The sequence below is a fragment of the Mercenaria mercenaria genome, chromosome 7 (assembly GCF_021730395.1).
Source record: "Mercenaria mercenaria strain notata chromosome 7, MADL_Memer_1, whole genome shotgun sequence".
Taxonomy (NCBI): domain Eukaryota; kingdom Metazoa; phylum Mollusca; class Bivalvia; order Venerida; family Veneridae; genus Mercenaria; species Mercenaria mercenaria.
In genome coordinates this window covers 54,942,029-55,014,117 of record NC_069367.1, presented here as the reverse complement: position 1 = coordinate 55,014,117, position 72,089 = coordinate 54,942,029, and the positions used below count along the sequence as shown (strand labels likewise).

At 35.8% G+C, this 72,089-nt stretch overlaps 5 protein-coding genes across 6 annotated transcripts; 3 read left to right on the top strand and 2 right to left on the bottom strand.

Moving 5' to 3' along the window:
- The first annotated feature begins 183 nt into the window (after positions 1 to 183).
- Positions 184 to 1,858, top strand: LOC123537822 (zinc finger protein 665-like). The gene has a single exon (XM_045321667.2). It carries the CDS (start codon positions 196 to 198, stop codon positions 1,507 to 1,509), a length of 1,314 nt encoding a protein of 437 aa, XP_045177602.2. The 5' UTR covers positions 184 to 195; the 3' UTR covers positions 1,510 to 1,858.
- An 8,933-nt stretch (positions 1,859 to 10,791) lies between these two features.
- Positions 10,792 to 16,597, bottom strand: LOC128558279 (uncharacterized). The gene is made up of 4 exons (XM_053547194.1): positions 16,522 to 16,597; positions 12,659 to 12,765; positions 12,026 to 12,199; positions 10,792 to 10,837 (listed from the first exon to the last, which is right to left on the bottom strand). The coding sequence occupies exons 2-4, from the start codon at positions 12,763 to 12,765 to the stop codon at positions 10,792 to 10,794; spliced, it is 327 nt and encodes a 108-aa protein (XP_053403169.1). The 5' UTR covers positions 16,522 to 16,597.
- A 1,874-nt stretch (positions 16,598 to 18,471) lies between these two features.
- LOC128558278 (uncharacterized) lies at positions 18,472 to 27,893 on the top strand. The gene is made up of 3 exons (XM_053547193.1): positions 18,472 to 18,508; positions 21,564 to 21,703; positions 24,036 to 27,893. The coding sequence occupies exons 1-3, from the start codon at positions 18,472 to 18,474 to the stop codon at positions 24,198 to 24,200; spliced, it is 342 nt and encodes a 113-aa protein (XP_053403168.1). The 3' UTR covers positions 24,201 to 27,893.
- Positions 27,894 to 41,713: 13,820 nt separating this feature from the next.
- On the bottom strand, positions 41,714 to 44,941 carry LOC123554129 (histone H2A-like). The gene is made up of 2 exons (XM_045344048.2): positions 44,446 to 44,941; positions 41,714 to 42,001 (listed from the first exon to the last, which is right to left on the bottom strand). The coding sequence occupies exon 1, from the start codon at positions 44,851 to 44,853 to the stop codon at positions 44,446 to 44,448; it is 408 nt and encodes a 135-aa protein (XP_045199983.1). The 5' UTR covers positions 44,854 to 44,941; the 3' UTR covers positions 41,714 to 42,001.
- Positions 44,942 to 45,065: 124 nt separating this feature from the next.
- Positions 45,066 to 68,549, top strand: LOC123554128 (UDP-N-acetylglucosamine--dolichyl-phosphate N-acetylglucosaminephosphotransferase-like). Of its 2 annotated transcripts, none has more exons than XM_053548425.1 (8): positions 45,066 to 45,278; positions 48,114 to 48,234; positions 49,724 to 49,937; positions 50,470 to 50,616; positions 52,900 to 52,984; positions 58,410 to 58,598; positions 63,687 to 63,930; positions 66,049 to 68,549. In XM_053548425.1, the coding sequence occupies exons 1-8, from the start codon at positions 45,121 to 45,123 to the stop codon at positions 66,112 to 66,114; spliced, it is 1,224 nt and encodes a 407-aa protein (XP_053404400.1). In that variant the 5' UTR covers positions 45,066 to 45,120; the 3' UTR covers positions 66,115 to 68,549. The 2 variants fall into 2 exon arrangements, with proteins under 2 accessions (XP_053404400.1, XP_053404401.1); XM_053548426.1 differs by lacking the exon at positions 45,066 to 45,278 and adding an exon at positions 45,339 to 45,357.
- The last annotated feature ends 3,540 nt before the right edge of the window (positions 68,550 to 72,089 follow it).

Genomic DNA, 72,089 nt, shown 5'->3' with positions numbered 1-72,089 from the left:
AGGATACATACTGGAGAGAAACCTTTTACATGTAAAGTTTGTGATTATAAATGTATTAGAATCGGTAGTCTGAAGACACATATGAGGAAACATACTGGAGAGAAACCTATGAGGGTACCTACTAGAGAAAAAACCTTTAAATGTACTTCTTGTGATTATGCATGCTGTGACAGAAGTCGTCTCGAGACACATAGCATGATACATACTGGAGAGAAACCCTTTAAATGTACTTCTTGTGATTATGCATGCTGTGACAGAAGTTGTCTGGAGACACATAGCATGATACATACTGGAGAGAAACCTTTTACATGTAAAGTTTGTGAATATACATGTATTAGAATTGATACTATGAAAACACATATGATGAAACATACTGGAGAGAAACCTATGAGGATACGTACTAGAGAAAAATCCTTTAAATGTACTACTTGTGATTATGCATGCTGTGACAGAAGTTGTCTCAAGACACATAGCATGATACATACTGGAGAGAAACCTTTTACATGTAAAGTTTGTGAATATACATGTATTAGAATTGATACTATGAAAACACATATGATGAAACATACTGGAGAGAAACCTTTTAAATGCAATGTTTGTGATTTTTCATGTATTGAAAGGAGTATTCTAAAGAGACATATGAGGATACATAGTGGAGAGAACCCCTTTAAATGTAATGTTTGTGATTTTGCTTGTAATCGAAGTCACAATCTTAGGAGACATCTGACGATACATACTGGAGAAAAACCTTCTACTATATATAAGTGTAATTCTTGTGATTATGCATGCAATGAGAGCAGTCGTCTGAAGAAACATATGAGGATACATACGGGAGAGAAACCCTTTAAATGTAATACATGTGATTATGTATGTAATGAAAGCAGTCGTTTGAAAACACATATGAGGGTACATACTGGAGAGAAACCGTTTAAATGTAATACATGTGATTATGCATGCAATGAAAGCAGTCGTCTGAAGAAACATTTGGGGAAACATACTGGAGAGAAACCCTTTAAATGTAATACATGTGATTATGCATGCAATGAAAGCGGTCATATGAAGACACATATGAGAATACATACTGGAGAGAAACCTTTTAAGTGTAATACTTGCAGTTACGCATGCTGTGTAAGCAGTGATTTGAAGATACATATGAGGATACATACTGGAGAGAAACCCTTTAAATGTGATACTTGTTATTATGCATGCTATGCAAGCAGTCGTCTGAAGAAACATATGATGATACACACTGGAGAGAAACCCTTTAAATGTAATACTTGTAATTTTTCATGTAATACAAGCAGTAGTCTGAAGAAACATATGATGATACACACTGGAGAGAAACCCTTTAAATGTAATACTTGTAATTTTTCATGTAATACAAGCAGTAGTCTGAAGAAACATATGATGATACATACTGGAGAGAAACCCTTTAAATGTAATACTTGTAATTTTTCATGTGATACAAGCAGTAGTCTGAAGAAACATATGAGGATACACAGTGAATAGAACTTCAAATGTAATAATTGTGATTTTACCTGAAATTCCAGTTATAATCTTAGGAGACATAATATGAGAATACATACTGGAGAGAAACCCTTAAAGCAGCATGCCTCCAGATCATTCTACAACAACAACAAAAAAATTTTCTTAGAGATCTTCAAATAAAAGCTGTATTTCTTAAGAAGGCTTTAAAACTTAATTACTGACAAACGTTATGTTACAGAAACTCATGAGAATTTGCTGTTTTGAGCTCACCTGTCACATAGTGACAAGTTTAGCTTTCATGATCAACCTTTGTCTGTCGTCAGTCCGTGCGTGCGTCCACCTGTCCATCAATAATTTCTTGTCTGCACGATAGCGGTTTCATTTATGATTTATTTTAACCAAACTTGAACCGTCCAGATCCCATTATGGGTTGCAGAGTTATGGCCCCTGAAAGGGCCAAAATTAGCTATTTTGACCTTGTCTGCACAATAGCAGCTTTATTTATGATTTGATTTTTACCAAACTTGCACACAACTACTATAACCATAAGATCTTGGTTCCTTTCTTGAACTCAACAGTTTCTTTTATGGGTTTCAGAGTTATGGCCCCTGAAAGGGCTAGAATTAGCTACTTTGACCTTGTCTGCATAATAGCAGGTTCATTTATGATTTTATTTTAACCAAACTTGCACACAACTTGTATAACCATTAGATCTCGGTTCCTTTCTTGAACTGGCCAGATTCCATAATGGGTTCCAGAGTGAAAGGGCCCTGAATTAGCTATTTTGACCTTGTCTGCACAATAACAGCTTCATTTATGATTTGAATTTAATCAAACTTGCACAAAACTTGTGTCACCATAAGATCTCAGTTCCTTTCTTGAACCGTCCAGATCCCGTAATGGGTTCCAGAGCTATGGCCCCTGGAATGGCAAAAAATTTGCTATTTTGACCTTGTCTGAACAATAGCAGCTTCATTTAAGATTTGATTTTAACCAAACTTGCACACAACTTGTATCCCCACAAGGTAGTGGTTCCTTTCTTGAATGAGCCAGATCCCATCATGGGTTCTTTAGTTACGGCCCCTGATAGGGGGTGGGGCTTGTTTTCCCTATATGGCTATATAGGAAACTTTGAAAATCTTCTTCTCTAAAGCTACTGGTCCGTTTTCAAAATAATTTTAAACAAATGATCCTCTACCAAATTCCTTGAGATAATTTTGATTCCTCAAAAAACATGGCGACCCGCAGGAGACGCTTGTTATCCCTACATGGCCATATAGAAAACTTTAAATAAAATTACTCTCAAATCAGGGCAGTAGTTTCTTACAAGATTACTCTCAAATCAGGCCAGTAGTTTCTTACAAGAAGATTTAATTTTAAAGTTAATTTAGAAAATTTCAGCTATATTTTCCCATAATTCTTTTGATTGATCTTTATTATGATCTGTGACCTTGAAGTCGTCCTGAAGTGCAATGATAACAGGTGAGCGATATAGGGCCATCATGGCTGTCTTGTTACGACTTTTTACGATGAAAATTGAAAAGCGTTGTCAAGCTTTTACTCCAGGTAAACTGTCTCGATTATAAATATCTATATTTTGAAGTCATTATTCACTACTTAGCTGTAGCGCTATTGGTTACGACGACCAGAAAATATCTTTATTGCCGCGGCAGTCCGGGGTTCGATTCCTGACACGGTCATCATTTTTTCTTGATTTGGAATTTTTAAAATATTTTAGAAACAAAAATTCATTTTCATTTTCATAATATGACCAAAGAAAGATTATTTTTTAGCCAAATCTGAAGGCATGCTAGCTGCTTTAAACTGTATGTAATACTTGTGATTATGCATGCAATGAAAGCAGTCATCTGAAGACACATATGAGGCTACATACTGGAGAGAAACCCTTTTAATGTAATAATTGTGATTATGCATGCTGTGTAAGCAGTGATCTGAAGGTACATATGAGGATATACACTGCAAAGAAACCCTTTCAATGTAATGTTTGTGATTATGCATACTATGCAAGTAGTCTCAAGACACATTTGAGGATACATACTGGAGAGAACTCTTTGAACTGTAATACTTGCGATTATGCAGGTTATGATAGCGGTTATTTGTGATTATGCATGCGACGAAAGCAGTTGTTTTAATGCTTATGGTAATGCATACTGCAGAGAATCCCTTTCGATGCAGTGTTTGTATTCATGTAAGAAAAGAAGCCTTCTGAAGACATTTTTGAATCGACATTCAAAAATAAACCCTTAAAATGTAATGTTTGTTACTATGCTTGCAATAAAAGCAGTAATCTGAGGACATCATAATTCTTGCAGGAAATAAATGTGTTAAATGTTATGTTAGTGATTATGCTGGTAATACCAGCAGTAATTTGAAAATACATGATAATTCATGCAGGAAATAAATGTGTTAATGTGATTTTTGTGATTATGCTTGAGCGTGAGAGGTGTTGCACATTTCATTACCTCTCATGAACAAACTCAATCAAACAGAGCCTGCTTAGGGGCGGCGAAATCTGATTTTGACTTGCTTGTCCGTTTTAGTCAATTGCTATTTTGTACTTGTTCGTATGATAGTTATGCCCCCCTTTGAAAAAGGAGGGGTATATTGTTTTGCAGATGTCGGTCGGTCGGTCTGTCGGTCGGTCGGTCGGTCGGAATGTAGACCTATCCGTTTCCGGATGATAACTCAAGAACGCTTGGGCCTAGGATCATGAAAGTTGATAGGGAGGTTGGTCACCACCAGTAGATGACCCCTATTGATTTTGAGGTCAGTATGTGAAAGGTCAAGGTCACAGTGACCCTGAACAGTAAAACGGTTTCCGGATGATAACTCAAGAACACTTGGGCCTAGGATCATGAAAGTTGATAGGCAGGTTGGTAATGACCAGCAGATGACCCCTATTGATTTTGAGGTCTGTATGTCAAAGGTCAAGGTCACAGTGACCCTGAATAGTAAAACGGTTTCCGGATGATAACTCAAGAACACTTGGGCCTAGGATCATGAAAGTTGATAGGCAAGTTGGTAATGACCAGCAGATGACCCCTATTGATTTTGAGGTCAGTATGTTAAAGGTCAAGGTCACAGTGACCCTGAACAGTGAAACGGTTTCCGGATGATAACTCAAGAACACTTGGGCCTAGGATCATGAAAATTAATAGGGAGGTTGGTAATGACCAGCAAATGACCCCTATTGATTTTGAGATCAGTATGTTAAAGGTCAAGGTCACAGTGACCCTGAACAGTAAAACAGTTTCCGGATGATAACTCAAGAACGCTTAGGCCTAGGGTCACGAAAGTTGATAGGCAGGTTGGTCATGACCAGCAGGTGACCCCTATTGATTTTGAGGTCAGTATGTCAAAGGTCAAGGTCACAGTGACCAGGAACAGTAAAATGGTTTCCAGGCAATAACTCAAGAATGCTTTGACCTAGTGTCAGGAAAATTGATAGTTAGGTCGGCCATGACCAGCAGATGACCCCTATTGATTTTGAGGTCAGTATGTGAAAGGTCAAGGTCACAGTGACCCTGAACAGTAAAACGGTTTCCGGATGATAACTCAAGAACACTTGGGCCTAGGATCATGAAAATTGATAGGCAGGTTGGTAATGACCAGCAGATGACCCCTATTGATTTTGAGGTCTGTATATCAAAGGTCAAGGTCACAGTGACCCTGAATAGTAAAACGGTTTCCGGATGATAACTCAAGAACACTTGGGCGTAGGATCATGAAAGTTGATAGGCAGGTTGGTAATGACCAGCAGATGACCCCTATTGATTTTGAGGTCAGTATGTCAAAGGTCAAGGTCACAGTGACCAGGAACAGTAAAATGGTTTCCAGGCAATAACTCAAGAACGCTTTGGCCTAGTGTCAGTAGGTTAAATGTCAAGGTCAGATTAAACCAGAATGGTAGAACTTTTGTTTACAGTGAGCATATAATTTCTGTTGCTTGTGCAATTACTAAATGCATCAAGGGGGGCATTTCGTGTTCGACGAGCTCTTGTTATATAGTATATTCTGGTCAAAATTCACTTGGCCGTACAAGCTTTGGGACAATCTGGGCAATACGGACAATTGAATTTGCCGCCCCTGAGACTGTTATTATCCCCCGACGAAAGTCGGAGGGATATAGTTTTGGCGTTGTCCGTCCGTCCGTCCATCTGTCCGGAGCCATATCTAGGAAATGGTTGGGAATATTTATTTAAAACTTCATATACATGTTCACCACTATGAGTTCTTGCGGCCCGTCAAGTTTCAGTCAGATTGCCCAAGTAACACCAGAGTTATGGCCCTTAGAAGTTTCTAGTGTTAACTATATAGGGTACTATAAATATGGCAATTTCTGCATCATAACTTTTGAAATATTTGACCTAGAACTATGAAACTTTAACAGAATTTAGAGCACTATAATGTGGTTGTGCACAGACAATTTTGTATAACTTCAGAGTTATTGCCCTTTGTCTTAAAATCCACATATTTGTACATAACAAACTTACCATTTGGCAGAATTTCATTAAATTTCTTTCATTCTTTTCTGTGAACATTTATTATAAACATGTGAAGTTGCGCACCCACACCTGGTCACCCGTCTTGCCTTGGTCACCCCCCCTCCCTCCCCAAAAAAAATTAAATTTTTCAGTCGGCTAAAGGCTGAAAGCCTTTTGACGAGTCCTTGCTGTTCAGCGATTCTCTAAATGGACCGAATAACACGTGAAGGGATGTAGTTCCATTAGATTTCTCAAACTTCAAACAGTTCACTGCATGAATGAAGTTAAGTTGTGTCAATTCCCTTTGCTATGACCAATATACGATGTAATCTGTCATATTTATGACTTGTAATTGTGCAATACTCGAATGTAACTCATTAAGCATAAATGTGCATTTTAAGAATTGCGCAGGCTTACAAAGCTTGGGTAACATCCAGCGAAAGACAAAAAATAGTTCCACAGGGCTCCAGATAAGATGCGTATTAGCGTAAATTACGTATAGAAATAATGCAAATACGCATGTCTAATAATTTATAAGCGTATATAAACGTATATAAAATTACAGAAACGCACACAATGCTTTTTTAAAAACAAAATCTGAATCGTCTGGATGCGTTAGGTAACATAGCCGATCAGCCTTAATTCTCCCACATTGAACGTAAACACGCATCGCATGATTTCTATAAACTTTGCGTGGGTTGAATTTTGCAGTCAGTAAATGGATAAATTATCGGAAGAAGAAGCTCTTACTGGTTTGTTTAGTTACTACTGATACTAAAAATGATTTTAATTCTTATTTTTCGAGAAATAAACAAATCGGCGAAACATTAAATTGTATTTTCTTCTAGTTTTTGAAATCGAAAGTAGATCGTCTATGTTTGGCTGCTTTCACGAAACGAAACAACTTTTTTATGAAAAGATTTAAATAAGAGGTAATTTAACCGTAAACTTCAATGTCAGATACTGCCAATTGCTGCTAAATGTCTTCGTATCATCACAATTTGTAAAATATATTGTTGAAACTGGAGAAAAGTGTAATCGTATCCGGATATAATATTTTGGGTAAATATCGAGCTGTGTTATGAAATTTTAAGAAAAAAACTAAAAACAAACTGAAACTGGTAGACTATACTGTCAGTACATCAATTATTAGCCGACTCAGGCCCTTCAGGCCTTTGATTTTTCATTTCTTATTTTAGATTTTTTCCAAACCTTCCAAGTTGTACCATTCCCCCACCTCACTTCTCCACCCAGTCATGCCCACCACTGATCATGCATCCTCTTCCCCCACCCCCCCACCAACTTCACCCTATTACCCCCTTTTTTTTTCTTTTTTTTTTAATTTTTAATTTTCAATCAATATTTATAATCAACATGTGAAATTTTGTTTCCTCGACCGTTCCCCTGTACCCCCACCCCCTAAAAAAATAAATATATACATATATATATTTCCATTCCTTTTTTAGCTCACCTGTCACATAGTGACAAGGTGAGCTTTTGTGATCACCCTTCGTCAGTCCTCCGTCGTGTGTCCGTGCATCCGTGCGTGCGTCCGTCCGTCAACAATTTCTTGTCTGCACGATAGTGGTTTCATTTATGATTTTATTTTAACCAAACTTGCACACAACTTGAATCACCATAAGATCTCGGTTCCTTTCTTGAACTGGCCAGATCCCATTATGGGTTCCAGAGTTATGGCCCCTGAAAGGGCGAAAATCAGCTATTTTGACCTTGTCTGCACAATAGCAGCTTTATTTATGATTTGATTTTTACCAAACTGGCACACAACTTGTATCACCATAAGATCTTGGTTCCTTTATTGAACTGGCCAGATTCCAGTATGGGTTCCAGAGTTATGGCCCCTGAAAGGACCAGAATTAGCTATTTTGCCCTTGTCTGCACAATAGCAGCTTCATTTATGATTTGAATTTAATCAAACTTGCACAAAACTTGTGTTGCCATAAGATCTCAGTTCCTTTATTGAACCGGCCAGATCCCCTAATGTGTTCCAGAGTTATGGCCCCTGAAAGGGCCAAAATTAGCTATTTTGACCTTGTCTGCACAATAGCAACGTCATTTATGATTTGATTTTAACCAAACTTGCACACAACTTGTATCACCACAAGATCTTGGTTCCTTTCTTAAACTGGCCAGATTCCATTATGGGTTCCAGAGTTATGGCCCCTTAAATGTCCAAAATTGGCTATTTTGGCTTTTGCAGCGATATAGAGACTTTATTTATGGTTTTATTTAATACAAACTTCCAAAATATCTTCAACAACAATAAATCTTGGATTCCATGACAAATCAGATCCAATTGTAGTTTCCAGAGTTATTTTATATCTGATTACCTCCCCTGATTGTAGTCAAAATGGATTTATATCAGTAAGTACTTACAGGACTTATTTGAAATTTCATTATTGTCATTAGTTGGACCGAGCCAATCAGGGTAGATAACTATGGACTGATTTTATGTCAAATTACCTCCCTTTATTTCAAATTAAAATGGGTATATCTCCGTAACTAATGAAGATACTGATCTGAAATTTCATTTATGTCAACAGATTTATTTGGCAGATCCTTCTTTTGTTTACTTACAATAATTTTCTTTTGAATTACTTCCCTTTTACGTTACTATAAATAGCCTATTTTTAGTAACTTTTTTATTATTGGCCGTAGGGAAAAACCGAGACCACTTTTCTGTGGTACAACATGGATGGTACCTCCAATTTTTAGGTGTATTTTGACATATCTGTACCTTGTAAGAATTTTGTTTTTCTTTTTGGTTAAATATCTTTCGTTTGTTGTTCCTGTCCTTTGGACTTAGATACTTTTAGCTCACCTGTCACAAAGTGACAAGGTGAGCTTTTGTGATCGCGCGGCGTCCGTCGTCCGTCCGTCCGTCCGTCCGTAAACTTTTGCTTGTGACCACTCTAGAGGTCACATTTTTCATGGGATCTTTATGAAAGTTGGTCAGAATGTTCACCTTGATGATATCTAGGTCAAGTTCGAAACTGGGTCACGTGCCATCAAAAACTAGGTCAGTAGGTCTAAAAATAGAAAAACCTTGTGACCTCTCTAGAGGCCATATATTTCACAAGATCTTCATGAAAGTTGGTCAGAATGTTCACCTTGATGATATCTAGGTCAAGTTCGAAATTGGGTCACGTGGGGTCAAAAACTAGGTCAGTAGGTCTAAAAATAGAAAAACCTTGTGACCTCTCTAGAGGCCATATTTTTCATGAGATCTTCATGAATATTGGTCAGAATGTTCACCTTGATGATATCTAGGTCAAGTTCGAAACTGGATCATTTGGGGTCAAAAACTAGGTCATTAGGTCTAAAAATAGAAAAAATATTTGACCTCTCTAGAGGCCATATTTCTCAATGGATCTTCATGAAAATTAATCAGAATGTTCACCTTGATGATATCTAGGTCAAGTTCGAAACTGGGTCACGTGGGGGTAAAAACTAGGTCAGTAGATCTAAAAATAGAAAAACCTTGTGACATATCTAGAGGCCATATTTTTCATGAGATCTTCATGAATATTGGTCAGAATGTTCACCTTGATGATATCTAGGTCAAGTTCGATACTGGGTCATGTTGGATCAAAAACTAGGTCAGTAGGTCTAAAAATAGAAAAACCTTGTGACCTCTCTAGAGGCCATATTTCTCAATGGATCTTCATGAAAATTGGTCAGAATGTTCACCTTGATGATATCTAGGTCAAGTTCGAAACTGGGTCACGTGCGGTCAAAAACTAGGTCAGTAAGTCTAAAAATAGAAAAACCTTGTGACCTCTCTAGAGGCCATATTTTTCAATGGATCTTCAGGAAAATTGGTCAGAATGTTTACCTTGATGATATCTAGATCAAGTTCGAAACTGGGTCACGTGGGGTTAAAAACTAGGTCAATAGATCTAAAAATAGAAAAACCTTATGACCTCTCTAGAGGCCATATTTTTTATGAGATCTTCATGAGTATTGGTCAGAATGTTCACCTTGATGATATCTAGGTCAGGTTTGAAACTGGGTCACATAGGGTCAAAAACTAGGTCAGTAGGTCTAAAAATAGAAAAACCTTGTGACCTCTCTAGAGGCCATATTGTAACGACTCGAACAATGGGGACTTACCATTTTCATGTTTTATAAAATAAGTCATCGATCTTGGCTGTGATCTGAACTGTTTTAGAGACATTCCCTCGCAAGCTGACAGTAACGAAACACAGAATTGTACACATATGTGTTGATCTACATAATATGACAGACCAAACTCATATTATACACCTCCATGTTCGTTTTAATCTTATCCGAACTCTGTTTACATTTACCGAGAGACATCCGTTTCGGCTGGTGCAAATTTAATCCAGATTTTGTAACATTTTCCTTCATGTGAATCACTATAGACTTTGCACAATTAATCTACAGTATTTAATTGTTTGTTAAAGATAAGTGTCATCCTTTTGTACAGTCTGAGTTTTGCATAAATCACAATATTTTCATGATAACTCTCTGAATTTGTCACATTTCCTGACAGGATATGCATCCTTATTCGCATTGCATTGTTGGACTATTTACCGTTACTAAGCAACATAAATTATCGTTGTCATCTTCAAAGATGTTTAAATCACTTAAACATGTTAGAGTTAACCCAGTGGTACATATTTGATGTTATTTTCATGTAAACATTTCATAAAATCGCCATTTTTATGATACGGCAGTATTCAGCATAGAGTTTAACGTTTTAGGTCACTGTGACCATTCGGTCACTGTGACCCGTCGGTCACTAACCATTTGGTCAATTTATCCAAAGTAATGTTCCATGCCAGGAAAATGAGTGAAGCCTGTAATATATCACATAGTCACAGTTTATCATAACACGATGTTTATTTCAGTGATTGCTGACTGGAATAATGGTAAAATGGAATTAAGACGCCTTGAAAATCTTGTAAATAGCTTTTTACATTTTATGAATTTGGTGTTCTGGTAATTTTTAATGTGGGTTACTTCCCTTGGTTCCTAATCATAATTATATGAAATTTGCATGTCATTTCGAATGCCGTCATTTTTAACACTGACATACTCTTGTTCGACCAAAAATAAGTACACTTTTAATTCAAATCTGTTTAAATATGATTACACAATATCTTTATAGGTATAATTTGAGTCCATGTAGAATATCTGGAGACAGTACAGAAAATTACCTGGTTGTTAAGATAATCTTTCAAAAGCATCAACTTTCAACTTACACAATTTTGAATGGCGCATCCAAATTACTGGAAAAACTTATGTTAATGTTTCCACCTTATGTTATTTGTTCGATAAATTGTGCTTGACTGGTAAATAAGCTTAGAAGTCTGGAATCACAAAAGAACCCAAATAGTCAATAAGTGAGTTGGAAATTGATGCTTTTAAGGAATTGGTATAGAACATTTTTGTAAAGGGTTTAAACAAAGTTTATTCCAGTTATGCAAACAGCTTTATGATTTTACTGAGATGTAAAAGACAGTAAGAACGGTCCATACAATTTACTAAAAGACTACCTGATGTATGTTTTGGGTTTTACTACTGGATAATTTAATAGAACGTATGAAAATTGGTGAAAAATTGCCTTAATCCACATATGTTCTGAAAAACATGTTTTTATTTTTTACTAAGTTTTATGGGAGTAGGCAACTTGCAGGCTTATATTTAAAACTATCTGTAGCACATGTTAATATGTTGCATTATATTTAGAACTATTTGTTTCCCTTCATATCATAGCAGTTGAGCTTATGCAGTATAAAGTAACAATTCAAGGTCAGAAATAAAATGTTGATGAAGAGGAAATGCTTGTTGTTTTTTTTGTCAAAAGTTGGAAATTTCTGCAGATTCCCTCTGGGCAAGGGCAAGGGCACCAACAAGTCCATTGGAATTCTGCAGATTTTATCACTTGAAAAAACATGCGCTATCCATATATTCAAGGGGATGATCTTTATTTAATAGTACTGCTTTATTGCAACATTATGATTACCATCTTGCAAAAACCTTACCATTCATTTGCCATCGGCATGAAAAGTGTAGGTCCATACTTGATGTATCGTTTCACTTCGCCGGATTTCGTGTCCTGCTTGTACACTACCAGGGCCTCATTGGCATCCAGTGGGATCATGTCTTTCTTCTTGATAGACTGATAAGCTATTGTGTTTAGGAACATAACACATGGTCTGAAATGTTAGATACCAATTACATGATTAGCCTTTAGCCTGCTGGTGGCAAGTGACCAGTGCAGACCAAGATCAGCTTGCACATCCGTGCAGGTTGATCATGGTCTGCACTGTTCGCTATTCAGGCAGTAAATTTTCAGTGAACCCCCCTTCGAATGATAAATGGTATTGCCCAAATTGAATGATGGACCAGTCCATTTTAGAAATTTAGCAGGATAAGGGTATGAATAATGATATTCTGAATGTCATCCATTATCTAATCATGTAAACATAATACAGTAATACTTGGAAATAAACTCTTAATTTTCATGTTTTTATTGCATGGATTGAAATAATTACACTGAGGGGTTACTTTAACATTAATTTTGTATCTACTGACCTCATAGAGCCAGTAACTATAAAGTACTATATAAATTTGTGCTATATTAGACTAGCTGCAAATATTTCGTAATAATATACCCCTGCATGTGTTCTATTCTGCCATCTCTGTGTTTAACAACCAAATATTCATTCTGATTGGCTGAGTATCTTGTTAACATTGTCATCCTCTCACGAAACAGGAACATCTGAAACATAAAGACATATAATCATCTTCTTCACTCTGGAAAACATTCATTATTAGATTAACTACTTGAAGATCCCTGATAAAGACAAGTAACTGAGAAATGTTAGAGTAAACACTTCTTTTCATATTTGAGCATTTTGCTGGTATCTCATTAGTATCATAAGATGGGAAAGGTCTATGACCCTTACATATCTTAAGCAATATTGCCATCAGGGGAGGGTGGGGGTATGGATACTACAAAACATCATCAAGAAATAAAAGACAAAAGAAACAGAAAGAGTAGGGCTATTATTTTTTGAGATTCACAATTTTTTACATTCATTATGCATATTTTTTACTTAGTCGAGAGCCACTTATCTAGTCTAGTTAAGTGAAATCCAAAACAAAACTCACGGTATACAAGTTTACATGCTGGCCACAATCGCATAATTTTTTATGACCCTACGTCAAATACTTTTTGAGACACATGAAACACAAATATTTCCACCATTCATGTGTATTTTGTCATAACACTGGTTTTACTGAGTGAAATCCAAAACAAAATCTGAGGTGCAAAACTTCACAAACTGAATAACAATCCTATATTGTTTGATGATTCTAAGGCAATTACTTATCAAGATAATTATGCACTACACTAAGTCTGATAGACTAACCAACATCCAAAAGGCGGACAAAGATAAATCCAATTTTTTTAGCAAACTAGAAGGTGTTTTAAATTGTCACAAAAACAAATGTCACCGGTAACCCCCCTCCCCCCACCCCCTATGTATACCTTTAGCTCTGGTGGCCATTTTGTGCAGCAAAGTGAAACATGTCCGCCATATGCACAACTAGGCTTGGTACTGATCACTCCTGTGAAGTTTCATTGAAATCTGTTCAGTAGTTTGACCTGTGAAAGGCAGACAAGATTTTTCTATTTTTACCTCTGGTGGTCATTTTGTGCAGCGATATACACAACTAGGGTTGATACTGATCACTTCTGTGAAGTTTTATCAAAATCCAGCCAGCAGTTTGACCTGTGAAAGCCGGACAAGATTTTTCTATTTTTAGCTCTTGTAGCCATTTTATACAGTGGAGAAGAACATGCCAGCGATATGCACAACTAGACTTGGTAAGATCACTCCTGTAAAGTTTCGTCGAAATCCAGCTAGCAGCTTGACCTGTGAAAGCAGGACAAGCTTAATGCAGACGGACAGACGCGAAGGCAAAAACAATATAATATTTGCATGTCTGCTTCATACTGAGAACTGATAAAACAAGAGCACCGCCTTGCGGGTCCTGACGCTCATCTGATTTTTTTTGTGTAATAGAAATATTGTCCTACCCATGATTTTCTAAGTCTAAAAAGGGCCATCATTCTTGCAAAAAGCAGGATAGAGTTATGTTTCTTGATGTACAGTGTCCACTTATGATGGTGAAAAACTGTTGCAAGTTTTAAAGCAATAGCTTTAATAGTTTATGAGAAAAGTTGACTTAAACATAATACTCAACCAAGAAAATGATTTTCTAAGTCCAAAAGGGGCAATAATTATTGCAAAAAGCAGGATGGAGTTATGTTGCTTGCTGTACAGGGTCAGCTTATGATGGTGAACAAGTGTTGCAAGTTTCAAAGCAATAGCTTTGATAGTTTAAGAGAAAAAGTTGACCTAAACATAAAACTTAACCAAGAAATCTGATATTTTCTAAGTCAAAAGGGGCCATAAATCTTGCAAAAAGCAGGACGGAGTTATGTTTCTTGCTATACAGGGTCAACTTATGATGGTAAACAAGTGTTGCAAGTTTTAAAGCAATAGCTTTGATAGTTTAGGATAAAAGCTGACCTAAACATAAAACTTAACCAAGAAAACTGATTTTCTAAGTCCAAAAGGGGCAATAAATCTTGCAAAAAGCAAGATGGAGTTATGATTCTTGACGTACAGGTCTGCTTATGATGGTGAACAAGTATTCCAAGTTTCAAAGCAATAGCTTTGATAGTTTAGGAGAAAAGTTGACCTAAACATAAAACTTAACCAAGAAATCTGATATTTTCTAAGTACAAAAGGGGCCATAAATCTTGCAAAAAGCAAGATGGAGTTATGTTTCTTGCTATACAGGGTCAGCTTATGATGGTGAACAAGTATTCCAAGTTTCAAAGCAATAGCTTTGATAGTTTAGGAGAAAAGTTGACCTAAACATAAAACTTAACCAAGAAATCTGATATTTTCTAAGTACAAAAGGGGCCATAAATCTTGCAAAAAGCAAGATGGAGTTATGTTTCTTGCTATACAGGGTCAGCTTATGATGGTGAACAAGTATTCCAAGTTTCAAAGCAATAGCTTTGATAGTTTAGGAGAAAAGCTGACCTAAACATAAAACTTAACCAGGCAACGCCGACGCCGACGCCGACGCCGACAACCGCTCAAGTGATGACAATAACTCATCATTTTTTTTCAAAAAATCAGATGAGATAACAAGAGCACCGCCTTGCGGGTGCTGACGCTCATCTGATTTTTTTTTGTGTAATAGAAATATTGTCCTACCCATGATTTTCTAAGTCTAAAAAGGGCCATCATTCTTGCAAAAAGCAGGATAGAGTTATGTTTCTTGATGTACAGTGTCCACTTATGATGGTGAAAAACTGTTGCAAGTTTTAAAGCAATAGCTTTGATAGTTTATGAGAAAAGTTGACTTAAACATAATACTCAACCAAGAAAATGATTTTCTAAGTCCAAAAGGGGCAATAATTATTGCAAAAATCAGGATGGAGTTACGCTGCTTGCTGTACAGGGTCAGCTTATGATGGTGAACAAGTGTTGCAAGTTTCAAAGCAATAGCTTTGATAGTTTAAGGAAAAAGTTGACCTAAACATAAAACTTAACCAAGAAATCTGATATTTTCTAAGTCCAAAAGGGGCCATAAATCTTGCAAAAAGCAGGATGGAGTTATGTTTCTTGCTGTACAGGGTCAACTTATGATGGTGAACAAGTGTTGCAAGTTTTTAAAGCAAAAGCTTTGATAGTTTAGGATAAAAGCTGACCTAAACATAAAACTTAACCAAGAAAACTGATTTTCTAAGTCCAAAAGGGGCAATAAATCTTGCAAAAAGCAAGATGGAGTTATGTTTCTTGCTGTACAGGGTCAGCTTATGATGGTGAACAAGTATTCCAAGTTTCAAAGCAATAGCTTTGACAGTTTGGGAGAAAAGTTGACCTAAACATAAAACTTAACCAAGAAATCTGATATTTTCTAAGTACAAAAGGGGCCATAAATCTTGCAAAAAGCAAGATGGAGTTATGTTTCTTGCTATACAGGGTCAGCTTATGATGGTGAACAAGTATTCCAAGTTTCAAAGCAATAGCTTTGATAGTTTAGGAGAAAAGCTGACCTAAACATAAAACTTAACCAGGCAACGCCGACGCAGACGCCGACGCCGACGCCGACAACCGCTCAAGTGATGACAATAACTCATCATTTTTTTTCAAAAAATCAGATGAGCTAAAAATGCATGTGAATTGGATGAAAATTAGGAGTTGAGAACACAAGATACAGATGTAGTTGTAGTATGGGTAAGCCCAAAAAGTGGGTATTACTCAAAAAATTATGGATGAAAACTGTAGGAGAAGTTGAGTACACAAGGAAGTGTAATGGACCGACTAACTCTATAAGAATGATGGACAGAAAGTTCAAACCCTATATTATCGCCTTGGTCTCAGACACAGGAGGCAAAAAACAAAAGTCTTTTTACCGTTAGCTGTGACTTATATTTAAAAAAACTTACTCTTTTTGGGCCATCTTCAATTCTGGCTGATCCATGATGGTCATACACTAAAGCCTGTAACAAAATATTTATTTTATATAATTATCAAAAATCACATATACAAATCTTTTTAACATCAATTCTTGACCTTTTTATATCTTACTTAAAATGGGTCATTCTGATGGGTGAACTCAGCAATATATCATTTTTCGATAAGTAAATCCAATTAATAAACACATGACAGGCTCTTTCAGATTATGTTCATCCGTTTCCGATCAGAGTGTTTTACGCACAGACTCATTTGTCAACAATTCTTTTAACAAGAGGGCCATAATGACCATGGATCGCTCACCCTAGTAATTGGGCATACAACCTTTAGTGTTAAAAGCCTTTCCCTTTTATTTGACCAGATGATCTAGTTTTTGACCCACATGATCTAGATTCGAGCATCAAGATAAACATTTTTACAAAGTTTCATGAAGATAGAATCATAAATGTGGTCTCCAGAGTGCTAACAACCTTTTCGTGTGATTTGAGCATGTGACCTAGTTTTTGACCCCACATGACACAGATTCAAACTTGACCTAGGGATCATCAAGATAAACATTCTGATCAACTTTCATGAAGATAGGGCCATAAATGTGGCCTCTAGAATGTTGACAACCTTCCTCTAGAATGTTAACAACCTTCCTTTGATTTGAGCCAGTGACCTTGTTTTTGACCCCACATGACCAACTTTCGAACTTGGCCTAGAGATCATCAAGATAAACATTCTGACCAAGTTTCATGAAAATAGGGTCAGAAATGTGGCCTCTAGAGTCATCAGGAATAGGAATCATCAGCGGTTTCTGATCATGTTAAGCCCTTTCAGCAGAAAGGCCCCTTTCTTTTGGGTACTTCAAATTCAACTGTGTTTCTTCTAACAATCAACTTTGATTATAACTGGAAAGGTGGGGATCCTTTATGCAAAATCTTACTATGATACAAGGGTGTTAAATATAGTTAAAAGTAACAAGAGCTGTCAGTGGACAGCGCGCTCGACTATTCTCAGTGCTTGATAGTATAATATAAGCAATGAGTAAAACTTTAACATTACAATAAGCATATTCTTAGTCGAAAAGGGGCCATAATTCAGTCAAAATGCTTGATAGAGTTGCCTCCTCCTTTTTACAGACTGGGGTCATGATGGTAAACAAGTATGCAAAATATGAAAGCAATATCTCAATGGACTTTGCAAATATTTGGGGTGGTACGCAAACTTTAACATTTATTCTAAGTCGAAAAGGGTCCATAATTCAGTCAAAATGCTTGATAGAGCTGCCTCCTCCTTTTTACAGACCGGGTCATGATGGTAAACAAGTATGCAAAATATGAAAGCAATATCTCAATGGACTTTGAAAATATTTGGGGTGGTACGCAAACTTTAACATTTATTCTAAGTTGAAAAGGGGCCATAATTCAGTCAAAATGCTTGACAGAGTTGCCTCCTCCTTTTTACAGACTGGGGTCATGATGGTAAACAAGTATGCAAAATATGAAAGCAATATCTCAATGGACTTTGAAAATGTTTGGGGTGGTACGCAAACTTTAACATTTATTCTAAGTCGAAAAGGGGCCATAATTCAGTCAAAATGCTTGATAGAGTCGCCTCCTACTTTTACAGACTGGGGTCATGATGGTAAACAAGTATGCAAAATATGAAAGCAATATCTCAATGGACTTTGAAAATATTTGGAGTGGTACGCAAACTTTAACATTTGTGTGGCGCTCGCGCTAACGCAGACGCCAGGGCGAGTAGGATAGCTCCCCTATTCTTTGAATAGTTGAGCTAAAAATAAGATGATTGTGTTAGAACATGTAGCCAGCTAGGCTGTTAGTGAAGCACTGAAGGCTTGCACTAGCCTTGATGTTGCATGGGAGTTCATTCCAATTATATCTGATTGAGCAAGGGAAGAAAGAGTTGATGTGAAAATGGCACAAAGCAGTTGTTGTTTCTACACAGTGTTAGGTGATTGTGGTCTACCATGACAATACTATTAGAGATCTTGTACAGCATGATCAGTGAAGCATTTATTCTATGTTGTCAGCATTGCTGTGACACTACTCTGGTATGAGCAGTCATTCATGACATATCTAGCTGCAGCTTTACATTCTTTCTATATCATGTATAACAGTTTTTTGCCATCTAGTCACACCCATTGCCAGATAGCTGCTTTTATAATTTTGCTTTTAACCAAGCTATTTTTCCTTGATTTTAACTACCATTTACAAATCAGTCTATTAATATTCTTTGTAGTTCAATGTGCCAAATGTCCAAGTCCCCATGAGGTGTTTTGACATTATCAGAAGACAGATAGATAGATGAGAGACAATATGAATGTCTCAGGTGTTCCACTAGACCTGAAAACCTAAGAGTCCCAGGACCCTTGAGTCCAAATCTTGACAGCGCTTTTCCAAAATACAAGAGCTAGTCCTGTCCCAACATGTCGTAACTATGGACTAAATTTTCTTATATAGTAATAAGCAGTTGGTAATATAATGATATTAATCAAATGTTGTTTTATTAATATTTATTTCATGATAAACATTATAGGGCTTACTCAGTTTTAAGTAATAAACTATTACAAGAATGGTGGATGGGGTTCAATTTGATGATGCCTTTGCATGTTATAATATCAAAACTGCTTTAAAATATTAGCTGCTTTTGCAACAGATGTCATATTTTTCTTAAATGCAGACTTTTTATTGACTAATTATTAAGATTGCAGTAGAAAATCTCGTTAGAAAGGACAGAGATGTCTGAAAATCATGGTCGCGAAAATAGGTGACAACTAGAGCTGCTTTTGAGAAAAGTGCATGTCTCCCACAACTGCCTAATCATCTGAATAGTAGTATATGAGTCAACCATGCACCAAGACATCAACTGCCTTATCAGACTTTGAGTGCTTTGATTATCAAAAACAAGTTTCAAGGGCCATAATTCTGAAGTACCTGGGCCGATCTGGCTAGTTATCGAGGCTGAGGACTTATTGGCAAACACATTTTGTTCAAGTGTGGTGAAGATCGGATGAGAAATGTTCCACTTAGAGTGTGGACAAGCTTTGTGACAGACGGACAGACAGACACACACACACACACACAGACAGGAGTAAATCAATATGTTTCCCACACCACTGTGTGGTGGGAGACATAAATACGGAAAACAGAAGTTAAGACTTCAATTCTTGATAAAATACCTGTTTTTAATTCATTTTCTTTCATCATAGCTATTCAAAACTTACAATTTCTGCTTATTTAAAACATTTTTCCCCTCATACGAAACTGGGATCACGTGCGGCCCAAAAGCTAGGCCAGTAGGTATAAAAATAGAGAAACCTTGTGACCTCTCTAGAGGCCATATTTTTCATGAGATCTTCATGAAAATTAGTGAGAATGTTCACCTAATGATATCTAGTTAAAGTTCAAAACAGGGTCACGTACCTTCGAAAACTAGGTCAATAGGTCAAATAATAGAAAAACCTTGTGACCTCTCTAGAGACCACAGTTTTCAATGGATCTTCATGAAATTTGGTCAGAATTTTTATCTTGATAATATCTAAGTCAAGTTCAGAACTGGGTCACATGAGTTCAAAAACTAGGTCACTGTGTCAAATAATAGAAAAAATGACGTCATACTCAAAACTGGGTCATGTGGGAAGAGGTGAGCAATTCATGACCATCATGGTCCTCTTGTTTTATATTTGCATTTGTCTGCTAGCTCATAGTGATACTGAGTGAGATATGTAATGCCTGCTATACAACTGTCACTTCGGATTTTTATTCTCCCACCACACAGTGGTGTGGGAGACATATTGATTTACTCCAGACTGTGTGTGTGTCTGTCTGTCTGTCACAAAGCTTGTCCGCACTCTAAGTCGAACATTTCTCATCCGATCTTCACCAAACTTTAACAAAATGTGTCTGCCAATAAGTGCTCGGCCAAGTTCGATAACTAGCCAAATCGGCCTAGGCACTTTGGAATTATGGCCCTTAAATTACCGAAAAATGCTCAGATTTTAGGCGCATTCATATGAGTAGTATAGGGGTCCTTTTGGCTTCAGGAATGTGCATGCAGTCTGAGTAGTATAGGAGTCCTTTTGACTTTATGAATATGCATGCGCTGTAGTAGGGCAAGTTCAGTAAAGAGCCAAATCGGTCCAGGCACTTCGGAGTTATGGCCCTTGAATTACCGAAAATCAGCCATTTAATCTTGTCCATACTCTTAAGTCGAACATTTCTCATCCGATCATCACCAAACTTTAACAAAATGTGTTTGACCATAAGTCCTCGGACAAGTTCGATAACTAGCCAGATCGGCCCAGGCACTTTGGAATTATGGCCCTTTTCACCAGATCATCACCAAACTTGAACCAGATGTTTTTGACCATAACTCCTCAACCAGGTTCATTAACTAGCCAAATCGTCCGAGGCACTCTAGAATTATGGCCTTTGAATTACCCAAAATCGGCCTTTTTACTCTTCAAAGGTATATTTGTAGTGAGTAAACAGTATATAAAGACTGACTTGCTATTAAGATGATTAGGCAGTTGTGGGAGACATGCGCTTTTCTCAAAAGCAACTCTAGTTTATATATATTTTTTTTAAAATTGAAATTTTGAAACTGAGGAAATGAATTAACATTTTTCAATAACTGAAGGAAAAATTACGGTAGTTGTTATAATATTTTCATGTAGACACAAATTTCATTTTTATTGTCAAAAATGATTATTTGTATGGCATATACTATGAGCTAAATACAAGGAAAGGTTATACATAAATTAGCCTTGTTTGTTTTATCTTCATTTTATGCATGTCTGCAAGTACCCTTTGTGTTTTCCTTTTCAAGATATATGAAAAAAATTAAAACACTGGTAACTTCACAGCCACAGTTACCGTAGACAAATATTCAAGTTGAAGGAAGCTTATCGTTATTGAAAAATTTATAGAATCAAAAATAATATCCAGACTGGATCTGTCAGATTAGGTGAAAATTAAAAAGGTGAATATTTTTGTTTAATAAACAGAACAGAAAGTTGAGATAGAGCAGCTGACACATCAGCAAGAGATGGAGAGATCAAAAGTTGAACATAAAATGGAGATGGAGAAGAGATCAGAGGAAGAAAAACGTAGAAAATGGGAGGTGGAGAAAAAAGGACAGTTACAGGTAGTTTTCTTTTTTGCCATATACAGATTAACTGCATATCATGTCGAATTTCTGTTCGAATTTAAAAAAAGCTGAAATTTGATGAAATTCGATCTGGCACTGAATTTGGCCCCAGCCTAAAAATCAAACTTTCCAGTAGCTGTATTTCGGGCAAACTTCAAATTTCTATAAAGTCTGTCAATCATCAAGTTGACTCTTACTTCAGTCTGGCTCGTAATACAGTGTTTTCTTCTTTTAATTTGAATTTCGAGATATTCTCCTTTTTAATGTGTTTAAAATTGGCTATTGATTGTAAACAAAATTGAATTATAGAGTTTCTATTTATTTGTAACCCTGCACATTTGTATACTAGTGAAAGAGAAGAAATCATTCTTTACCATTTGGGAACCTAAATTCATTAAGAATGATGGAAATATGTTTCAGTGATGCCAATGTCAAAAAATACCTATACTCTGCAGAATGCTTGAAAAAGACCCATTTTCCTCTTCAGCTAGAAAGCTGTAGTGAATTTCAAGTAACTGACTTAATATAGATGAGCCGTGCCATAAGAAAACCAACATAGTGGGTTTGCGACCAGCGTGGATCCAGACCAGCCTGCGCATCCCCGCAGTCTGGTCAGGATCCATCCTGTTCGTTTTCAAAGCCTATTGCAATTAGAGAAACCATTAGCGAACAGCATGGATCCTGGTCTGGATCCATGCTGGTCGCAAAGCCACTATGTTGGTTTTCCCATGGCACGGCTCAGATGATTAAGCATCTTAACCCATATCATGCTGGACATGAATGCTATTCTGCCTTTGTGACCAGTGCAGATCAAGATCAATCTGCACTTCCATGCAGTCTGATCATGACCTGCACTGTTCAGTATCCTTTTGGTAAGCACCCCTACAATTAATGGTACTGTCCAAATTGAAAGATGGACAAGTTCCTTTTAGAAATTAATAATAAGCTATTTATTTATGGTCAAACAGTTTTACATAATTTCAACAAATTATCTGTATTGTACTATACATGTAAATCTAATTGTAGATAGACAGAAAGTATATGAAAAAAAGACCATTTTCTTTTAAATTTGTTTGAAATAATCAATATTCATAAGAAAGACAGTATATTGATATTATCATACCATTTTCAAAGCAAGAATATCTACAGTACTTTTCAAATATTTAGATAAAGTAATTTTTAGCTCATCTGATTTTTTGAAAAAAAAAAATGATGAGTTATTGTTTTCACTTGATCGGTGTCGGCGTTGCCTGGTTAAGTTTTATATTTAGGTCAGCTTTTCTCCTAAACTATCAAAGCTATTGCTTTCAAACTTGCAACACTTGTTCACCATCATTAGCTGACTCTGTACATCAAGAAACATAACTCTATCCTGCTTTTTGCAAGAATTATGGCCCGTTTTGGACTTAGATAATATCAGATTTCTTGGTTAAGTTTTAGTTTTTAGGTCAACTTTTCTCCTAAACTATTAAAGCTACTGCTTTCAAACTTGCAAACTTGTTTACCATCAAAAGCTGACTCTGTACAGCAAGAAACTTAACTCCATCCTGCTTTTTGCAAGAATTATGGCCCCTTTTGGACTTAGAAAATATCAGATTTCTTGGTTAAGTTTTATGTTTAGGTCAACTTTTCTCCTTTACGGTCAAAGCTATTGCTTTAAAACTTGGAGCAGTTATTCATCATTAAAAGCTGGCACAGCACAGCAAATACCGTAACTCTTCATTGGTTTTTGCAAGAATTATGGCCTCTTTTGGCCTTAGAAAATCATGGTAGGTCAATATTTCTATTACACAGACACAAAAAATCAGATAAGCGTCTGCACCTGCAAGGCGGTGCTCTTGTTAAAGACTAGTGGTACTATACTTCCTGCTTTATATACAATATGAAAAGCCATTGGCTATATTTTTCCCATGATAGAAAAAAAACCTTAAAAGTTTCAAAGGCCACATGGTCCAGGTTTAAAAGTTTATGATGAATCTAAGCTAAGTATAGAACTTTGTCATTAATTTTTGGTCTTAAAAACTAGGTTGAATCAAAGAAAAAACTTGTTAACACTAAGGCAGCACATTCAACCAGATCTGCATGAAACATCCATCGAGATGTTTGTCCTAATGAAATGTTAGAAGTAAAACGCAGGTTTCTTGTTGATTCAAGAGAGCAATACAGTGCCTTCATTACAGTCTTGCTTGAAATCTCAGGTTGTGTCCAAGAAAGGTTGTAACTGGGCAATTTTATTATGTTTGAGAGGAACATTTCTGAGGAACATTCCTAACTTTTAAACATTTCAAGATTGGAGAATGATATAACTTTGAATAATTGTATATTTCAGGCAACTAACATGCAGGATCAACAACAGCTTGACTATTACAAGAATCTTCATGGTCTAGGTGTGGATCTAAATCAGTATGTTCAATCTCTGACACCAAGACCAGAGAAGGTTACCCGCATTGTTGCCGCCGACAACTCAACCAACTTGCACCTCCATCATTCTTAAAATTATTTAGATTGGTTGACATTCATATGATGGTTTTATTGACTAAGGCCGCGGACTGCTAATTTATAAGATAAAACAAACACCAGATATGTCGGTGATACCAAATGTATGTACATCTGATCCTGGTATGACAACACCATCATTTGTGCAGTACAATGTTTCAATTAACCAGAAATGCATTAAAGTATTTGTGCTGACAGCAGTCAAAAGTTAGCGTTAAAGTATTTGTGCTGACAGCAGTCAAAAGTTAGCATTAAAGTATTTGTGCTGACAGCAGTCAAAAGTTAGCATTAAAGTATTTGTGCTGACAGCAGTCAAAAGTTAGCATTAAAGTATTTGTGCTGACAGCAGTCAAAAGTTAGCATTAAAGTATTTGTGCTGACAGCAGTCATAAAGTTAGCATTAAAAATGTGAAAATACACATGCTTAGTACCTGTACATTTTTTTGATGGTCTTAGAAAAAACAAAAATCAAGTTTCTTATAGCACAAGTATGTTGGTCATTACAGAAAGGAAGCAATTGTCACAATTACCAAATTTACCATCTTGTTTAACCCTTACCATGCTAAATTTCTATAATGGACTGGTCCATCTTCCAATTTGGGCAGTACCATTTATCATTTGAAGGGGTGTTTACTAAAAATTTACTGACTGAATAGCGAACAGTGCAGACCATGATCCGACTGCACGGATGTGCAGGCTGATCTTGGTCTACACTGGTCGCAAAGGCAGAATCATTTGCCGCCAGCAGGCTAAGTGTTAAGTATTTATGATGTGGGTGGGGAAAACAATTTTTTTTTATTATTTTGAATTGCAGTATCATTCAAGTTTTAATGTACTAGCATTATTGATGTAAAGTAATTACCGTAATATACGTTATACACTACATATCACAGGTGAACTGGCATTAAAAACATTTGTATACTCATGTAAATATATCGTCTTCAGCTGTAATATTGTAGATTTTCTTTATCTGATTCAGAAGACTACAAATGTTAAATCATTGGCACAGCCTCCATTCTGCATGTGCACAATTAAAATTTTGTCCCGGTGGGCATGTTTGAGAGGCAACCAGTCAAAACTACACCCGATTCCCTGGTTCAAGTGCTGCATGGACTTTCAGAACATTTGAAGGGGAGACACTCGTTTGTGCCTAAAATTTATGAGTAGAAATACGTTTGAAAATTGATGATTTGAGTAGTCGTTGTAAATAAATTACCTACTGTTCTCAGACGATTTTAGATTTATTTTACTTACTTTGCATGTGCAATATGTATGTTATAATTTACCTTATTAGCTCACCTGTCACAAAGTGACAAGGTGAGCTTTTGTGATCGCGCGGTGTCCGTCGTCCGTGCGTGCGTCCGTCCGTCCGTAAACTTTTGCTTGTGACCACTCTAGAGGTCACATTTTTCATTGGATCTTTATGAAAGTTGGTCAGAATGTTCATCTTGATGATATCTAGGTCAAGTTCGAAACTGGGTCACGTACCTTCAAAAACTAGGTCAGTAGGTCTAAAAATAGAAAAACCTTGTGACCTCTCTAGAGGCCATATATTTCACAAGATCTTCATGAAAATTGGTCAGAATATTGATCTTGATGATATCTAGGTCAAGTTCGAAACTGGGTCACTTGCCATCAAAAACTAGGTCAGTAGGTCTAAAAATAGAAAAACCTTGTGACCTCTCTAGAGGCCATATATTTCAAAAGATCTTAATGAAAATTGGTCAGAACGTTCACCTTGATGATATCTAGGTCAAGTTTAAAACTGGGTCACGTGCCGACAAAAACTAGGTCAGTAGGTCAAATAACAGAAAAACCTTGTGACCTCTCTAAAGGCCATATTTTTCATGGGATCTGTATGAAAGATGGTCTGAATGTTCATCTTGATGTAATCTAGGTCAAGTTTGAAACTGGGTCACGTGCGGTCAAAAACTAGGTCAGTAGGTCTAAAAATAGAAAAACCTTGTGACCTCTCTAGAGGCCATATATTTCATGAGATCTTCATAAAAAATGGTCAGAATGTTCACCTTGATGATATCTAGGTCAAGTTCGAAAGTGGGTCACGTGCCTTCAAAAACTAGGTCAGTAGGTCAAATAAAAGAAAAACCTTGTGACCTCTCTAGAGGCCATATTTTTCATGGGATCTGTATGAAAGTTGGTCTGAATGTTCATCTTGATGATATCTAGGTCAAGTTCGAAAGTAGATCACGTGCCATTAAAAACTAGGTCAGTAGGTCAAATAATAGAAAAACCTTGTGACCTCTCTAAAGACCATATTTTTCATGGGATCTGTATGAAAATTGGTCTGAATGTTCATCTTGTTGATATCTAGGTCAAGTTCGAAATAGGGTCATGTGCGGACAAAAACTAGGTCAGCAGGTCTAAAAATAGAAAAACCTTGTGACCTCTCTAGAGGCCATACTTGTGAATGGATCTCCATAAAAATTGGTCAGGATGTTCACCTTGATGATATCTAGGTCAAATTTGAAACTGGGTTACGTGAGGTTAAAAACTAGGTCAGTAGGTCAAATAATAGAAAAACCTTGTGACCTCTCTAGAGGCCACATTTTTCGTGGGATCTGTATGAAAGTTGGTCTGAATGTTCATCTTGATGATATCTAGGTCAGGTTTGAAACTGGGTCAACTACGGTCAAAAACTAGGTCAGTAGGTCTAAAATTGTTTAAATCTTTTGACCACTCTAGAGGCCATATTTTTCAGTGGATCTTCATGAAAATTGATCTGAATGTTCACCTTGATGATATCTAGGTCAGTTTCGAAACTGGGTCACGTGCGGTCAAAAACTAGGCCAGTAGGTATAAAAATAGAAAAACCTTGTGACCTCCCTAGAGGCCATATTTTTCATGAGATCTTCATGAAAATTAGTGAGAATGTTCACCTTGATGATATCTAGGTAAAGTTCAAAACAGGGTCACCTACCTTCGAAAACTAGGTCAATAGGTCAAATAATAGAAAAACCTTGTGACCTTTGTAGAGACCATATTTTTCAATGGATCTTCATGAAAATTGGTCAGAATTTTTATCTTGATAATATGTAGGTCAAGTTCAAAACTGGGTCACATGAGCTCAAAAACTAGGTCACTATGTCAAATAATGACGTCATACTCAAAACTGGGTCATGTGGGAAGAGGTGAGCGATTCAGGACCATCATGGTCCTCTTGTTATAATAGTACTTAGTTGTATTACTAGTATTCGTATGTTTTCTAATGTATTTCTTAGGAATAATGTTATTTTTCCTTTTTATATATATATATCCGTCAGAGATTTTGTATTTTTTAATTAATATAAGCGCCCAACTCTGGATTTATTCAAAATTGCATATAAAGATTTTTTAGTACGACTGTGTTTCAGGTTATTTATGAAATAAAATTTGTGATGTACAATCTGGGGCATGCCTGTTTTAAGAAGTGTCTTGTAAAACATAAGCTTAAATTTTAGCTTTTGAAAGAATGGCATGGAACTATAGGTAAAATCCAGCAGACGGGTTTTAAAGCAGATTTAAACCAGACTACTTCTGTTATATAAGACCTGCATTTTATCACAATGATTAAAATTTAATGTAAAGCGAATTCCAGATATTTATGTTGTTTAACTTGTATTTCTTTACATTTGTGTAGATCACATTACGTAATTGTTACATTTACTTAATAAATTTCTTTTTAAGTCTAGAATTGTGTCTTTATTCTTAGCATCTTGCTGTTGAAATCACATTTAGCACCAAGCTTACTCAGTAGGGTAAGCAGATCTTGACATTATAAAATTTAGTTTTGGAGACAAGTTTCAGCCTTATAATTGGTCAGTTTTAAGACAGCCCAAATCACCCAATCACATGCTGAAGTTTGAGACAAGTTTGTTTTATTATCTCTGGAGTTTTGGAGCTGTGTGTTCCATCTCACTGTGCTAGCAAGAAGAGCAACTTCCCTTCAATGTGACCACTTGTACAATCCATTTGAAAGTGGGTGTTGTTCAGTGCACCAATAACACAATATTGTTTTTCAAGTCCAAGGGTGCATAACTCTGTAGTGCCTCGACCGACCCTGCAAGTATAAGTTGATGACATCCACACAGTTATCATATAATATGTTTCACTGGAATCCAATTACAAATGTGGGAAAAGTTTGTTCCTCAAACTCGCATCTATCAATAAATCCAGTCTACACATAGTCCAACAGCATACAACTCTGCACTGCTTGGACTGACCCTGAAAACAAATGTTACACACACCTACTACTTTTCATGTTGATCATGTGTCTGAAGCTCACTGGAATCCATTTAAAACTTTCAAAGTAGTTCGCATCATAAACTCAATTCAAAACCTTACATTGTAAACATTTTGGCCAGCTTAAGACGGATGCTGAAAGATGCCACACAGGTGATTATGTGTATTGTCAGTAAGTATTGACCTGGCACTCATTAATCTTCGCCAATATTTTAGGATGTTTTTGTTTATTTATGGAATTTTTGTATCTTGAAAATATCTATATTATTAAAGTAACATAATTATACAGTTAACTGATGACATGTGGTGTAGTGGTAAGTTGTTTGACTTCCACGCACGTTACCACGGGTTCGAAATCACCTTAAAACATTTTTAGCTCACCTGTCACAAAGTGACAAGGTGAGCTTTTGTGATCGCGCGGTGTCCGTCGTCCGTCCGTGCATGCGTGCGTGCGTGCGTAAACTTTTGCTTGTGACCACTCTAGAGGTCACATTTTTCATGGGATCTTTATGAAAGTTGGTCAGAATGTTAATCTTGATGATATCTAGGTCAAGTTCGAAATTGGGTCACGTGTCATCAAAAACTTGGTCAGTAGGTCTAAAAATAGAAAAACCTTGTGACCTCTCTAGAGGCCATATGAAAGTTGGTCAGAATGTTCATCTTGATGATATCTAGGTCAAATTCGAAACTGGGTCACGTGCGGTCAAAAACTAGGTCAGTAGGTCTAAAAATAGAAAAACCTTGTGACCTCTCTAGAGGCCATATATTTCATGAGATCTTCATGAAAATTGGTCAGAATGTTCAGCTTGATGATATCTAGGTCAAGTTCGAAACTGGGTCACATGCCTTCAAAAACTAGGTCAGTAGGTCAAATAATAGAAAAACTTTGTGACCTCTCTAGAGGCCATATTTTTCATGGGATCTGTATGAAAGTTGGTCTGAATGTTCATCTTGATGATATCTAGGTCAAGTTCGAAAGTGGGTAACGTGCTTTCAAAAACTAGGTCAGTAGGTCAAATAATAGAAAAACCTTGTGACCTCTCTAAAGGCCATATTTTTCATGTGATCTGTATGAAAATTGGTCAGAATGTTCATCTTGATGATATCTTGGTCAAGTTCGAAAGTGGGTCAACTGCGGTCAAAAACTAGGTCAGAAGGTCTAAAAATAGAAAAACCTTGTGACCTCTCTAGAGGCCATACTTGTGAATGGATCTTCATGAAAATTGGTCAGAATGTTCACCTTGATGATATCTAGGTTAAGTTTGAAACTGGGTCATGTGCCTTAAAAAACTAGGTCAGTAGGTCAAATAATAAAAAAAAACCTTGTGACTTCTCTAGAGGCCATACTTTTCGTGGGATCTGTATGAAAGTTGGTCAGATTGTTCATCTTGATGATATCTAGGTCAGGTTTGAAACTGGGTCACGTGCGGTCAAAAACTAGGTCAGTAGGTCTAAAATTATGGAAATCTTTCGACCTCTCTAGAGGCCATATTTTTCAATGGATCTTCATGAAAATTGATCTGAATGTTCACCTTGATGATATCTAGGTCAGTTTCGAAACCGGGTCACGTGCGGTCAAAAACTAGGCCAGTAGGTATAAAAATAGAAAAAACCTTGTGACCTCTCTAGAGGCCATATTTTTTCATGAGATCTTCATGAAAATTAGTGACAATGTTCACCTTGATGATATCTAGGTAAAGTTCAAAACAGGGTCACGTACCTTCGAAAACTAGGTCAATAGGTCAAATAATAGAAAAACCTTGTTACCTCTCTAGAGACCATATTTTTCAATGGATCTTCATGAAAATTGGTCAGAATTTTTATCTTGATAATACCTAGGTCAAGTTCAAAACTAGGTCACTATGTCAAATAATAGAAAAAACGACGTCATACTCAAAACTGGGTCATGTGGGAAGAGGTGAGCGATTCAGGACCATCATGGTCCTCTTGTTTTAATGTAATGTTACCGATAACTGTTCTATTTTTACATTATTTTATGCATCATATTTCATAAATTTTAATTGTTTTCTCATGTAGTATTTATTTTCAGGAACGCTGGTGATAAGTAATTCGTCTTTTTATCTTAAGATACTTTTAAAGCAAATTTTATTCCATTTTTTACAACGGGTAAATATAATAACTTTTAACAAATGAAACATAAATATCATGATACGTTTGATCAAATAAGTGTTAAGTCTGCATATAAAATATAGACAGACGTAGCACTCGAACTAAATAACCCTGATATTGGCAGCTAAATGCTTTGTCCGCACAGCTACCTGCACATGCAACAGTATATCAATTAAGAATAATATATATATGTAACATGTATATCGCTATTTATGTTCGGAAATTGACAATTAATATACGGAATATTCATGGGTACCAGGTCAATACTTACGGACAATATGAAGTTTCATTGAAGTCACTTAAACTGGAAGTTGTTTGTGCCATTTTTTGCAACAAACTGACAGTACCAATACTAACTTTTTTGCAGGGCTATATTTTTAGCTCTACTTTTCAAAGGATAGTCTGAGCTATTCTACTCACCCTGGCGACAGCGTCACACCTTGGTTAAAGTTTTGCATGCAAGTACATATAGCTATCATTTATAGGCATATAGTTTTGGAACTTATTTTTTCTTTTTCTAGGTCAATTACCAACCTCTCTGAGTCAAGTCCCATAACTCTGACATGTATCTTGGGCAAATTATGCTCTCTTTTGGACTTGGAAAATCCTGGTTTAAATTTTGCATGCAAGTTATATCAGAAACTAATGCAAATATTGAATTGAAACTGCATGTTTATTAGGATTTATAAAACTAAGTCATAGCATTTTATGCAAGTTACTAACTCCAAAACAATTCAAATAGTCCAGCGTTGGCAGTCTTATGGAGAGTTCTTGTTTTTAAAGAAATACCGGTACAAGAAGGCCATCATTCTGGCTGCTTACTGGACTATCGTTGCTGTAACTGTTCCTAAAAATTTAAATTGCAACTGATATTGCTTCCTGTTTGAAACTCAATAGTTGAGTACTTCTTTTTTACAATAATTTAGTTTTCATATTTCATTTTTCTTACTAAACAACAGTACCTTTCTCAAAAATTTGATACTACTTTGAACAAGGATGTTTTCAATACTGTACGACACATATCCTAGAAAATACTTGAATAGAATAATCAAGGGAAAATTGGTGCCTTCTATGACAAACACAGTAACTGTTGTTGGTCGCACAAAGACAAAATCCAATGCAGTGACACAAGGGACTCCTAGATGTGAAAATGAGGCCAAAACAAAACTGGAAGAAAGATCCAGCGTCAGGAAGAGGATGATGATTTTTGTGAATTATTCTTCTGAAAGAAGGGAAAGTTTAAGAATGGTGAATTACATGATTTCAAAGAACCACCTAACATGATGAATGGGCAACTGACAGACTTTTTGCTTGTCCCGGCTCAATATTTACATGCACAAAGCAATTTTTATAACATTGAGCCCTGGACCACATGTAGAGATGGTACCTACCCAAATAAATCAAAGGGGGACAACTCTGAATTGATCAATAAACTGATGCCAATGTTCATTAAACACTGATCAAAAGTGAAAGAAAAATCAGATAGGTCCTTTTTCAAACAAATTATCAGGCAGACAAAATATGACCTACATTTGTTTAAATCCCTTTGTATTCAATATACAATATGCACGCTTTTCTCATGACTTACACTGACAGTTATTTTGTAAGTTGTAGTGAAGCCCTGATAGAAAGTTTAGTAAGGCCAGCATTTTTTTATTTTCTGGTTTACGGGAGATTTTTCAAAAAGTTTGGGTCGGGGGGGGGGGGGGGGGGGGGGGGGGGGGGGGGGGGGGGGACAAATAAAAATAAAAATCCCAATTTTGAGCAGTCGACCAAATAAATAAAAATAAAACGTCCAAAAGGATACAATTTTTTTTATTTTTTGAAAACCACAGAAAACAAAAGCTAGCAAGCTTAAATTGCAAACACTCTCACAAATGAACTATTCTGAACTGGTTTATATCTCATCATCTCAGTATACTGTTGTTTTCTTTATATGTAGCTTGTATGAATAATGCAATTTTCAAAGTCACTAAAGATTGTGTTTTTGTATGTATCTATTTTGTAGTAAAAATGTACTTGTGGTTTTTCATAATAAAATAGACAGATACCACAGCTGACATATCATAAGAACATTGCATAATTGAATAAAAACTGCTATTAGAATGGGGATATGCAATGACTACTTTAGGTCTGCACCCTGCATACATGCATATTTATTTGTCTTAGATAAAAACTTTCAAAAGACAGGCATTGTCATACTAGAAAGCCAAAATTACAAACTGATAATCTGGCTTTAAAATTAAATGGCTTTGGTTAAGTTTCAGTGGCTTAAATATTGTTTTATATTTGGCCGATTGTCAGTGCCACCTATATTGTACGACAAGTCAAAACAATCTGAATTTTGGTTCAGCTAAAATGTGTACAAAATAACAACCTTATTGGCAGATGTTCAAACAACAGTATCGGATATTTACAAGACTCTTCACTGAGATGGGACTTGGACTTAGTAAGTAAATACGAGTCTGAAAAAACATTTATTATTGGATATGTCATTATGTGTTCCTCAGTGTCAAAGGCACATGTGGCATATAGTGTCTGAATGTTTGTCCCAAACATACTTTCAAAGGGTCTTCTTACAGATTTTATCGGTATACTTCAAGTGAACAGGACTCATGAGAATATTGCTAAGAGTTTCATGTTTGATAATTATCTTTTGAATTACAGTACCTGGCTAGAACTTTAGTCAAACTAATTTGACACGATCCTAGGAAATATTGAGATAATCTTTTCATATGAGAAATATCTCCACTCGGATTAGATTGCCTGTAAAAAATATTAAACAACCATTAATCTGACTGTCCAATTATTTGACTACATGTAGTTTCAATTTTTTTTCACGTGTACATTTGTATCTATTTGCAGGGACATGTGTCATTTTACATTGAAATGCACTTTGTTTTGAACAGAACTACTGAAAATTGTGGTATAAGTTATTTTTTCTTCTCCAACCCCCAAGACTTCAAAGTAAAAAAAAAAATGTTTAACTCACTTTTGCTCTTCCATTTTGCCCAGCATTTTTTAATTTTCTGGTTTACGGGAGCGCCGACCCTATTTTTTGACAAAACAAAATAAAAATAAAAGTCATTTTCAGTACTTTTTTTTTTCACTTTACCCACCGACCGTCCGTAATTGCTGCTGCCAAAAATAAAAGTTTAACTGTATGGTAGAGGTTTTTAATCTAGATCTGTAGACGCATGAAAAATGGCAGCCTGCATGAATGTAAATTGTGTGAAATTAAATTGGAAAAATATACAAATTTACAGACAACAATCTTTGGAATGAGTTGGCAGAGATAACAAGTATTGTAAACAAATTGGATCCGAGTAGAAATTACAACACCTAAAGCTCAATATTTGGAGTAATCACCTACGAAAAATGACCTTCACTATCAACGCTGTTCAGATGAAAACATATCTGGCGTGTCACATGTACGAGATTTGTTGTCTGTATATTATAATTGGACAACGATCGAATTCATGTGGGACTGTCAGAAAAATACCACAATTGATAAACAAGAGGGCCATGAAGGCCCTGTATCGCTCACCTGACCTATTGACCTAAAGATCATCAAGATCAACATTCTGACCAAGTTTCATTAAGATATGGTCATAAATGTAGCCTCTAAAGTGTTAACTAGCTTTTCCTTTGATTTGACCCGGTGACCTAGTTTTTGACCCCACATGACCCAGATTCGAACTTGACCTAAAGATCATCAAGATTAACATTCTGATTAAGTTTCATGAAGATACAGTCATAAATCTGGCCTCTAGAGTCTTAACAAGCTTTTCCTTTGATTTGACCTAGTGACCTAGTTTTTTACACACCTGACCCAGATTTAAACTTGACCTATAGATCATCAAGATTAACATTCTGACCAAGTTTCATTAAGATATGGTCATAAATGTGGCCTCTAAAGTGTTAACTAACTATTCCTTTTATTTGACCCCCGTGACCTAGTTTTTGACCCGACATGACCCAGATTCGAACTTGACCTAAAGACCATCAAGTTTAACATTCTGACTAAGTTTCATGAAGATATAGTCAAAATGTGGCCTCTAGAGTGTTAACAAGCTTTTCCTTTGATATGACCTAGTGACCTAGTTTTTGACTCCATCTGACCCAGATTTAAACTTGACCTAAAGATTATCAAGATTAACATTCTGACCAAGTTTCATTAAGATATGGTCATAAACGTGGCCTCTACAGTGTTAATTAGCTTTTCCTTTGATTTGACCCGGTGACCTAGTTTTTGACCCGACATGACCATTGCCCAGATTTAAACTTGCCCTAAAGATTATCAAGTTAACATTCTGACCAAGTTTCATTAAGATATGGTCATAAATCGTGGCCTCTACAGTGTTAATTAGCTTTTCCTTTGATTTGACCCGGTGACTAGTTTTTGCCCGACATGACCCAGATTCAAAATTGCCCTAAAGATCATCAAGTTAACATTCTGACTAAGTTTCATGAAGATATAGTCATAAATGTGGCCTCTAGAGTGTTAACAAGCTTTTCCTTTGATATGACCTAGTTTTTGACCCCACCTAACCCAGATTTGAACTTGAGCTATAGATCATCAAGATTTGACCAAGTTTCATTAAGGTATGGTCATAAATGTGGCCTCTAGTGTAAACTAGCTTTTCATTTAATTTGGCTTGGTGACCTAGTTTTTTAGCCTACATGACCCAGATTCAAACTGGACCTTAAGATCATCAATATTAACAATCTGACCAAGTTTCATGAAGATACAGTCATAAATGCGGCTTCAACAGTGTTAACAAGCTTTTCATTTGATTTGACCTGGTGACCTAGTTTATGATCCCAGATAACCAAATATCGAATCGTCCAAGATTTTATTAAGGGTAACATTCTGACCAAGTTTCATTAAGATTGGGCCAAAAATGTGACCTCTAGAGTGTTAACAAGCTTTTTCTTTGATTTGACCTGGTGACCTAGTTTTTGACCCCAGATGACCCAATATCGAACTCGTCCAAGATTTTATTGAGGGTAACATCCTGACCAAGTTTCATTAAGATTGGGCCAAAATTGTGACCTCTAGAGTGTTAACAAGCTTTCCTTTGATTTGACCTGATGACTAGTTTTTGACCCAGATGACTTAATATCGAACTATCCAAGATTTTATTGAGGGTAACATTCTGACCAGTTTATTAAGATTGGGTCAAAAATGTGACCTCTAGAGTGTTAACAAACTGTTCCTTTGATTTGACCTGATGACCTAGTTTTGATCCGATGACCAATATCGAAATCGTCAGATTTTATTGAGGGTAACATTCTGACCAAGTTTCATTAAGATTGGGTCAAAAATGTGACCTCTAGAGTGTTAACAGTCAAATTGTTGACGACGGACGACGACGGACGCCGGACACAGGGTGATCACTAAAGCTCACCTTTGAGCACTTCGTGCTCAGGTGAGCTAAAAAGGAAAGAAACCAAAGAAATGGCAGAATGGAAGAGCAAAAGTGAGTATCAACTTGCTAAACATATTTTTTAGAGAAGAAAAAATAACTAATACCACAATTTTCAGTAGTTCTGTTCAAAACAAAGTGCAATTTCAATGTAAAATGACATGTCCCTGCAAATTGCTTGACAATGATAAATGTTGATAAAAGATTCAAACTAGTCAAAATAATTGGACCGTCAGATTAACGGTTGTTTAATATTTGTGACGGGCAATCTAATCCGAGTAGAGATATTGGCCATATACATATAAGAGTTTATCTCAATATTTCCTAGGATCACGTCAAAGTAGTTGGACTAAAGTTCTAGCCAGGTACTGTTACTCAAAAGATAATTATGAAACACGAAACTCCAAGCAATATATTGTCATGTTCACTTAATTAAGTATACCGACAAAATCTGTAAGATGACCCTTTGAAAGTATGTTTGGCACAAACAGTCAGACACTATATGCCACATGTACCTTTGACACTGAGGAACACATAATGACATATCCAGTAATAAATTTTTCGGACTCATAATTTACTAATTCCAAGTCCCATCTCAGTGAAGAGTCTTACATGTATAAACCTCCAATAATGTTGTTTGAAATCAGCCGATAAAGTTGTTATTTTGTACACATTTTAGCTAAACCAAAAGTCAGATTGTTTTGGCTTGTCGTACAATATAGGTGGCACTGACAGTCGGCAAAATATAAAACAATATTCAAGCCACCGAAACTTAACCAAAGCAATTTAATTTTAAAGCCAGTGTGCATAATATTTATCAATTTGTATTTTTCATTTCTAGTATGACAATGCCTGTCTTTTAAGACTCCATCTCCAGCCAATTAATATGCATGTATGCAGGATGCAGACCTAAAGTAGTCATTGCATATGATATTATCCCCATTTTAAAGCAGTTTTTATTCATGTTTAAATTATAAACATTATGCAGTGGTCTTATGATATGATAATGTCAACTGTGGTATATGTATGTTTAATAATGAAAAAGTTTCCACAAGTCACTTTCACTACAAAATAGATACATACAAAAACACAAATAGTGCATATTCTTGGTAACTTTCAAAATGGCATTATTCATACAAGCTACACATAAAAGAAAACAACAGTTTTCTGAGATATTTTCTGAGATATAAACCAGTTCAGAATAGTTCATTTGTGAGAGTGTATGCAATTTAAGCTTGCAAGCTTTTGTTTTCTGTGGTTTACAAAAAATAAAAAAATTGTATCCTTTTGGACGTTTTATTTTTATTTATTTGGTCGACTGCTCAAAATTGGGACTTTTATTTTTATTTGTCTCCCCCCCCGACCCAAATTTTTTGAAAAATCTCCCGTAAACCAGAAAATAAAAAAATGTTGGCCTTATTTGATTTCTTTCCTTTTTATCAATTGTGGTATTTTCTGACAGTCCCTCATGAATTTGATCGTTGTCCAATTATAACATACAGACAACAAATCTCGTACATGTGATACGCCAGATTTTTCAACATGATCTGGACGGCGTTGATAGTAAAGGTCATATTTCGTATGTGATTATTCCTAATGTTGAGCTTTAGGTTTTGTAATTTCTACTCAGATCCAATTTGCTTACAATACTTGTTATCTCTGTAAACTTATTCCAAAGATTATTTTCTGTTAACTTGTATATTTTTCCTATTTAATTTCACACAGTTTACATTCATGGAGGCCGCCATTTTTCATGCGTCTGCTGATCTTGATTAAAAACCTCTACCTTACAGTTAAACTTTTATTTTTGGCAGCAGCAATTATCCTATTATTATTGGTGACCTAGTTTTTTAGCCTACATGACCCAGATTCAAACTGGACCTTAAGATCATCAATATTAACAATCTGACCAAGTTTCATGAAGATACAGTCATAAATGCGGCTTCAACAGTGTTAACAAGCTTTTCATTTGATTTGACCTGGTGACCTAGTTTATGATCCCAGATAACCAAATATCGAAATCGTCCAAGATTTTATTAAGGGTAACATTCTGACCAAGTTTCATTAAGATTGGGCCAAAAATGTGACCTCTAGAGTGTTAACAAGCTTTTTCTTTGATTTGACCTGGTGACCTAGTTTTTGACCCCAGATGACCCAATATCGAACTCGTCCAAGATTTTATTGAGGGTAACATCCTGACCAAGTTTCATTAAGATTGGGCCAAAATTGTGACCTCTAGAGTGTTAACAAGCTTTTCCTTTGATTTGACCTGATGACCTAGTTTTTGACCCCAGATGACTTAATATCGAACTCATCCAAGATTTTATTGAGGGTAACATTCTGACCAAGTTTTATTAAGATTGGGCCAAAAATGTGACCTCTAGAGTGTTAACAAGCTGTTCCTTTGATTTGACCTGATGACCTAGTTTTTGATCCCAGATGACCCAATATCGAACTCGTCCAAGATTTTATTGAGGGTAACATTCTGACCAAGTTTCATTAAGATTGGGTCAAAAATGTGACCTCTAGAGTGTTAACAGTCAAATTGTTGACGACGGACGACGACGGACGCCGGACACAGGGTGATCACTAAAGCTCACCTTTGAGCACTTCGTGCTCAGGTGAGCTAAAAAGGAAAGAAACCAAAGAAATGGCAGAATGGAAGAGCAAAAGTGAGTATCAACTTGCTAAACATATTTTTTAGAGAAGAAAAAATAACTAATACCACAATTTTCAGTAGTTCTGTTCAAAACAAAGTGCAATTTCAATGTAAAATGACATGTCCCTGCAAATTGCTTGACAATGATAAATGTTGATAAAAGATTCAAACTAGTCAAAATAATTGGACCGTCAGATTAACGGTTGTTTAATATTTGTGACGGGCAATCTAATCCGAGTAGAGATATTGGCCATATACATATAAGAGTTTATCTCAATATTTCCTAGGATCACGTCAAAGTAGTTGGACTAAAGTTCTAGCCAGGTACTGTTACTCAAAAGATAATTATGAAACACGAAACTCCAAGCAATATATTGTCATGTTCACTTAATTAAGTATACCGACAAAATCTGTAAGATGACCCTTTGAAAGTATGTTTGGCACAAACAGTCAGACACTATATGCCACATGTACCTTTGACACTGAGGAACACATAATGACATATCCAGTAATAAATTTTTCGGACTCATAATTTACTAATTCCAAGTCCCATCTCAGTGAAGAGTCTTACATGTATAAACCTCCAATAATGTTGTTTGAAAATCAGCCGATAAAGTTGTTATTTTGTACACATTTTAGCTAAACCAAAAGTCAGATTGTTTTGGCTTGTCGTACAATATAGGTGGCACTGACAGTCGGCAAAATATAAAACAATATTCAAGCCACCGAAACTTAACCAAAGCAATTTAATTTTAAAGCCAGTGTGCATAATATTTATCAATTTGTATTTTTCATTTCTAGTATGACAATGCCTGTCTTTTAAGACTCCATCTCCAGCCAATTAATATGCATGTATGCAGGATGCAGACCTAAAGTAGTCATTGCATATGATATTATCCCCATTTTAAAGCAGTTTTTATTCATGTTTAAATTATAAACATTATGCAGTGGTCTTATGATATGATAATGTCAACTGTGGTATATGTATGTTTAATAATGAAAAAGTTTCCACAAGTCTACTTTCACTACAAAATAGATACATACAAAAACACAAATAGTGCATATTCTTGGTAACTTTCAAAATGGCATTATTCATACAAGCTACACATAAAAGAAAACAACAGTTTTCTGAGATATTTTCTGAGATATAAACCAGTTCAGAATAGTTCATTTGTGAGAGTGTATGCAATTTAAGCTTGCAAGCTTTTGTTTTCTGTGGTTTACAAAAAATAAAAAAATTGTATCCTTTTGGACGTTTTATTTTTATTTATTTGGTCGACTGCTCAAAATTGGGACTTTTATTTTTATTTGTCTCCCCCCCCCGACCCAAATTTTTTGAAAAATCTCCCGTAAACCAGAAAATAAAAAAATGTTGGCCTTATTTGATTTCTTTCCTTTTTATCAATTGTGGTATTTTCTGACAGTCCCTCATGAATTTGATCGTTGTCCAATTATAACATACAGACAACAAATCTCGTACATGTGATACGCCAGATTTTTCAACATGATCTGGACGGCGTTGATAGTAAAGGTCATATTTCGTATGTGATTATTCCTAATGTTGAGCTTTAGGTTTTGTAATTTCTACTCAGATCCAATTTGCTTACAATACTTGTTATCTCTGTAAACTTATTCCAAAGATTATTTTCTGTTAACTTGTATATTTTTCCTATTTAATTTCACACAGTTTACATTCATGGAGGCCGCCATTTTTCATGCGTCTGCTGATCTTGATTAAAAACCTCTACCTTACAGTTAAACTTTTATTTTTGGCAGCAGCAATTATGGACGGTAGGCGGATAAAATAAAAATACTGAAAATCACTTTTATTTTCATTTTGTTTTGTCAAAAAATAGGGTCGGCGCTCCCTTAAACCAGAAAATTAAAAAATGCTGGCCTAATGCATGAAGATTATTTAGAATAATGCATACATTTGATCCTAGGGGGATAATTTGAACAAACATGGCAGAGGACCACTAGATGATGTTACGTACCAAATATCAAAACCCTAGGCCCTGTGGTTTAAGACACAAAGATTTTTAGAGTTTTTCCCCATATATAAGTCTATATAAACCATGTGATCCAAAGGGCGAGGCCATATTTGACCCTAGGGGAATAATTTGAATAAACTCGGTAGAGGACCACTTGATGATGCTACATACCAAATATCAAAGCCCTAGGCCCTGTGGGTTTGAACAAGAAAATTTTCAAAGTATTTCCCTATACAAGTCAAAATAAACCATGTGACCGCCGGAGCGGGGCCATATTTGACTCTAGGGGATAATTTGAACAAAGATGGTAGAGTCCCACTAGATGATGCTTTATACCAAATATCAAAGCCCTGGGCCCTATGGTTTTGGATTAGAAGATTTTCCCTGTAAAAGTCTATATAAACAATGCGACCCCCAGGGTGGGGCCATATTTGACCCTTGGGGGATAATTTGATCAATCTTGGTAGAGGATCACTAGATGATGCTACATGCCAAATATCAAAGCCCTAGGCCCTATGGTTTTGGACAAGAAGATTTTCAAAGTTTTTCCTATACAAGTCTATATAAACCATGTGACCCCAAGGGCTGGGCCATATTTGACCCTAGGGGGATAATTTGAACAATCTTGGTAGAGGACCACTAGATGATGCTACATAACAAATACCTGTGGTTTTGAACAAGATTTTCATGTAAACCATGTGCCCCTTGGGGAATAATTTTGGTAATGGACTACTAGATGATGCTATATACCAAAATATAAAAGCCCTATGACAAGATTTTTAAAGTTTTTCCTTTCGGTTGCCATGGCAACCAGAGTTCTGTATGGAATTCAATTATTAGAACAATTTTTTAAGACCATCCAAGAAATATCCCAAAATTGCCCTGGTGGTTTAGGAGATGTTGTTTAAAGGAAAGTGTGGCCGGACAGTGAGTGATCACAATAGCTCATCCTAAGCACTTTGTGCTCAGGTGAGCTTAAAACTGAGGACTGGGAAAACATCATGCAACTCATTGGACATTAAAGAGAACCAAACTGTCTTAGAAATAATGACATGACAAAACATTTCATTTAAATTTCAATGACATTTATTTAAAAGAAAAGAAGAATATAGAACAGAAAGCAAAGTGTGAAGTGAATCAGAACCTGATTAGAACAAATGCAACAAGATACAGTCTGAAATACATCTATCACTTTGTAGAAGCTTAAATTGTCTTTTGTGTTAAAACTGTTCTTTAAAAATAAAATCACTTGGCAGAGACATCTTTCTATTGCTTGGGGATGATGATGATGATGAAAACTACTGTGATCTGTGATGTGGTGAATGACTGGATTCCGCAACAGCAATATAACCTGAAATAGAAGAAATTGGATGATTAAGCAACTTTTTGCAGATGCAGGACCAACATGCTCAAGTACTGTCTACTGATAAAACAAATGTTTCAAACGTACAGGTAAAATTTTGACTGGATTACGTTTTCTGAATTTTTACCAATTAACAGTGATTTTTTCCAGCTAAGTGCAAATTTGAATTATCACAGTAAAAATGATGTAAAACTGGCAAAATCTAAGCTTGCAGGATCAAAAGCCCTTTAAGGATTTTTATAGATTTGCACAATCATCAAAAATGGACTTTCACACACGGAATTAATGCTTTTGTGCAGGAAGGGGATTACAGTGCTGACAGAGACACAGAAGAAGATAATAGAAAACTTCAAAAGAGCAAATAACATTGCTGTGTGACTATCTAGTATCCACTGTACTGTATGTGTGCGTTTTAAAGTCTCTGTGACCTTGCAAACTTTTGCAAATTATCTTGATAAGATTTATTGTGCAAGAAGTACCTGAATTCAGAAATGAAGTGGCACAGTATTATTATATGAATTACGTGACTGTGTCTTGTCAAGTTCAGTAATGAGGATTATATTGTTAATTTATATGGTTTAGATTCAATGCCCTAAGCCAGACTCAATCCCACATAGGCAAAGTGCAAGGTATTCAAGGTCAATGATCCTAACCCCTTATACAAGTTACAACTTCGAGCATTGATTTCAAAATTCTGGGAGTAAAATACTCACCCAGGTAATTATTCGGTGCGGATGTACTCTTTTGCATTTCAGCTTTCATTTACAAGTTTTGGGAGTAAATACTTTTTCACTATAATTTCAATATTATTAAGCTTATCTAGAGCTCAGAGTGTTGCCTAGATTCTATACCAGTACTAACTGGACATTTTTTAAAATTTTAATGTTTGCTTAGTTCTGGATACCATATCCTAACTGGCAAGGCAATATTTTTTATATTCTGATGGTCACATCCATATAACATCTGATGCTGGATTTTTTTAGCTAATGTTTTGTTACGTTATATGCTAATGTACACAAACTTAATCATGCTATCTTGTACTGTCTAAATCAGTATGTAAATAACTAGTAAACTTATGATAACAAGGGCACAACCTGCAGGTGCCAAGTCTGTGCTTACACAAAAAATGTTTTGGTTCTTTGCCTTCGAACTGACCCATTTTTTATCAACAAGATAGGCCTGGGTGGATAGGTCTATGCCTGCAAGAGTAAATTTCAAGATTATAACCAAGTAAGCAAAAAAATTTCCCCATCCTCATGATCCTGTAGACAACATCCCACATGTCTTCATTCCAAACACTTCTTTAAGGATCTTGCTACAGTGAACTTGCCTATTCCGAACCAGTCTGTAATTTGACTCATTTCCAAGTTTTTAAGCAGCCGTCGCGCATACGTGAAGAAAAACCGTAAGCTATGTTTTGGTTTTATATCTAATACATTAAACTAATAATTAATTGCTGGTAAATGTTCAAATTATTCTTACATAATACATATTTGCAACATTGTCCAAATGCTATACTTTTTCTTATGTGGAAATTTGACGAATATAAACAAAAATGTCAGATTCAAAGAGCGCTTGCGTTCTAGTTTTTTTAATGAAATGAAACGGAAGGGAGATTAAAAAGAAGGAAATTTTATGCTCTTTCCAGTCATATATCCCACATTAAAAACAATTTGACCATTGAGATGCCTAAAGAGGAAATATAGATGGCATACACTGTGCCTATTCCGAATCACACATCTTCAGTTCTGTTCTGCTGCACGTTGTTTAAAGATTGCAGAAAAAATATCGATTCAATGTGTCCAAAATATTAATATGTTATTGTTTTTACCCATGGCCAGATGTTAAAGAAAAGTGCGGAGGTATTATTATACAATATGACTATTTAATTCACATAAAGGACAAGACCGCCCACATGACTGTTATAAAACAGAATGTTTCAATAATACCAAAGAAGGATGTCATGCCTATCGTTTTAGTCATTTAATTGGCCTTAAATGCGATTATTTCTATTCCTGACATAAAATAATTTCAGTTTTCGATTCAAGATGGTTGTTTTATGTTGTTGTGGATAGTAGTAAGAAAATCATTTCAGGTCATTTGTGGTGATTCGGAATAGGCGAGTATGACCCGGATTACGCACAGTACCAGTCTGATCAATTACAGAAATCTGTTACAAACAATGTTTTGTTTCGAATTTCTTTTCACATTATTTTAATCGTGACATATTTGTCCAGCATTTACGATTAAATTTATATTTAAAATATAAACTTGACGAAGTAAAACGATAAAAAATTAAAATCTGGTTCGGAAAGGGCAAGTTCGCTGTACACTCTGAAAGCGACTTCAGCAGCAATTTTTATGCAAATGGCTAATACCCTGTAAAACATCCCATTCATACAGCTCTTGAAAGTATTATAAAATGTTTATACCTAATATTCTTGACTCTGTGATGACGGCTTTCCTCCCTTGGTTGAACCAGTTTTCTTTGGCAATAAGACGGCCTGAATGTTTGGTAGAACGCCTCCCTGTGCAATGGTTACACCAGACAACAACTTGTTCAATTCCTCATCATTTCTGATAGCTAACTGAAGATGACGTGGAATGATTCTCGACTTTTTATTGTCTCTGGCAGCATTGCCCGCCAACTCCAGAACCTCAGCTGCGAGATATTCCAGCACTGCTGCCAAATAAACGGGTGCCCCTGCACCTACTCTCTCAGCATAGTTCCCTTTTCTCAAAAGACGATGTATCCTGCCGACTGGAAACTGTAATCCGGCTCTTGATGACCTGCTCTTTGCCTTTGACTTAGCTTTACCACCTTTACCACGGCCAGACATGATGAAATTTAAATGTTTACTTGTCACGTCAAGAGATGTTGGTGAAATGTGCAACCTTGGGGTTTTCCCGCTTTTACAATAGTGCGCGCAACGTTATCTTTAGCCAATCAAATTCTGTCCGCCAAAATATCTTCCAATGAAAACGAGTCACACTCTGATAAATCGTAAAATCGCGCCAGATGACTCACTTCCGTATTGAACTCTCGCGAGATCTAACATGGTGGTCAACGTTGACATTTAGATGAAAATTAGATAATTTTTAACGGAATGGAGCTCTCTGATACATCTGTGCATTTATTGATAAATGCAGGAATGTCCTTTATAGGATTCTGCTTGTGTCTAAACATAATCCCGAAATTTAAAGATATGTTTATACGTGCAAATCTGTTTGGAGTAGATATGAGCAAAAAATCTAAAGTGAAAGTGTAAGTCAGATTTCGTCAGCCAGCCTATCTTCTATTTAAAAGGCACAGCTGTCGGTCAGGGAAAGTTCCCTCTTTCTTGGTAATATATACTCCGATTGTGTATCCAACATGCTTAGATTAAATTACACAGATATAGTGATTAGGAAGCGTATCAAGTCAAAAGCCCCCCCCCCCCCCATATGAAACGGTATCAAGTCAACTCGTCCCCTAGTCAACTCGTCCCCCAGTCAACTCGTCCCCGATTCGGTCATTTCGTCCCCCTAAATTGGTCATTTCGTCCCCCACATCAAAAAATTTGGTCAACTCGTCCCCATTTTGGTCAACTCGTCCCCCTTTTGGTAATTTTGTCCCCAATAATATTTTAGGCATTTTTGCTTTCTTATGATATTTTTGACTTTGAAAACTTGTATTTAAAATCATCGTGAGTTTTGAAGGAGTTATATTGGAAATAGTTAACTTTAAATTATTAGGTTTTATAAAACAATAAAAAATATACTGTAAATATAAGACAATTAACTGAAATAAAAGATAAAAAAGTACAATGTCCTTAGCATTAAAAATATAATATAATAGAAGATCTAATTATTTTTTTAAAAATTAGTAAGAAAAGAGAGAGCAATAAATCCTTATCCCTGGTCATAATAAAAGAAAGTTTTAATTAGAAATATAATAAAGAATAATTAAACAATTAATATCTGTCACATTATTAGGTTTTACTAAATATAACCAAGATGCTTTATATTCATTTTTGTCATTAAAATAAAAAAAGAAATACTTCAAAAGTAGGGAGACAGTGGTTTCTAAAAAGTAGAATGGGCATATACCTGCATACGAAAGGTGTTAAAGGTTATTAATCACATTAAAAGGCGTTGATTGGGCTGATTGGAAGGTGTTAATGGTATTTAATTGCATGAGAAGTTGTTGATTGATCGAATGAAATGTGTGAAAATTTTCCACAAGTAGAATTAAATGTGTTTGTAGTTGATTGGAGTGAGGAAATTATTTGTTATAAAAAAAGTTTAATAAAAAGTTTAATCTTAGTCAAGAGTTTAAAAATAAGCAGCATCAAATACGGACATTTAAACAGCAATCATGTTGTCCAATAAAGCAGACTTACAAAAACAAATAGAAAAAAAAAAACAGAAGATCCTCCTTATTAAATCGATCACTTTTAAAGCAAAACGTTCTTAAAACAAACGAGAACTTATGTATATTTTTAGCATAAAATATACTTAAACCGATTTAATTTATTATACTTTGATTTTTTAAAAAAATACGTTTTAAAAAGGGGGCCGAAAAGGGGGACGAAATGACCAATTTGAAATCGCCGAGGGGGACGAAATGACCAAATCGGGGACGAGTTGACTGGGGGACGAGTTGACTAGGGGACGAGTTGACTGTAAATCTATGAAACAACCCCTATTTTGTTCTATTCATAATTTTAACATAAAAACATTATACATATTACTCAAAGTCATTTTATTAACACCTATATTGATTTAATCAACACCTTTACACTATACATAGCTGTGTTTTAATTGAGCTATATTGAACATTTCGACGTTATAGGATAAATCCCGTTCTCAGGTATTTCTGGGGTCAATATAGGGTCAAGGGGGCTGGCGGGATTAACTGATATAACAACTGTGTACAATATTAGCAATTATATTTGCCAGAAGATAAGGATTTAGGAAAAATCTTACTTTCTCACAATGAAAATTTATACTATTTTACGACCTCTGCAACAAAATCTTTGCACAAAAAATTTGTGTACTCTGAAAAATTCGAATAATTTCACACCATCAGTATCGAGCTACGGAAACGGCAGTATAGAATAAAAGATCAGATTTTAAAAATAAAGTAAACTTTGGGGATATTTTTGCTACACCTTAATTGCAACAATGTTTTATGATAATCTGCAATACCTTTTTAGCTCCACTATTCGGAGAATAGGGGGGCTATACTACTCGCGTCGGCGTGACCCTTCTTGGTTAAAGTTTTTCGGCAACCTTTGTTTTTCTGTCATATCTTTGTTACTATGGCTTATATCTTACTGTAACTTCACATAAACATTGTCCAATATACAAAGAATGTATGTATATGGGCTGAGCCCATTATACCCAAGGTCAAGGTCACCAAGATGTGTGGTAACAATCCCCATAACTCCGATTTGTATTTTTGACTGAATTATGCCCCTTTTATACTTTTTTTTGTTTTTGCTTTCTGAACATAACTTTGGTACTATATAAGATAATGACTTGAAACTCAAAATATATCTTTATCATCATCATCTGCATGTGTTGTATCAATCCTAATAACTCAAATTTGTGTGTTTGATGGAATTATGCCCCTTGGTTTATCTTCCTTTTAAAGTAGAGGTCTCTTGTTCAGACATTTATTCATTTTACAGTCAAATCCACGAATAGTGGAGCGTGCTGTCTTACGGACAGCTCTTGTTTTATACATTTTCTTTGTTTAAACCTTGAAAAAATGGATAATCTTAAACATTACCGCTACATAGCGTAATGGCCGATAACCCCCGCACTGTAAAAACGGAAACGGGTATTTATTAGTGGCTAATACCGGAAAACGGGATTTATCCTATAATGTTGATCTGGAGAAAAGGATATATACACAAGAATATGTTCTAAAAGAGCAAAATAGTTAAATCATTATATTGAAATCTGTCACCCCACTAACATTAACAGGTATAATAAGTAATTATTGTCTGTTGACAGACCGAAAGCTGCCAGTGTGATATTTTGAGCAATGATTCTAATAATTGTGTTTAAACCAGTACAATTTTACAAGCATCTTGCTGATCTGTATTTACAGACCTGAAGCAGCTGGTGTGATATGTGGAGCAGTGTTTCTAGTGATTATGTTTCTGTTCATACCAGTACCATTTTACAAGCATCTTGCTGATCCAGCCAACAAAAATTTCCCACATCATGAGGTATGTTCTATTGTATATCATATTCTATTGGTCTTTGTGGTCAAGTTGCAAGTAGTTAAAACAAAAAGTTTCCATATCTGGCATATCATCAGGTATGTTCTAGCTGCCATTATTGGGGCCTCTATGGTCAAGTTGTAAGTGGGTGAGGCCATTTGCATTTAGTCGCTTTTAGCTCAGTTATTGTTAGTTTTAGCCCTGGTTAGGCCACATTGTCAGATCATTTTTTGACCTTCTATTGAATTGTTATTTCTTTTCTTCTGCTATGCTTTATTACTGCAAAACAGAATTCCATAAGAAGGGGAAGATAATCTATTACCTGTTTATAGTTTAAGAAGTAAAACAACAGGTAACCATCAGCAGCCTCAGCCTTTGTCTGCTGTTTTAAATGATCTACTTAATGGATTTGCTAAGTTGGTACTTCATAACCTGGCAAAAACCAATAAGTGAGCCTAAACTTGAAAATCTCTGGTTTTTGATAAGAGCCAATCCATGTTTAAAGCCTTAGGAATAAGGGCAGTAATTCAGCCGAAAATGTGCTTCCGTGGTATATTCAAAAGAAGTCGAAAGTAAGTAGATCCTAATTCCCATTTTTCTTGCGCAAATTTGTGTAGAATGAGTGCGTAAATAACACTTTTTCACTGCTAGAATGTATTCTGAATGAAATGAGAGTGTTTTCATGTTTATACACCCCATGTGGCAAGTTCTGTAGATCAAAACCGAAAGCAGATGTTTATTCTGCGAACAAGAGCAAATATGCGCCATTTTAGGGTAGTAGGCCACATAAGACTGGCATTTCTCTAGGAACTATTCAAACCCCTATGTTCCTTTCATTTTTTTTGTTATTTTTTTATAGAACTTTTATGAAAAATAGGTGTAGGAAATAGAGATGTTCTATAAAGATACGTAAAGACGACGTGAAGTTGTCGTTTTTTATATGAAACAAAGAAGGATTTGAATTACTGACCTTTAGCCTTCAGACTAGTTAAACTATAAAAGGTTTGTGTAACACTTCTAAAGAGGGTTATCCAAGGTATTATGCAATATTTGCAATAATGGTATTTTGAAAATACTTGGAAAAAATATTCAACATGTCATGCATAAGGCTAAAGGCCAAGGTTTGTAGCTTCAAGGTCATACAGCAGAGGTTTAAGATTTCATAGGTCCCGTTGCAAGTTACACTTTGTCATGAAAAGACCCAGTCCCTTAGATTAGAAGCAGTAAGGTGAAGGTAAAACTCAAAAGTCAAAAAGTCATAGGCAAAGAAATCTTGTTTCTTGTCCATACCATAACTCATTTCACCGCAGGATTTGAAAATACTTGACATTTATGTTATATATGTGGATGGCAAGTATGTCATTCATTAGTTTATCTGGAGAGAAAAAAAAATGAGAAATCATTTTATTTGAGTGAATTTTTCGAAAATGAAAATATGTTATAAATGTATGTGTAGCATGTTACGTAAAGCTGTTTCATAGATTTCTTTTTTCAGTATATAGAGTACATTGCAGCCCTGCTGTCAATATGCTGTATGATATTCCTCGGATTTGCGGATGATGTTCTCGCCCTCAAGTGGCGTCACAAACTCTGGTTACCCACCATAGCCTCTCTTCCACTGTTGATGGTCTACTTTGTCAACTTTAACTCAACTACAATAATTGTTCCACTGCCTTTCAGACCCTTCCTTGGTTATGATACAGACTTGGGTATGTATTTTCTACATTATAATACATTTATTTATATCTTATTTTCTAATTTAGAAATTACATGTACCGGGTACTTCCATATTAATTGTAAGTAGAAATAATGTGATTTCTAGACAAAATCTAGACAATATTTATTTATGAAAACACAAACAGAGATATTTTAATAGATACTGAAATGTGAAATTTAATTTTTAGCTTAATCATTTAAAATAAATAAAATAAATGTTCTTGCAACTATTTATTAAATTGTATCTTTGTAACAACTGGGTGTATTGAGCTGTTCATTTCCATTTGGCATCAAGATGTGCATATAGATTTAAAACTCAGGCAGTACCCTTGTACTTACTTTGTAACTTTGTGGAGACAGCTGTGTGGATCAACTGATAAGCAACATTCACAGTGATTTTGTAAGTTGAGGAGACAGCTGTGTGAATCAACTGATAGATAACATCCATAGTGATTGTCATACACACTTTAAATATTGATTACCTTTCATTACATTGTACTTCAGTTGTTTTTTTTTAAATTTCAGGTGTTCTGTATTACGTATATATGGGTATGCTGGCAGTGTTCTGTACAAATGCAATCAACATTTTGGCTGGTGTGAATGGCCTAGAAGCAGGACAGAGTGTTATTATAGCTGCATCAGTGCTCATATTTAACTTCATAGAAATCTCAGGTATTCATCTTGACTCATGGATATTGTGACATCATTACTTTTGGTGCAGATTTCGTTGGAGATTTCCTTTTATTTTGTTTTTCATCAGTCCAAAAAATTAAATCTCAGTTGACAAACAAAACTCACTTTTATTGTAACTCTCTGAAATATTCATTATTTGTAGGGGAATAATTTTGTGGTTAGGCCAGTCTATGAAATTAAATCCCAAAGAAGAAAATATCATCCCATTCATTTTACATTCATAATTTTAAATCTATATTAGGTTGTTTTAACCAAAGCCATGAAATTGTATGCAAGCAACAGTGTTGTTTTATATTATTTTATAACTTTTGAAAAGCTTTTTAAAATGCTTAAGTTTCATTATATATATACCTAAATTTCTATTTCCTTTCATACATACTACTGTAGAGCGAAAATACCAACTACAGGTATTATTAGCACTTTCTTTCGAAGCTCTGGTGTTGAGCTTTTTAAAATTATCCCCCATGTATCAATGCTTTACGTTGGGCATGTAAAAGAACCAAAAGAACTGCTTTAGTTCATTTGTATCTCAAAAAATCTCAGATTGAAATTATACGACCACAACTGTAATTTACGAACACGTAGATTTATTTAACAACGCTTGTGCAAAATTTATCTATTTACGATCCGAGAATATGTGTATCTTTTGATCGCGCTTTTACGTGTCATTATTTCCGGCATTTTCTCGGTCTCAATTACTTCGGCAAATCGGATTGTCATTAAAATAATCTGTTTTATCTCGTGTTTTTTGCATCATAAAAAGGTGGTGCATTAGACGAAGCACGCAGCTATTATTTCGTTTCATTTGCTTTCGTGTAAGTAGGCGGGGCTAAATATGGCGAATCAGATTGACTGATAATCGTTCTTGCATGGAGGAATGCTCTAGTGACTCGGCGAAGTTTTAAATTATGCCCCGAGGTGTAAATCGATATTGACATGTTGAGTATTGTCTTCATGTAGTGTTAAATATCGGATAATCCGTTATTGCGTCATTGAGAAAGATCAGAAGATCAGATCGACGATTATCTTGTAGGCGCCAATGAAATTCGCCAATTGAAGATTTTTAGCGCCAGAATTTACATTTTGTCGCATTTGGCGCCATTGGCGACCGACAGTGGGAACCCTGTTAGCTTAAGTCATTTGACAGTAATATATGAAATCCACTGTATGTCCTCATGAAATAGAGGTTTTGGTTGAGACCACAAAGTTTTAAGGCAACAAAACTAAATGAATCAACAATTGTGTTAGCTGGTTATTATTTCAGTTTTTGCTAACCCTTGACCCTTTTATACTACCATATATACCCATGTATAATACGCAGTTTGTTTACCCCCGGGACCACTGCCGAATCGTGGGTGCACATAATACACAGGTATAGACAATTTTCCAACTTCAAAACAAGTTTATTACCGATGTTCGCCATTCTGGTAAAGGGAAACTACTCCCCGCGCTTACTGTCACCACTAAATTCTAAGATTGCCGTTACGTACCGTAAAAGAACGAATGGTTTATTTTTCTTTCAAACAAAATTAATTTCATATAAATTTAAAAGTATTTTGATGAAAGAAATGTTAATAAATCACAAAAATTATGATACTAATTAAAGATTGAGAATTATCTTTAAACGAAATGAAACTGTGAACAACATAATTGACACGAGGTGACACGTTAATTGCCGGTAATTACTGGCTATTTGATCATGACAAAAAGACTATCACACCTTTTGTTATCAGTTTGAATTGAGAAGCTCATGCATTTTGAGATGCCATTCCGAAATATTGAATCAGCTGCTATTTATTTATTCAAAATAGTTAATTAAAAAAGGTAAAACAAAAAATATAACAATATTTTACTGGTTTTATTTTCGAGAAAACAAATATCGATAGTACCGCGAGACCGATGTGCTCTCCGCCGCGGAGATAAAATTTATTACCAGTGTCGATGTAAACTCTACTTTCGTTTTCCATCCACCCCAAAATTGACCAACAGTGTTTTTTTCCCCAGGATTTTGAGCTTAAATCGGGGGGTGCGCATTATACACTGGTGCTCATTATACATGGGTAACTACGGTAAGTGCTATAATGCCCATATAAGGTAGCTAGTAAAGATGCATTACTGGAATGAGAAAAAAATAAATGAAAACTATATAAAATTTTATTTACTGATTAATTTAATTAAAACCAAAGTAAACGTATATTGTATAAATCCTTGCACAAACTATTGCAGAAACTTGTTACTGTTGAAAGTGTTTTTTAATTTCAGGTGATTGTTCTGCAGCTCATGTGTTTAGTAGCTATTTCATTTTGCCTTATACTGCGGTCAGTGCTGCTTTATTCTACCATAACTGGTAAGGATATTTTTTTCATTAGTTATACCCCTTGTGTATTGGGATAAATTGGGATTGACCATGTCTGCCAGTCTGTCTGTCTGTAATTCCTTTCTTGAGACAGAACTCCAAAACTATTAATTGATTTTCAAATAGCTACACATAAACATTCACCATCTCAGTATGATTGAGGTTATGAGGTCCAAGGTTCAAGTCACTCTTGGAAGTATAACATCTTTAGGATATATCCGCTAGGTATGTTAAGGACTTAAGGTCTGGAATTTTCATAAAAATAGCATCAGTTGTTAATCTTTTCATGATGATGTGCAGGGTCATAGTAAAAGTTGGAGGTTAAAGGTCATGATCACAGCATTTGGGGGTATTAATCATCATCAGTTATAGCTTCAGTTTAGCATCGTCTGAATCCTCAACAAAGATACATGATGTGATTTGACATTTTTAGCTCACCTGGGCACTAAATGCTTTAGGTGTGCCATTGTGATATTTCACCGTCTGGCGTCCGTCTGTCCGTACTTTCCTTCTAACGACATCTCCTCTGAAATCGTGTAGTTGAAGTTGATGAAAGTTAGCCTAAATGTAGTCTTCCAAAATTGTTAAAACTGTCCTGCTTGGTTGCACATTAGGGCTGCCAGAGGTTAAAGTAGAAACATCTTCAAATCACATATTTTCCTTAGCCTCTAGTCCGGTCTTGAAATAATTTCAAACAAATGGTCCTTATGTAACCCTCTACCAAGATTGTTCAAATTATTATGATTCGCAAAAAAATGTGGAAGGCAGAAGGCACAGTCACTTTCCCTATACAGTTGAACTTCAATGGCTCGAACTCAGATCTTTCGAACACCGGGGATCGCTTGAACTCTTCGCCCTGTCCTGAATTTGTTCCTTCTTCATTCTATATAGTTCTACATCGGATCACTCGAACTTCGAAAATTCAAACTCTCAAACTCATTGAGTGGTCCCCTTGGCTCAATTACAGTGATAATTACACCTATTCAGTCGAACAGACAATTTGTCACCTTACAAAGTTTTTTACTCCTCTGCCTGACATTCGCCAAGCTTCCCCTTTAACCGGCGCATGCCTAATTTTCACACACGTATGTAATTAGCGTCGGTATACGACAAACAAATTAAACAGACTTTCATTCAATTGAGTTTGATTAATACAAATAAAGTTAATTAAAACAACTTTCATACTGCTTTAGCACGGGTGAACAACTTAGTAAAGGACCCGAAAACGGGGGGTTGGCTACTGGAAAGTGTGTTTTAACGTGTTTATGCCTGATAATATTTGTATTGGACTATGATTAATGAAGGTTTTCTATTCACGTTTTTCTATTTGATGTTGTCTTCACCAAATTATTATGTCTCCCCCAGGAGACATATTGTTTTTGCCCTGTCCGTCCGTCCGTACGTCACACTTCATTTCCGAGCAATAACTGGAGAACCATTTGACCTAGAACCTTCAGACTTCATAGGGTTGTAGGGCTGCTGGAGTAGACGACCCCTATTGTTTTTGGGGTCACTCCGTCAAAGGTCAAGGTCACAGGGGCCCGAACATTGAAAACCATTTCCGATCAATAACTAGAGAACCACTTGACCCAGAATGTTGAAACTTCATAGGATGATTGGTCATAAAGAGTAGATGACCCCTATTGATTTTGGGGTCACTCCATCAAAGGTCAAGGTCACAGGGGCCTGAACATGGAAAACCATTTCCGATCAATAACTAGAGAACCACTTGACCCAGAATGTTGAAACTTCATAGGATGATTGTACATGCAAAGTAGATGACCCCTATATATTTTGGGGTCACTCCATTAAAGGTCAAGGTCACAGGGGCCTGAACATTGAAAACCATTTCCGGTCAGTAACTTGAGAACCACTTGACCCAGAATGTTGAAACTTCATAGGATGATTGGTCATGAAGAGTAGATGACCCCTATTGATTTTGGGGTCATTCTGTCAAAGGTCAAGGTCACAGGGGCCTGAACATGGAAAACCATTTCCGATCAATAACTAGAGAACCACTTGACCCAGAATGTTGAAACTTCATAGGATAATTGTACATGCAAAGTAGATGACCCCTATCGATTTTGGGGTCACTCCATTAAAGGTCAAGGTCACAGGGGCCTGAACATTGAAAACCATTTCCGGTCAGTAACTTGAGAACCACTTGACCCAGAATGTTGAAACTTCATAGGATGATTGGTCATGAAGAGTAGATGACCCCTATTGATTTTGGGGTCACTCTGTCAAAGGTCAAGGTCACAGGGGCCTGAACATTGAAAACCATTTCCAATCAATAACTAGAGAACCACTTGACCCAGAATGTTGAAACTTCATAGGATGATTGATCTTGAAGAGTAGATGACCCCTATTGATTTTGGGGTCACTCCGTCAAAGGTCAAGGTCACAGGGGCCTGAACATTGAAACCCATTTCCGATCAATAACTAGAGAACCACTTGACCCAGAATGTTGAAACTTCATAGGATGATTGGTCATAAAGAGTAGATGACCCCTATTGATTTTGGGGTCACTCCATCAAAGGTCAAGGTCACAGGGGCCTGAACATGGAAAACCATTTCCAATCAATAACTAGAGAACCATTTGACCCAGAATGTTGAAACTTCATAGGATGATTGGACATGCAGAGTAGATGACCCCTATTTATTTTGAGGTCACTTGATCAGACGTCAAGGTCACAGAAGCCTCAACAGTGACTTGAGAACCACTAGGCCAAGAGTGTTGAAATTTAGCGGGATGATTGGACATGCCAAATAGATGATCCCTATTGCAGCCAACGATCAGTGTCTCTTTGACTTTTGCTCCTGACCCCTATTGACTTCTTGCCTATAGGACATTGCATTGGGGGAGACATGCGCTTTTTTACAAAAGCATTTTCTAGTTATAATTACATTAGTGTTAAATCTTAGTTTTTTTCGTATCTGTGTCATGTTTGAAAATAGATAATAAAGAATATTTCAGCGTTCATTTTTAATTTATCATCGTATCATACACACATTTAGGTACAATATGACAATATATTACGATGTAAGCTTTGTAACACATTATGCTCTCGAATTCTCAAATTCAAAATGGCTGCCATTTGGATGGCTCGAACAACGGAAAACTTGAACTTATTTCCATGGGTCCCTCGAGTTCGAGCCATCAAAGTTCGACTGTATTTATATAGTGAAAACTTAAAAAATTTCATTGTCAGTAACTGCTGGCCCGATCTAAAATATAAGTGTACACAAATGTTTGTTGGGTGACTGTTTAGAAAGTTATGTTTTGTCAGAAAACATGCCCGCCATGGTTCCTTTACCCTGTATGTTTGTAGTGGAAACTTGAAAAATCTACTTATTTGATATGGTCTTTTAATAGCTTGTCTGATTTTTGAAAAAAATGAGGTATTGTCATCACTTGATCGTTGGCTTCAGCATTGGTTAAAATTTTTGTTTAGGTCTACCTTTTCTCAAAAACTATAAGAGCTACAGCTTTGAAACTTAAAACACTAATTTTCATCATTGGATGACTATGTAGACCAAGAACCATAACTTTAACCTGCATTTCGTCAGAATTATGTCCCTTTTTGTGCCCCCCCATGAGTGATGGGGACATATAGATTTGCTCTTGTCCGTCCGTCTTTCCGAGCTCACATTTGCATACTTAGGTGGCTATAGGAACAACAGGTAACTGTACTTTTTCTTATATATCATTCATTCCGTAAGGCTTTTATGTGGCTATTTTTCTCTTACGTGGCTAAAAGAACAATAAAGAGAACAAAAGAGTAGCCACATAAGTATCCATATGTAGGAACGTCCGTCCTTCCATCCGTCCGTCCTTCCGAGAATGTTCTGTCACGCCTAGCTCCAAAAATATTTGACCTAGAGTCACAAAACTTTACAGGAATGTTGGTCAGCATGTGTAGTTGTGCACCTGGGGTTTCGCGTCCGGATGCATTCAGTCTTGTAGGAGTTATGGACCCTGACTTTGTAAAAATGTGTCATTTTAGTGTTGTGTTGCGTGTAGCTCCAAAAGTATTTGACCTAGAGTCACAAAACTTAACAGGAATGTTGGTCAGCATGTGTAGTTGTGCACCTGGGGTTTTGCATCTGGATTCATTCAGTATTGTAGAGTTATGGCCCCTGATTTAGTTTAAAATGGGTCATTTTAATGTTGTGTCGCGCGTAGCTCCAAAAGTATTTGACCTAGAGTCACCAAAGTTTACAGGAATGTTGGTCAGCATGTGCAGTTGTGCACCTGGGGTTTTGCGTCTGGATTCATTCAGTCGTGTAGGAGTTACGGCCCCTGACTTAGTTAAAAATTGGTTATTTTAATGTTGTGTCGCGCGTAGCTTCAAAAGTATTTGACCTAGAGTCACCAAAGTTTACAGGAATGTTGGTCAGCATGTGCAGTTGTGCACCTGGGGTTTTGCATCCGGATTCATTCAGTCTTGTAGGAGTTATGGCCCCTGACTTAGTTAAAAATTGGTCATTTCAATGTTGTTTCGCGCGTAGCTCCAAAAGTATTTGACCTAGAATCACCAAAGTTTACAGGAATGTTGGTCAGTATGTGCAGTTGTGCACCTGGGGTTTTGCATCCGGATTCATTCAGTATTGTAGGAGTTATGGCCCCTGACCTAGGAAAAAATTGTCATTTTAATGTTTTGTTGTGCATAGCTCCAAAAGTATTTGACTTTGAGTCACAAAACTTTACAGGAATGTTGTATCTTAAAAATTGTTTATCCTGAGTCATTAAACCATGTTACAGTTACAGGAGTGGGGGGCACCTGTGTCCTATGGACACACATCTAGTTTTACTTAGAAATTATGAACTGTAACTCATTTCTTACATACTGTCTAGCACTTGCAGAAGAGCTATGGCACCTGTAGGCGGTGCTCTTGTTGTCTCCATACATAACCTGCTTGTATTTATTTAGTAAATCTTTTACAGTATTGTAGTCAGAAAACACTGGCACTATTTTAAAATATTTCACAGACAGTTTCCTGGTATAATCATCTACAAAAACTGTTCAAGCAAGGGGTGTTACTCAGATGAGCGATCTAGGGCCATCATTGTCCTCTTGTTGCATCTGAAGCATCCTTGTTTGCTGGAACCTGTTCAAACTCATTTGTCTTGATGAATCCTTGTTAGGGAAGTTGTGATACTGAAAAATTGATTGTTGTGCCTTAACTGAAGTTCTGTGAAAGTAAACACACACATAAACTTTTCACAGTTGTTAAAATATGTGGCTAAGAAATCTAGAGATATCTCAGTTATTTACTGTCAAAATGATGTAATAATAATCAAAACTATAGTTCAAATAGTTGGAAAAAAATACCTTGTTTTTTATGCATCTCATTCTCAATATCTAACAAGTACATGTGTATACTTGACAGTTTTACCTTTTCTTTTGTTCAGGTATCCTTCAAGTGTGTTTGTTGGTGATACATTTTGCTACTTTTCTGGAATGACGTTCGCTGTGGTCGCTATCCTTGGACATTTCAGTAAAACCATGCTGCTGTTTTTCATACCGCAAGTGGCCAACTTTATCTACAGTGTACCACAGTTGTTTAGATTTGTACCATGTCCTAGACATAGATTACCAAAGTAAGTTTTTGTTGTTGTATAGGCTCCTGTGAGAACCTTTACGTTAGTAAGTCTTTCTACAATGCTTAGACGAAGACAGAAAATATTTATTAACAATTTATAAGTTCATTTACTGAAATACAGTGAAACACCGCTCGCTCGAGCATCGATGACTCGAGCACCCGGGCTCGCTTGAGCAATTCATGTGGTCCCGGCCGATTTCCTTCTATTTTCTATGTGAAATTACCATGGATGGGTCGATCATCGATAACTCGATCGCTCAAGCATGACATCTGGTCCCTGTGTATTAATTTACTCTTTGTTGCTTATGGCAAACTCGAGCAAAGGTGTCAACATTTTCACACCTTCAGCGGTCAGAATGTATCGGTTAATTTAAAATTTTCGAACTCCGTGAGAATTCCCCGACTATCTTAAATGTTTGTTTATCGGTATATTTGATCTGATAATGAGATTAATTATTGATGAAAGGTGGAAGAAAAATTTTATTGATCAAAATTGTTATCAATTATTACTTTTTTCTGCGGGATCGAGAAGATAATTATGAGATCTTAATATTTTAATCAACAGTTGTTTGCATGCAAATAAAGCCTTTTCATAAAATTGAGACTATAATTATGAGATCTTAATTTGGAGAAGAAAATTGCGAATTCGATTACAGTATTTCAAATAAAAAAATGTCTTAGCTGTTTCTTCACATGCTTCCATGACTTTTCGTCGAAAGACATTTGGTCGAAAAGACATTAGACAGAAAGGACAATTAGTCAAGTGTACAATTGGTCTCATAGGACTTTATGTCGAATGTATATTTAACAGAACTTTCGTCGAATTTGGTCGAATTTAGTCGAATTTAACTTACCCAGTTTGCCAATATGTTTACATCGATTAAAGTAGACTCAGCTTGATTCATCATCTAATATTTATTCATCATAACTTAACCTCAACTCTAATTGAACAGTACACAATATACTGTTAAAAAATCACATGTTACATTACAATTGATGACAGCAGCACTTGAAATTCCATTTAAATAACATTGTCTAGATAACAACAAACAACAACTTAAGGCCTTTACTGATCGTTTAATTTGAGTAATTATCAATAATAATAATTTATTTTCGACCAAGTGTCGTGGCCTGTTAATTTTATCGACTAATTGTCGCATTGTGCATAATGCCCATTGGGCATAATGTCTTTTCGTCCATTTGTCTGTTCGACCAAACGTGTTTCGATGAAATGTCGTGCACCCTCTTCACATGTGCCATTTACGATCTATCATAAATAACGTTTGTAATACGTTTTTTGAAAATGTCGCGAGTGTGTTATTATTACGCATCACCGTTTCCTCTGCAAATGGTCTCGATGACAATTGGTACACCAAACTTCAATTTTCTTAGTATGTTGGTCAATGTTTGGGTCGCTCGAAACCATGGATAACTCGAGCATTTTGCTCATCCCCTTGCGACCTCGAGCGAGCGGTGTTTCACTGTATGTCATTCAGATTAATCCTAAGTCCTTGTATGGTTTCTGTAGGGTTTTTATGCCCCCAGCATCTACTGATGCGGGAGGCATATAGTGATTGTCCTGTCCGTCCGTCCGTTCATTCATCCCTCCTTACGAGGTTAACCAAATTGGACTGTTCCGTCTATCAATCAATTAGGGCTGGGACGATTTGAAAATTTTGAAACCGGTAAATCATTTGTATGAAATCTAATCTAACCGGTTAATCGGCCGCCATATTTGAAATGCTGTTTTCTTTCCTGACGACCGTATAAAGGTACTTCCAGCAGCTGACTTCATTAGGAACTTATGGACTTTTTCGTTTGGAAAGCAGTGTGATAATTAATAAGTCCTATTTTGGTATATTTTATTAGCTCATCTGATTTTTTGAAAAAAAATGATGAGTTATTGTCATCACTTGAGCGGTTGTCGGCGTCGGCGTTGCCTGGTTAAGTTTTATGTTTAGGTCAGCTTTTCTCCTAAACTATCAAAGCTATTGCTTTGAAACTTGGAATACTTGTTCACCATCATAAGCTGACCCTGTATAGCAAGAAACATAACTCCATTTTGCTTTTTGCAAGATTTATGGCCCCTTTTGTACTTAAAAAATATCTGATTTCTTGGTTAAGTTTTATGTTTAGGTCAACTTTTCTCCTAAACTATCAAAGCTATTGCTTTGAAACTTGGAATACTTGTTCACCATCATAAGTTGACCCTGTACAGTAAGAAACATAACTCCGTCCTGCTTTTTGCAAAATATATGGCCCCTTTTGGACTTAGAAAATATCAGATTTCTTTGTTAAGTTTTATGTTTAGGTCAACTTTTTCTCTTAAATTATCAAAGCTATTGCTTTGAAACTTGCAACACTTGTTCACCATCATAAGTTGACCCTGTACAGTAAGAAACATAACTCCGTCCTGCTTTTTGCAAAATTTATGGCCCCTTTTGGACTTAGAAAATATCAGATTTCTTTGTTAAGTTTTATGTTTAGGTCAACTTTTTCTCTTAAATTATCAAAGCTATTGCTTTGAAACTTGCAACACTTGTTCACCATCATAAGCTGACCCTGTACAGCAAGCAACATAACTCCATCCTGCTTTTTGCAATAATTATTGCCCCTTTTGGACTTAGAAAATCATTTTCTTGGTTGAGTATTATGTTTAAGTCAACTTTTCTCATAAACTATCAAAGCTATTGCTTTAAAACTTGCAACAGTTTTTCACCATCATAAGTGGACACTGTACATCAAGAAACATAACTCTATCCTGCTTTTTGCAAGAATGATGGCCCTTTTTGGACTTAGAAAATCATGGGTAGGACAATATTTCTATTACACAAAAAAAATCAGATGAGCGTCAGCACCCACAAGGCGGTGCTCTTGTTTAAGATATATCAAGACAGGCAAATCCGAGACTATTGATTATGTTCAAGTTGATGTGTTTTAGCACAAATGTACTGCAAGTCTATGTGCTGGTAAAAGAAATGTATAAAGATAAAGAACGATTCGTGACGTTTATTGTTCGAGAGCGAGTAGCAATTTTGCAAAATTGAAACCGGTTTCACCTAGTAATCGAATCGAATCCGGTTAACCGAGTAATCGTCCCAGTCCTAGCATCAATACCCCATACTAGAATGACGTGATACTAATGCAGATGTAACCTGTGACCATTCCTCATCTTCAGACATCACCTGACCTCAGTTCGACCTTTACCTTGACCTCATTCTGGACATAGGTTGCTTTATATGGGCCATCTCTTGGTTAACCAAATGGGACCATTTTGTCTAGCATCAATACCCCTTCCAAGAATGAATTGATACTAATATAGATGTAAACTGTGACCATTCCTCATCTTCAAACATCATCTGACCTCAGTTTGATCTTGACCTTGACATGTTTTGGACTTAGGTGCAAAATCTATCGACAAGGATGCCACTGGGGGCATCAAGCATTTATTAAATGCAACTCCTTGTTTTTTATGCAGTTTCCTCTTCAGCTTCAGCCATGTATCACAGGCTCAAAAAAATGTAAAACTGTTATTCAAACCTTTTTTATGGAGCATTTAGAGTTAACTTTAGTTTTCTTTTATGCCCGCCTGCTTAGTTCAATAGGGAGAGCGCAGGGTCATGAGTTGGATCCCTGGGGGAGATGTATGTTCTCCGTGACAAAAGACATTTTGTCTGAAATCATTCATCCTACATCTCTGATTCATGTGGGGAAGTTGGCAGTTACTTGTTGAGAACAGGTTTGTACTGGTACAGAATCCAGGAACACTGGTTCGGTTAACTGCCCGCTGTTACATAACTGAAATACAGTTGAAAAACGGCGTTAAATCCAAAAGAAACCAAAAAGAGTTCACTTGTTAACATATCAATTTTCAGTATTTTCTTGAAACAATACTCCAGCCAAAGATCCTGCAGTTAACAAATCAAGCTGAATGATCTTCTATTTCTTACAATCATTGTCACCTTTTCTTATATACAAAAAAATAAATCACAGCCACCTATACCCATATATTCCATCTAACTAGTAAATAGTTTTCCCATACCCAGTTGAACAGTTTCTTTTGCAACCTCTAGATATTTGCCCTTTGTTTGTTGATTTCTGCAATGTTGAGCGGATGAATCTGCATTTTTCTGCAGCTTTGCTCCCTAATTTTAACCCTTACCCTGCGAAATTTCTATAATGAACTTGTCCATCTTTCAATGTGGACAGTACTATTTACTGTTAAAAGGGGTGCTTACCAAAATAATACTGACTGAATGATGAACAGTGCAGATCATGATCAGTCTGCATGGATGTGCAGGCTGATCATGATCTTCACTGGTCACAAAGGCAGAATCAATCATGTCCAGCATGATAAGGGTTAAAACAAAAATTTTGAGAGAAACTTCGTAATGGGCTGACATTTATCTTTATGTTGGTAAAATAACTACTCATACAAATGATGAACTTAATAACATTATTAGTAGGTTCTCTTTTTGGAATGTTTCCTTTAAATTGCAGTGATACTATTTCTGTTGCACTGTTACCAAATATAGTAATGATATATTTAGAAATCAGCTGAAAAAAATGTTATACTGAGCTAATTTAGTACATCCAAGGTTAATGTTCAAAAGCACAACCATTATGTTCTGTTATTTGACACTTATTTTCATGGGTAAAACTAATAATTTTCCAAACCAGTGTACATTTATCTATATGGAATCGTAGTGTTGAAATAGTACATGTCTCTAAGAAAGATAGATTTCAGAATGTTTAAGTCGAGTACCTCTGTACATATTGAGCTAACTATGCAGATGAAAAATTAACTGAAATATTTTCATTTTAAACCCTGTTTGATCACACTTTCAGCAAGTTAGTGTTGTTATATTTTCTGGTCTTAAATGTTCATTCAATGTTTCCGAAAAATAAGAGGTCTGCTTAAGCTGGTGCAAGGGGACGAGAGAGGGGTTACACATTTCATTTCCTCTCATGGACAGACTCAAACAGACCTGTTATTTTTCCTAGTTGCATTCTGTGCTTCTAACAATATAGATTTGATCAGTCTATTCTAATAAAAACTGTATGCAAATATTTATTATAATTTCAGGTACAATGCAAAGACAGATAAAGTAGAAATGAGTTTTGCTGTATATAAACAATCAGATTTGAAGCCTTTAGGAAAACTGTGTCTTTCAATTTATAAACTATTTGGAGTTGTTCATACAAAAGAAAATACAGGAGAAGATGGCATGTATTCTGAATGCAACAATTTAACGTTGATCAATTTAATGTTAAAATTCTTCGGACCTCTTCATGAAAGAAAGCTAGTCACTATATTATTATTATTGCAGGTAGGTTATCTTACTATTTTCACTGTCACCTTTTTATACCGTAATTAAACCATTAAATGATACAAGATCCATAAAACACAAGGACTCTAGCATGTAGACAGGGAACTTTTCTTTATATCTTTAAACCTTTAAGTATCTATTTATTGGGCCTTGTAAAACATCAGTAACTCTGACAGACAGGGGAATGTGTTACATGTGTCAAAGCTCATCAGAACTAGTTTGTTCACAAATTCTAAAATACTAGTAAATCCTTTTTTTAGCTATGCTTTGTTTTGCGGTGATAATTGAAGGAAAAGAAATCACAAGGAACATTCCTGTGAAGTTTCGTTAACTTTTTTGGCAGCAAAGTTCCTTAGGTGACCATCTACCAAATTCCCCCAAGCCATATTGATTTGTTGAAAAAAATATGGCTTTTGAGTGTGTTGGGGTGAAGTAATTTTCTCAACATGACTATATGCAAAACTTTGAAAACTGCATTCTTGGATTGAAATAATTTCACAGCAATTTTCCTTAGGTGACCCTCTACTAAATTCCTTTACTCAGTTTTCTTTAAAAAAAAAACACGACTGCCAGAGGATGGGGCTAATTTTCCCTGTATGGCTATTTGGAAAATTTTGAAAATCTCTGAATCTCCTGGTCTCATTTTGCTTTTTTGATCGCCCTGTGTCCGTCGTCAACAATTGGACTGTTAACAAGAGGTCATAATTTTGGCCCAATCTTAATAAAACTTGGTCAGAAGGTTACCCTCAATAAAATCTTGGACGAGTTCGATATTGGGTCATCTGTGGTCAGAAACTAGGTCACCAGGTCAAATCTAAGGAAAAGCTTGTTAACACTCTAGAGGCCACATTTATGACTGTATCTTCATGAAACTTGGTCAGAAATTAACTGAATGTTAATGTTGATGACTTTTAAGTCAGGTTCGAATCACGGTCAGATTGGTTCAAAAACTAGGTCACCATGTCAAATGAAAGAAAAGCTTGTTAACACTTTAGAGACCACATTTATGACTGTATCTTCATGAAACTTGGTCAGAATGTTACTCTTGATGATCTTCAGGTAAATTTTGAATCCGGGTCATGTGGGTTCAAAAACTAGGTCACCAGGTCAAATCAAAGGAAAAGCTAGATAACACTCTAGAGGCCACGTTCATGACATATCTTAATGAAACTTGGTCAGAATGTTAATCTTAATGATATTTAGGCCAGCTTCAAATCTGGGTCAGAAGGGGTCAAAAACTAGGTCACCAAGTCAAATCAAATGTAAAGCTTGTTAACACTCTAGAGGCCACATTATGATAATATCTCTATGAAACTTGATCAGAATGTTAATTTTGATGATCTTTAGGTCAACTTCAAATCTAGGTCAAGTGGAATCAGAAACTAGGTCACCAGGTCAAATCAAAGGTAAAGCTTGATAACACTCTAAAGGCCACATTTATGACTATATCTTAATGAGACTTGGTCAGAATGTTAATCTTGATGATCTTTAGGTCAGATTCAGATCTGGGTCAGGTGGGGTCAAAAACGAGGTCACTAGGTCAAATCAAAGGAAAAGCTAGTTAACACTCTATAAGCCAAATTTACGACCGTATCTTAATGAAACGTGGTCAGAATGTTAATCCTAATGATCTTAAGGTTAAGTTCTGGGTTAGGTGGGGGTCAAAACTAGGTCACCAGGTCAAATCAAAAGTAAAGCTTGTTAACAATCTAAAAGCCACATTTATGATGTATCTTTATGAAACTTGGTCAGAATGTTAATCTTGATGATCTTTAGGTCAAGTTCCAATCTGGGTCATGTGGGGTCAAAAACTAGGTCACTAGGTCAAAGTAAAGGAAAAACTAGTTAACACTCTAGAGGCCACATTTATGACCATATCTTAATGAAATAGAATGTTAATCTTGATGATCTTTAGGTCAGTAGGTCAGGTGAGCAATACAGGGCCTTCAAGGCCCTCTTGTTAAAATAATTTCACAACATTGATCCTTGCTGCAAAATTATTCAAATCCAGCTATGTATGTCTGATATCTTGGTTTCAGTTGTTCATAAGGATACGCAACAAAACTTGAACAAAGTTTTAAAAAATTGAATTATATTTATTTTTCTGTTTATTTTCAGATATTATGCAGTTGTGTGGCATTTACTATCAGATATCAAGTGGCGAAACTGTTTTACGATGTATAATAATATACTTGGCAGTATCAGAAAGTGCAGGCAATATTCTGTGATGTATACCACAATTTGAATAAGCTTTAGAAAATCCTGCTGGTTAGGGGAGTATACAGTTGTAAAATGGACTCTAATACTCAGCCATTTTTAGTACAAATAGAACTGAATTTGACATTTTATGGTTCAAGAGTTTTATATGAATTCATTCATGTGAGGTAAAGCCTAGGAATGATTTTTTCCTTAAAAAATGTTATAATTATGTACTTTTCTGCATGTTATCCAGGTGAAAATATTTGACAGATTGTTTATATCATGTTAGGTCTAGAACCACTTCGGTATGTGTTTCTAAATCTAGTTCAAATGTGCAGGTTTGAACCTGGCTCTAAGATGATAGCATTGCATTTAGAGACCTTAGCTGGTATTAATCAATGTTTTAAGTCAAATATTGAGAGTTTTAAAGCCTGTAAAAATTCAGCTTGGAATAAATTTATGTTGCTGATACTTTGCATAGTTCTGTGTTGTAGTTTATGCCATTATCATGCCAAGTTTCATCAAAATCCATACAAGATTTTTATATATCAGGCAAAAAGGTAATTTGAGCCGTGCCATGAGAAAACCAACATAGTGGGTATGCGGCCAGCATGGATCCAGACCAGCCTGCGCATCCGCGCAGTCTGGTCAGGCTCCATGCTGTTCGCTTTTAAAGCCTATTGGAATTGCAGAAACTGTTAGCGAACAGCATGGATCCTGACCAGACTGCGCGGATGCGCAGGCTGGTCTGGATCCATGCTGGTCGCAAACCCACTATGTTGATTTTCTCATGGCACGGCTCATTTATTCATTTCAGAGTGTATGTCTAAGTTTCTGACTTAAAACATTGATGAATACTGACAGAGTCTTGTAATACTGCCTGGTCATTGGTTGTTAAGAAAGATTAAAAAAGTGCCAGAGTTCTATGACTAGTCTCCAAGGGACTTTGGAAGGAAACCTTGATTGTTTGGCAATACTTTCATTGTTGTATTTTTGTGTAAAGATTTGTAAATCCAAAGTAAATACTTGCAGTATTTATATTTTTTGTGCACAGATTGTTATTTAATGAATAGTATGAAAGCTGCTTCGAGCAGTATTTGTGTGTCACTGTTACCAAAAAAGTCATTTCAGATTTGTTATATATCTTTTGTATTTTTCTTCTCTTCATTTTTAAATTATTTCATTTTTAGCTCATCTGATTTTTTGAAAAAAAATGATGAGTTATTGTCATCACTTGAGCGGTTGTCGGCGTCGGCGTCGGCGTCTGCGTCGGCGTTGCCTGGTTAAGTTTTATGTTTAGGTCACCTTTTCTCCTAAACTATCAAAGCTATTGCTTTGAAACTTGGAATACTTGTTCACCATCATTAGCTGACCCTGTATAGCAAGAAACATAACTCCATCTTGCTTTTTGCAAGATTTATGGCCCCTTTTGTACTTAGAAAATATCAGATTTCTTGGTTAAGTTTTATGTTTAGGTCAACTTTTCTCCTAAACTATCAAAGCTATTGCTTTGAAACTTGGAATACTTGTTCACCATCATAAGCAGACCCTGTACATCAAGAAACATAACTCCATCTTGCTTTTTGCAAGATTTATTGCCCCTTTTGGACTTAGAAAATCAGTTTTCTTGGTTAAGTTTTATGTTTAGGTCAGCTTTTATCCTAAACTATCAAAGCTATTGCTTTAAAACTTGCAACACTTGTTCACCATCATAAGTTGACCCTGTACAGCAAGAAACATAACTCCATCCTGCTTTTTGCAAGATTTATTGCCCCTTTTGGACTTAGAAAATATCAGATTTCTTGGTTAAGTTTTATGTTTAGGTCAACTTTTTCTCTTAAACTATCAAAGCTATTGCTTTGAAACTTGCAACACTTGTTGGCCATCATAAGCTGACCCTGTACAGCAAGCAACGTAACTCCATCCTGCTTTTTGCAATAATTATTGCCCTTTTTGGACTTAGAAAATAATTTTCTTGGTTGAGTATTATGTTTAAGTCAACTTTTCTCATAAACTATCAAAGCTATTGCTTTAAAACTTGCAACAGTTTTTCACCATCATAAGTGGACACTAAACATCAAGAAACATAACTCTAACCTGCTTTTTGCAAGAATGATGGCCCTTTTTAGACTTAGAAAATCATGGGTAGGACAATATTTCTATTACACAAAAAAAATCAGATGAGCGTCAGCACCCGCAAGGCGGTGCTCTTGTTAAAATTAAATGTTTTCTTGCTTAGCAGTAAAATTTAAGTTTTATTCTTATTTACTCGGTAAATCAAAAAGAGCTATCAGATCTTCATTTTAATGTATGCCGACACGGTTACCATAGCTGTTACCGGTATATATCTTGCCCATAATACTAATAAGAGGCATGGGACTGTAATAAGTAGTATGTGTTCTACAGACTGATTAACAAAATTTTAAGATTTTCAAAAAGTGGACATTGGTATTATTATTTGTTTTATTGAAGAAAAAAAAAAACTGCAAAAACAACATTTTGTACATGTATACTGCTGTAGAAAATGTTAACTTTATGTATGTCATTTCAAAATTGTCTAAAGAATTACAGAAATTTTATTGAAATTTATTCATAAAAGACATGTCACTGATCAGTGGTGACTTTAAAGTTATAAAACTGATATTAGAAAAGGTTTACATATAGCATTTAGATATAAAAATGGGTCACAGACTTTATATAGCATTTAAATATTGAATGGGTTGCAGACTTGAAATAGCATTGAAACTTTGATTGGGTGTCAGATTTGATGTTTTTGCCAAGCAAGGACATAGTTATATTGTTATTTTTTGCATTTAAGTATTCCCCATTATTATTGCTTTAATTCTTTATTTTTATGCCCCCGAAGGGAGGCATATAGTTTTTGAACCGTCTGTCTGCAATTTTAGTGTCCGGTCCATATCTTTGTCATCAATGGATGGATTTTCAAATAACTTGGCATGAATGTGTACCACAGGAAGACAACGTGTCGCTCGCAAGACCCAGGTCCGTAATTCAAAGGTCAAGGTCACACTTAGACGTTAAAGGTCATTTTTCATGATAGTGCATTGATGGGCGTGTCCGGTCCATATCTTTGTCATCCATGGATGGATTTTCAAGTAACTACGCATAAATGTGTGGCACAGTAAGACGACATGTAGCATGCAAGACCCAGGTCTGTAGCTCAAAGGTCAAGGTCACACTTAGACGTTAAAGGTTATATTTCATGATAGTGCATTGATGGGCGTGTCCAGTCCATATCTTTGTCATTCATGCATGGATTTTAAAATTATTGGGCATGAATGTGTACCAAAGTAAGACGACGTGTCGCGCGCAAGACCCAGGTCCATAACTCAAAAGTCAAGGTCACACTTAGACGTTAAAGGTCATATTTCATGATAGTGCAATGATGGGCATGTCCGGTCCATATCTTTGTCATTCATGCATGGATTTTAAAATAACAACGCATGAATGTGTGGCACAGTAAGAGGACATGTCGCGCGCAAGACCCAGGTCCGTAGGTCAAAGGTCCTAAACTCTTAACATCGGCCATAACTATTCATTCAAAGTGCCATCGGGGGCATGTGTCATCCTATGGAGACAGCTCTTGTTTCAGTTACGCTAAGCTTTAGTACAGCAGTTAAGATATTGGAGCTTTACAGGGTTTATGAATAATTTGTGAATGTTATTTATTAAATTAAGAAATAGATAGAAATTGATTTAAACACAAAGAAAAGAATATATGTCCTGTGGAATAATTCCGTGAGTGAATTATTCTGCATGGTGTATAAATGATTCAAAAGTTTAATTCAATTGAAACACCCTTATTTAAATTCTTATGTTTCTTGTGTCTTGGGTAGTGGATTAAACATATTGTAAGGTTTCACTTTTTTTGGTTACTACAAGTTCAGTGATGTTAATACAAACAGTGTTAAGAAGTCAGTCAGGACTGTTATAGATATTGTTAGAAATGGAACTTATTGTTACGGATTTGAAGGTTTTATTAAAGGTGGTTAGCCATAAACAAAAAGTATTTTTGGATTTATTTCAGCAACAAATCATATTGTTATTTAAGGTGCTGTGAACTTATATTCACGTATCTACCAGCTGTAAGTGGTTCTCTGTCAATAGCTTCTTATAAAAAAAAACTTTTTAGCTCACCTGAGCCAAAGACTCATGGTGAGCTATTAGGATCGATGAATGTCCGTCATCCATCCTCTGTTCACATTTAGTTTATTAACACTCTATCATCCACAGTTTTGAAGAAATCTTAATCAAACTTGGTCACAATGTTTTTGGTCACAAGACTTCGGATCAGTGTATTGCAATATGATCTTGGATGAGTTCAATTTTTTAACATAATCAGACAAGTAGGACCAGAGTTATGGGCCCTTGATTTTGCAGAAATCCCTATATTTTATATTTTACCTTGTTTACACTATAACACCTTCATTCCTTCAGCAATCCAGATCATATTTAGGCATAAAAAAAAAATATGTTTGTTTCCTGTAACATGCTGAAAAAAATGGGGGTCGGTAGGTAGGGAATTTTTTTTTTTTTTTTTAAATTTTTTTTTAGTAGGTGTCAGAACATTTCAGTGTTTAGTAACCTTATTATCGCCAATTAACTGCCTAATCAGGCCTCAACCTTAACTTTCTTCAGCAGTTGCCAGCAGGTTCACCAACTGCTAAAATCTAGTAGACCTGCTCAGACTTTAGTGGACCTCCAATTCTATCTCATAAATTGTGATGCTGTAGACGTCATAACTTCATATGACTCAAAGAAACAGGACTTATTTCTAAATAATTAAAAATGGAAGACTGTAGCAATCTGTTATCCCGAAAAATAATTATTTTGAAAAGTGTCCCAACATATGAACACAATCAGCGCCAGTGTTGAAAGTGAAAAAAAACAAAAAACATCAACAATTATCGGTAATCATTCTGATGATAAACTAAGTAATTGGCCTCGTTTTCATCATCAATTAACACCCCCTCAAAGAGCTAAAAGAAGTTTGTCGGTTATTGTGGCATCTGCAGTGGAGATCAAAGCGGTATAGTTTCCACGAGATTGTCATTGCATTACGTCATGTTTTCGCGCCATGTGACACATCACTGTCTGATCGTACTTTCTCGGTTCCTTTAATTGTTGAGAAGAAATCAGTAAAAACATTTTTTCTTTAATTTTTTAAAAAGCGAATGTGCAATATCCCGAATAAACTGACATGTAAATGTGTCAGATCATGAACGATACTGACCTATTTGCCCTCAAGAAATTTACATTATTGTTTGAGAAGAATATCTAACAAAGTGTTGTGTCAAAAAATATATGTACGAAGACTCATTTAAAACTTTTCAAAAATCGCAACGACATCATACTGCCTCATTTTAAAACCACATTTCTATTTACATTCATGAGGTCACGTAACCTATTCTGCTGTGCTAACAGAAATCTGTTTGCCAAAAAATCGTTTTACTCCATGTATTTAAATTGCTGCCGCTTTTTCATTATTTAAGATTTTTTAATTGTGTTTTTTGTACTTTCTGGTCAAAAGTCTGAATTTTATTACCATAGTATGTACCGTTTATTTACTTTAAAAAGGAAATAAATAATCAAGATCGCGCTGTTTGAAATTTTACAAAACATTATATGAAAATTTGATCGTTTTAAAAGAACATTGCCTAAATTCCTGTCGATATCTTATTAAAATTGTTATAGAATTCAAACTGTATTAGTTCTCAAGCGGTGTTGAATATCTGAAGCGAATATATTAAAAAATGAATGCACTGCGCGCGTTTTTTGTGTCAAAAGTAACTGCGATGTAAATTAAGTATTAAGATAGGGCGCACATGCTTGTGGAATGGAAAATTACCAGCATGACATTTTGATATTTTTACGATTCGCGGGTAAATTCCAGTCAATCCAGGTAATTTTGCCTGATGTAATTACTCAATTTGGTAAAG

What these genes read in the sequence shown, in the direction of transcription:
- LOC123537822 (XM_045321667.2), top strand. Translation starts at nt 196, where the DNA reads ATGATACATACTGGAGAGAAACCCTTTAAATGTACTTCTTGTGATTAT.
- LOC128558279 (XM_053547194.1), bottom strand. Translation starts at nt 12,765, where the DNA reads ATGTTCCTGTTTCGTGAGAGGATGACAATGTTAACAAGATACTCAGCC. An exon ending in AGAATAGAACACATGCAGGG is followed by an intron (nt 12,200 to 12,658) that starts GTATATTATTAC and finishes CTAACATTTCAG; the next exon opens with ACCATGTGTTATGTTCCTAA. An exon ending in ATGCCGATGGCAAATGAATG is followed by an intron (nt 10,838 to 12,025) that starts GTAAGGTTTTTG and finishes GATATATTACAG; the next exon opens with GCTTCACTCATTTTCCTGGC.
- LOC128558278 (XM_053547193.1), top strand. Translation starts at nt 18,472, where the DNA reads ATGGCACAAAGCAGTTGTTGTTTCTACACAGTGTTAG. An exon ending in TTGTTTCTACACAGTGTTAG is followed by an intron (nt 18,509 to 21,563) that starts GTGATTGTGGTC and finishes TTTAATAAACAG; the next exon opens with AACAGAAAGTTGAGATAGAG. An exon ending in AGAAAAAAGGACAGTTACAG is followed by an intron (nt 21,704 to 24,035) that starts GTAGTTTTCTTT and finishes TGTATATTTCAG; the next exon opens with GCAACTAACATGCAGGATCA.
- LOC123554129 (XM_045344048.2), bottom strand. Translation starts at nt 44,853, where the DNA reads ATGTCTGGCCGTGGTAAAGGTGGTAAAGCTAAGTCAAAGGCAAAGAGC.
- LOC123554128 (XM_053548425.1), top strand. Translation starts at nt 45,121, where the DNA reads ATGGAGCTCTCTGATACATCTGTGCATTTATTGATAAATGCAGGAATG. An exon ending in GCTTTATTCTACCATAACTG is followed by an intron (nt 52,985 to 58,409) that starts GTAAGGATATTT and finishes TCTTTTGTTCAG; the next exon opens with GTATCCTTCAAGTGTGTTTG. An exon ending in CTATATTATTATTATTGCAG is followed by an intron (nt 63,931 to 66,048) that starts GTAGGTTATCTT and finishes GTTTATTTTCAG; the next exon opens with ATATTATGCAGTTGTGTGGC.